The sequence below is a fragment of the Pinus tabuliformis genome, chromosome 1_1, assembly GCF_031772625.1.
Source record: "Pinus tabuliformis cultivar Carrire ecotype Pingquan chromosome 1_1, CPIR1, whole genome shotgun sequence".
Lineage (NCBI taxonomy): Eukaryota > Viridiplantae > Streptophyta > Pinopsida > Pinales > Pinaceae > Pinus > Pinus tabuliformis.
Window position 1 is genome coordinate 780,980,090 of NC_142297.1, and position 72,089 is coordinate 781,052,178.

The window sequence follows — 72,089 nt, forward strand, 5'->3', positions numbered from 1 at the left end:
TTACAAAAATGTCTTAGCCAGATCTGGAGTTGTCCTGCTAGACTAGTTGTCTCAGCCTATGTAAGGTGTTGTTTCCCAAAACGATTACAATTGGGATTCGATCCTTTCTTGGAAATAAATGGAAATTGTAGAACTAAAAAAAAACTGGAGGATGATGGAGGAAGTTTCCCTTTTGTTGTTCCTATGAATGACCTTTGGTCAAGTCACATCTCTGTTGTGTGTTTCCCTCTGTTTCTCAGCCGGTTTCCTTCCATTCTTCTTGAACTACTTGATTACTTCTTTCTCTGAAGTTGAGTGGAGCCCCATGTTGAATCATTAAGTGCTCCCAAACCCCCCATACTCTTATTCAATGCTGGATTTGCAGACCCATCTGTATTTAAAAGCTTTGTATCTCTTGGTCTGCCTGGGGATGTGTTTACGATGTAACAAGAAGTCCTTCGGGTGAGGGCCTTTATCACTGAAATATTACGAAACAGGCGCGTTTTGATTTCCTCTTAGGCCCCTTTTGGTATAGCCTCTTTCTACTATTTCCTTCATATGACCAGGGGCTGCGACCAAGTGCTAAGTCCACAGGTGCTAAGGCCTTCAGGCTCCTATTAGGGGGCTTCTTTCCTTTGTTATATGCAATCTCGTACTTCGGCGTTTTCAGAGCGTTGCCATTGTTATTTCCCCATGAACCCCTTGATCGCTAATCTGCGAGGTGGGGCCCACTGGGAGTATCGCAATCACACTACGAGAGGGGAATGCCCTTTTACTTTCTTTCTCAGTGTTGGCTGACTGTCTGGACACGGGGGCTTTATAGGCCAAATCACATAATATATTGCGTCTGGGAGGATCCCGACTTATCGCAATCGCAAGCCTAAAAGGAACTTGGGCGGAAGAGAGACTTTTTTGTGTATGATCGTCGATTGCCAATCTGTAGGGGGTGACATCATCACTACCACATGTCACCCTGTGAGTTGTGACACATGTCACTTGATAATGCCCCTATAGGACCCCTGGAAATGCTAAATTTGAATGCCACATGTCCTCCATACTGCCACATCATTTTCATACTTCCACATCATTAATGTCGTCAGCTGCGATGTCATACGTATGGGCCAATGGGATTGTGCCACGTGGCCCCTTGGGGGAAAGAGAAAATGGCCTGCCCAGCCTTGGTTTTTTTGTGAATTCCTGTGTTAAATAGAATTGGCCCCTCCCCGACGATTTAACATTGTATCGCAAATCAACGAGATCACAAGGTTTTTAAAGTGGTATCCCCTTTACTCCGCCGATTGCTGATATCACGGGATTGCGAGATTCATTATTATCGGGGCCCCTAACCTCCAATAAACTGTACCACCACGTTGAGGAGATAGAAAGGGTGCGATTGTCCTTATTTTTGCATGCATTTCCTTTGTTAAGCCTTTTTGGCAATCCCTGACGATTTAACATTATATCGCAAATCAATGATAACACAAGGTATTGGAATATGCAGGACTGCAATGTTGCGGGATGCGGGATCACGGGACTGCGATATAGCGATATTACGGGATGCGGTATGTGGGATCTGCGGGATACGGGATTGCAGGATGCGGGACTACCCCTGATCTCTGATATGCGATAAACAACTCCGCCTGGACCCGCTGATAGACGATTTTCAATTTCGATTGGCTCATGGTCCTGTGATATGCGATTTGCCTTTGTATTTGGTCCTTTCCTCCTTGTCTTCTAGCTTTCCATGGGTAACTTCAACATGCCATATCTTATGATCTAGAGGTCCATTTTTGGACTTCCATATACCGTTGGAAATCTCTTTCTGAGCAATACATAATGGAGAGGGTCCGATTAAGCTATGATAGCTCATGTGGCTTGGGAAATGGATTCAAACTTCACTGATTTTATGCACTTTGGGCAACTGATAACTTTATAAAGCAATGAGTGACAACATTGGCTCCAACTAGGGACAATGCCTTGCTGGAAAGGTGCTGAGAACCTGCAGACTAGTATCCTTCACCATTGGGCATGGATTCAAAAATATAATGGAACTTTTCAACCAGAAAATCTCCACAGGGCTTTCCTCATCCATCTACAATGCAGAAAAATAAATCCTACCAACTAGAAAGTAAATTCTCATCTAGTGAGATTATTTATATACATTCCTACTTATGCATAGGACTCAATTCACCTAAGTGAGTTCAAACCTCCAATGGATCCAAGCCATCAATAGAGTACTGGGCCTTGTGCCTTCACATTGTTGAAAATAAAAATTAAAGAAAGAATGCACCAAGAAAAGTCTTCAAATAAAGAACCTAATACATGTTGTTGATACAACCTCTGTAGCTGGCTTAAGAATAGGCTCATGTACTCAGACACAGGGTCATGTAATTTACAAGGAAAGCTTGCAACTGCCTCTTTTTCACAAATAGTTTGCTAACCAATGTCTTCTTGGTCAGGGCATCCACACACACTATTTAGCTCCTCAACCTCAGATTTTTCAAGAAAAACTTGTTGCTGATCTTTCACTACCCATACTTCAAAGGGACAACACTCTTGGAAATCTACAGTGGAGTCTTTAGCTTCTGAAGTATAAGAGTCATAGACTGGAGGGCCCCATTGTTATATCTCCAAATCCCACTCTTGATATTTGTGATGCTGCATTTATGGCCTAGGGCAACCCCTCCTTCCAGACCTAGTCAAAATACTTAAAAAACAGTGTTTTACTCCATATACGCGACATTTCCCTGAGATAAACACGTGTGTATGCGGGTCAGTGTATACCCAACCCGCGTATGTGTCTTAAAACACTTAAAAAATTAAATCTCCTTAATTTCGGGTGGAGATCACTGGTTTTACCAGTTGATTACCTATTAGTGCCCGTGGCCCAACTGTTCCTAACGAATTACCAACTAAAAAACTACTTTGGGAGAAGTATAAAAAGGCTTCAATGGGAAGGCCTAAAGGAGGAGAGAATAAAGAGAAAAATCACTCTGCTAAGGTTATCCCTGATTAGGTCTGAAGATCCTTGTGCTTCCAGCATTCCCCCCATTACAGGAAACCCTTGTTTCCTTGAGCTTTGATGTTATTTCACTAGTTGAGATATCTTTGTATGAGTCATGGAAGGAGCCTTTTGAAGACTTGGGATTGGACAGATCCAGAGGACGGTTCCGCTTGGAGCCAACGAGAGGAAGATTCAGGTGATATCATTCCTTGCTTTATTTTAGTTATCTGCAATAAAGAAACATTTGTCTTGTTCCCGAAATCAATCTTCTTCATGCATATGATGTTAATGTTATGGTTTACGTATGAATAATTGTTTCAATTGTATAACTAACTACCTTTCAATATGTTATGAAGTTGATTTCTATATGATACTTGGTCCATATATTGCTATGCTTCTTTGAATTGGTTGTTTTGTAGGTCTAAGGATCGAAAGGAACTCCAAGAGGGTTTGGACCCTGGCTGGATCTACCCAAACGAAGGACCCCTAGGTGCACCTCTCTTCACGTAGTTTGCTTATTTAAGTATCATGGCTGTGTGGAATGCTTGTTTTTTACTATAGATAACCCCTGCTCTGCTAGAGTGTTGACCCAAAACCCTAGGGAACTTTGTCCCTCAATAGAATTGGTGACTCCACTGGGGACAAGAGTATTGTTGTTCCTAGTTTGGGTTAATTTAAGCCAATCAGGGCTCAGCCATAGTCGTTGTTGCTGTAACTGGTTTGTCTGTTCCTGTAGGAACTTAGAATTTAAGTCTAAGTAGTTTCTTTAGACCTTTTTTTTTGCTTTTTATTGTGAACTATTATATACGCAGTTTTGTTAGGTTACGATAGCGTATGTACGCAAGTTTCCCCGTATGAACTCGCGTATACGCAGGTTTATTTGGGCTGAATCATGTATACACCCTGCTGTGTATTGACACAGTCACGTATACCCTAATTTTCCAAGATTTTGTCAAGTTTTTCTGTTTCACAAGATTTGTTTGCTAGTCTAAGTGTTTCTTGAGCAGTCAAGTTTGGTTGTCAGCCTTTGATTTTGCAGCAAATTTCCGGTTTCAAATTCTCTCCTGTTGTGGAAAGTTTTGGTCTTGTTTTGTTTTGTTGCAAGTGTCATCATTTGTGTTTGAGCACACGAGATTTCTTTCTGAGAATCTTGGTTGTTCTGGTCTTACAGAGAAGAAAGATTGGTTTCAATCTTTGTGACAAACTTTATCTTTGTGATCTTATTGCTTTGTGTCAAAACTGCATCTTGTGGCCATTTGCTTTTCTCACTTTTTGAAAGTTGTTGAGTGAAGATTTTGAAAGTTGTCTTTCTTGGTCTTCTGATCATTGTCACCAAGATCCTTTTGCTGCTTTTTGGTCGTTAAGAGCATCTTTAAATGCCTATTTTGTTGAGTTTTCGCCATTTTGAGTTGATAACTTGCAAATTAGTTTAGAAAATCTTCGGCAAAATCACATAACCAATCTTTTGTCGACGCGTTTCGAACCAACCAGTGTGGTTCATCGTCAGGGCAAGTTGAAGAACCAATCCGGCTAAGCAACAAATTGTTTTTGTTGCCTATTCTTCGGTCTTAAAGTCTTCAATAGTATTTGGAGCACTTTTGAAAAGTTGTTTTTTGCTTTTGTGAAAAAGAAAACTTCTTAAAAACTTAGTTTTTTTCTTTCTTTTGCCTTGTTTTGATTTGGTTACTTTTTGCAAGTGAGAGTGCATTTTGTTTGTCTTAAGATTTGCTTTTAGTGTTTGGATGAAAATTTGCATTAAGAACTTATATTCTATCTGAACATCTAAGGTGGCTAATTAGAAGCGATAAACAATTTGCTTTCATTCTTTGCTTTAAAGTAATACTAAATTTCTTGCATCTTCATTACACCTTGCATTAGGATAATTTTGCATTGTTAAAGCATTTTAGTTTTTCTTGTGTGAAGTATGTTGCAAGAAAATAAAAGAAAAAGTTTTGCTTTCTAGGTGTTTCTTAGAACCCAAGTAGAAGTTACTTTTCATCGAAAGAAAAATGATTGCATTCATGTAGTTACTTTTTCTTTGATTTTGGTTGAGTCATACACACTTCATCAATTTCACTCCCATACCCTTGACATATATAGTTGGCTTTAGGTATTTTTGTCTAGTCACTTTTTGGACTTTGTATTTTGAGTGACTGACTTACCACTCCGCCGATCTTGAAAGGATTTTGGCCGTTCTTTCGAAAGTTGTGGAGTTGCCTTCTCAAGGGAAAAGGTCTTGATTGTGTGTCTATCTTCCTTGAAAAGTCATTTCTACATTCTCGTAAGGGAAGGGTCTGCGAATCAGTTAGATATGGCCAATTTTCCTGTGGAAACCAACCAAGGTACCCTCCCAAAAGGGGATCCTTGTGCTTTTCCTTTATTTGGAAACGTTGGTACTCCCTTGATGGCCACTTTGAATATTCCTGGATTGAATGTTGGACTACTCGTTTGGCTGTGGTCCACTCCAAATATGTCAAATGCTCTTGAAGCTTCTAAGATGAATGCTTTATTTCAGGGGCATCATATGGATGTTAATTGCTCATCTTCTTTCAAAGAGAAATCTGGGATTCCTTTTTCTCCTCCTTCTTGTAATAAGAAATCTAAAAAGAGGAGAAAGAGGAAGTCAAAGAAGAAGAATAATTCTATCCATTCATCTTCAACCCCTGCTAGTCATGTTGAAGATGAGCCTTCAGCCGCTGCCAGTCATGCTGGGGGCACAAGTCTAGTCACTGCGAGTCATACTAGCAATTCATCATCAACCTCTGCCAGTCATGTTGGGGATGAGCCTTTAGCCGCTGCAAGTCATGCTGGGGGCACGAGTCCAGTCACTACGAGTCATACTAGCAAAGAGTCACTGACCTCTGCAAGTCATGTTCAGGACTCTCCGCAAACCACTGCTAGTCATGTTGGTGGATTGAAGGTTGATAAGAAACCTGGACGTAGAAGTTTTAAACCTAAGTTCCCTTGTAATATATGCAAGGGAGACCATCTTATTCATTTATGCCCTGGTATTCCAAAGGTTCAAAGGATATGGTCCGAGTCTGAAAGTTCTTCTACTCCTAGATCTGATGTGGTTTCTCATCAATCCCATCAAACATTGGTTGATAATGTGGTTGAGCCAGTGCAATCACTGGCTGATTACACTCATCTTTTGGGGGGTGAAGTGCCTAACAAAGAGTCTGTTTGATCTCTAGTATAGAGTCTTCTGGTATGGGGGCATTTCGGTTTCTTCAAATGTTCCCCCTCCAAGTTCTAGGAGTGTTTCCTTTGATTGGGATAATCTTGTCGAGCCTCATATTCCTTCCGCTACACCTTTCCAAATAAAGGTCAGAGTTAATTCCACAAACATTTATAGATGTACGGTGGATGAAGGATCCTCTGCAAGTATTATATCCTCTTTGACTTGGAAAGCTTTGGGTTCCCCAAAGTTGTTGACAGCTCAGAGTTAGTTGTTAGCCTATGATAGAAGACCTGGTGAATCTATGGGTGTTCTTCCTCAATTGCCTATTACTTTAGGTGGAAAGACTGTCTTGATCGATATGATGGTGGTTGATAGCCCTTTAGACTTTAATATGATACTTGGGCATGATTATGTCTATGCTATGAATGCTATGGTGTCTTCACTCTTTCGAGTGATGTGCTTTCCTCATAAATGGAATATGGTCACTATTGATTAGCTTGCATATGATAATCACCACCCTAATTCGACCTTACTTTAGAATACCCCTTGGTTTGTTCCAAGTGTTCAAGTAGACTCTACCCCGCCACGGGTGAATTATGTGGTGTTGAATCCTCAATGTTCAATTGCTTCTGAGAAGGATCCTTTGACTTATTGTTCTCCTTCTTGGGACTTGGTCCCAGCAGTTAACCGAGAGATTCTTCCTATAGGGACATGGGACCCCTCAATTCCCTCTTTGGATCCTTGTAGTTCTCATGATTTCTCAGAACTTGATTTGCCTTCACAGGAGGAACTCTTTGAAGCCATGAGTTTTGACTACCAAAGGAGTCCTTGGTCTGATCCCTGCAAGTGGTTTGTCCGGAAGAACTATTATACATAAGCTACAAGGTTACGTGGTTTCCTATACCATATTGTATATATAAGGTACACATTTTCAAGTTTTGTATTCTATAACACAAGATTTTTTATGAAGTTTATATGTGGGATGTATTAACTTCTTGTCTAGTGTTTCTATTTATGTATACAGAACTTGGAACATTTCCACTTTGGAAATTTTTATGGTTGGTCCGTTCTGATAGGCATTGGTTATCGAAACTGGGATATAGGTTAGGTTTTTCCACCTGCATTATGCACTTATCAGTTTCCTTTCCCATTTTTTGCCTTAGGATCGACCCCACCAAGTTATGGTGCAGAACCTTCTCATTGCTTAGAAGTATCATGACTTGTGTGGTAGAGCCTACCTTATCATGGGTGCCCTAGTTAGTACCTTGTTGTCACTTGGCACTCATGCCGATTTTTTGTCCTTAGGCTAGAGAGACCTCTTTAGTCCCACCATGACTTATGTGCTGAAGACTCATTCCTTTTTGATTCTTTGATTCGTTCTGGCCTTATACCCTAGAGGCTCCTTCGTGTTGAGTTGTACTACTGCATTGCATTTTGACCATTTGCACCTTTTGGCCTTGAGCTGGCTTCACTTGGACTCGTGTTTAAGCCACTTTTTGACCATGTCATCTACAAAATCAAACTTGCATCCCCTTGACTTCTGCAACTTGACACACCTTGACCCGTGGAAGGAACACACCTTTGATTGTCTTTGATCAGTTTTTGCCTCCCTGCATTGAGCATAGGATTGTTCCATTCCCAGGAACTAGATCATTTGCTTCATTGACACTCGTTCTTTCCACTGTATTATAACATTCTTTTATTCTTTGTCAAGCTTAATGAAAAAAGACAAAAATTATATATTCAAAAAAGAGTGGGAACGGGACAAAATTTCCACTTATTGTTGGCAGCTAGAGTCAGTCGTGTCGCCCTTGAACAAAGCACTCAAACAAAGTCTCCTCTGTTTGGGTGGGATCTAGTTTGGGTTAGGTATGCCTTAAGCTTGTTATTGAGTCACTCCTCCTCCGATTGGTTAGCTCTTCCAATCATATGGAGAGTTCGTTCATGCCTCCTGCGTGACGAGCTTACACAAAGTTATCATGTGCTGCCACAAACTCATCATTTGAGTCGTGCTTTTTTTCAAGGGAAGTAAGCTTGAGTCGGCCTCTCTGCGATGTCTCTAACTCATTTTTGAGTCAGCCATCCCTGGTTGTCAGTGTCTTGTCTATCATCACATCAGTTATATTGGTCATTTATTCGTGCTAGTTTGAGAAGGTCTCCATTGACTTCTTGCTGGTGGGTCTTGTCCTTATCAACGACGACATATTGCTCTAAGGACAGGCCTAGAGCTGCACCCTGGCCCTATTTTCATTATTGATAGGTCACCTTGTGCTTAGCATTGATCAGTATCATGGGTCTTTGATTGAGTGGCTTCCCTTGTGTTCGAAATCAGCTTACACTATTACACATTGGGATACATGCAGTACCTTGGTTTCCATTTGACCCTATTGGTGGATACCTCACCTTTGTGTCAACTTTCATTATTGGTTGGTTTAGAGGGTTTCTGTTGTGCGCTAGCCACATCTTGTGTATGTTGGAAATGTGCTTCAGTCGGGTTACTACATCTTTTTCGTCCGGTTCCTTCCACATTATTGGCCTACGGGTTACACTTGCGCTAGAATGATGAAGGATGCCTTAATGCCTTCCTTCTAGCAGATCTTTCCCATTTGGCAGTACCTTGGGGCAAAGGTCTAGAGTCCATTTGGCAATACCTTGGGGTTTGCAGTAATTAGTGGCAGATCCTTCGCTATCGATAGTGGGAAACCATCATTGTCTCCTGATTGATAGATTCTTACAGGTGTTCGACTCCAACTCATCTATTCGCACTTGTTAGATTGTACTGGGTACCTTGACTCTCATTATCATTACCAGTGAGTAGTCTCGCGTTTGTTAATGGTATACATCAATGACCGGTAATCAAACAATTTCTCACATGGTTGACTTCAGATCATTTATTCCCATTGTGTAGAAAGGTACCACGGCGATCGATGAAGACCTCGGGTTGCATCAACATTCATTGGTTCACTTGACAGTTGCTCCCGTTGCTGCTAGTTGATACCACTCCACCTTATATGTTGCAGTCATTCATGGCGACATTCTATATGCTGGCACCCGAGTTTGCATTGTTGTACCATCTTATTCCATCATGTTCATTTGGTACTTTTGGGATCAGTCTTTGATATCAGTGATCAGCTTCATCTTTCAGCATCATTGACATTCTTATATGTGATATTCAGACATGTACTTGTTCGATCATGATTAGATGATCCATTATGTATTTTCAGTCTTCTATACTTGTATTCTTAGTGGATCTGTTTGTACTTGATATGTGGACATATTTTACCTTCTTTAAGCATGGGTATGCCTACCTCAGACAATGTTTCTTTTTGATCTCCTTTTGTGGTTTGGCAGGCTGAAATCTGGTGAAGTCCTTCTCAATTTTTGATAGGTTTCCTTTCCATGTACTTAATACATTTCAGCCGTCATGTACCCCTTCTGACCTCATATATTGGGGGGCATTTGTTATAGCTCCAAATCTCACTCTTGATATTTGTGATGCCGCATTTATGGCCTAGGGCAACCCCTCCTTCTAGACTTGGTCCAAATACTTAAAAAACAGTGTTTTACTCCCTATACGCGACATTTCCCTGAGATAAACGTGTGTGTACGCGGGTCAGGGTATACCCAACCCACGTATATGTCTTAAAACACTTAAAAAAATTAAATCTCCTTAATTTTGGGTGGATATCACGGGTTTTACCTGTTGATTACCTATTAGTGCCCGTGGCCCAACTGTTCCCAACGAATTCCCAACTAAAAAACTACTTTGGGAGAAGTATAAAAAGGATTCAATGGGAAGGCCTAAAGGAGGAGAGAATAGAGAGAAAAATCACTCTGCTGAGATTATCCTTGATCATCTCTGAAGATCCTTGTGCTTCTAGCACTCCCCCCCCATTATAGGAAAGCCTTTTTTCCTGGAGCTTTGATGTTATTTCACTAGTTGAGATATCTTTGTATGAGTCATGCAAGGAGCCTTTTGAAGACTTGGGATTGGACGGATCCGGAGGACGGTTCTGCTTGGAGCCAATGAGAGGAAGATTCAGGTGATATCATTCCTTGCTTTATTTTATTTATCTGCAATAAAGAAACATTTGTCTTGTTCCCAAAATCAATCTTCTTCATGCATATGATGTTAATGTTATGGTTTATGTATGAATATTTTTTCAATTGTATAACTAACTACCTTTCAATATCTTATAAAGTTGATTTCTATATGATACTTGGTCCATATATTGCTATGCTTCTTTGAATTGGTTGTTTTGTAGGTCTAAGGATCGAAAGGAACTCCAAGAGGGTTTGGACCTTGGCTGGATCTACCCAAACGAAGGACCCCCAGGTGCACCTCTCTTCACGTAGTTTGATTATTTAAGTATCATGGCTGTGTGGAATGCTTGTTTTTTACTATAGATAACCCCCGCTCTGCTAGGGTGTTGACCCAAAACCCTAGGGGACTTTGTCCCTCAACACCCATGAGAGTTCCCAGTAGGAACCTTTTTGTGATAAATAATCACAGACACTGCTTGTTACTTCAAATTCAGGCTCTTCTTGAAATTTTTTTGCTGGGAGCAGGCTCCCCACTTGCTAGTAAACAACTCCTTTTGAACATCCATGACCATCTCATCCTCTTCTGAATAATAGGAATTGTAAATCAGAGGAGGATCTTGATCTCGTTCTCCAGCTGAAGGGTGTGCATTGTAGACTAGAGCTTCTTTACTAACCTCCCGGAAGGCCTCCTCTTCTTGTGCCTCTTCCCATGACTAGGATTGTGGTGGCTCTACATCACTTGACTCTCCATCAAAGTCATATACATCGTAAGAAGGATCGATCGAATCAGACCTCTGAGTTGATTTATTTGTAGCTCGATGATGTTTCCTTCTTCTCTTTCTTTCTCATTGGGTGATGCTTGTTGATGTGAGTAGATGTTTCCTTGGAGTGGAGCTCCACAAACATCTTCATTAGGGTCATCAACCCTGGGAATGTCTTGATCATTAAAATATGCGTAGCAATCTTCAAATAGAACATTTGGTGGATATAGTCCTTGAATGAATGTTGTATGAAAACTTCTTAAGGAAGAATATGTTTCCACGAGGTATTGTTTTGTACCAGACTCTAGCATCCTCCTCTAAAGAATACATGAACAACTTCATTTATACATCTTCAAGAAACATACCATGTTGTTCCATGCATTCATGAAATTCTTTGAGGTTCTAGTCAGGCCTTCTACTTGTGCTCCCACTAAATCTAGGCAAATAGGTATACTATTCATAAAACAAAGGGACATGATTGGGATAACCAGTAATAGAAGAAAAATTCAGTGGGGCAAATTTGTTGGCCAGGAATTTAGGAATGGCCATTTCAAAAACCTTCCAAGATGAGTGATCTCAATTTCACAAGTGGGGAAAGTTTTCAGCTACTCTAGCATCAAAGCGAGTATGAGGCTGCTTTAAAGCTAGGATATCAATTGGAGAAATGGATAGTGCAGTTGCCCAGATGTTTACCATAAAACTGAGACAGTGGAGTCGCCAAGGTGATAGATCTTCAACCCACACTTCCCTTGCTCACCTAACAAAGGAAATGTAAAAATTTGTCGTACCAAGGGAAAAACATTCTAATCTACTCCCCGACAATGGCGTGAGAAAGATGTTGTGGGTTCAAATGGCACCTGGAGCACAAGTGCTTCGGGAGACAGAGAAAGCTTCCTAGAGACAACCTCTGGGTTGATTGTAGACCAGTGCCTAGGACATCTTAAATAGAGGAGTGCATGGAAGATTATCTGTGAGGGGGTTTTTGCAGCACTCCAATTATCACGTAATAAAAAGATAATAAAAGGGGATTAGTTCAATAGGCCTTTATTATGGAAGACTCAAGCCAACACATGGATCCAAATCCGGCGTATATATCGGGGCAATCTGAAAGAGAAATGTGTTCTTCTAGTGGATAACACACAACAATGAGACAACTTAATACTAAAGTTGTAGTGATGGTGGAAAGGAGGAGAGGAAGGAGGGAAATAGATGCATAGGGATGTAAACAAATAGAATCCTCAACAACCATGTTATAGCAGAAATATGTAAGAGGAAGGAGGTGAAATGGTAGAAACAATGGCATGCTAATTAAGGTTTCATGTCAGATATAACATGGGTATCATTAGCACCAAATAGCATGAGTAAATATGGGCTCACATAGGTACTGTAGGTTAATCCAATAACACAAATAAATATGAAATTACTACAGGTATTGTAGGTTATTGAATAACACAAGTAAATCTATAATATAATTACGGTATTTTTCTCTATTTAGTAGCCTAGGTAAATCCATAAATCAGGTCATTACACTATTTCAGAAATGGGAAAACACAATTGAAATGAGATTTACCAAGAGGAAACATGTTTCACATTTATCATGCTTGGAATCACAAGGGAAGTTTCATTAGTACTTAGAGGGTTCAAATAACCAGTCCATAACATTCAACACAACATCAATCAAGTCCCCCATGAATATGCAAATATAACCAAAAGTGGCATCTCAGAATTCAAACCCTGCGGGTGCAAAATTCCAAACCCTTGAATTAGTGTTTCTTTCCCCTATTTATAAGAAGAGGAGGAGCTTGGGTTACAGTTACAAAAATGTCTTAGCTAGAGCTCCAGCTATCCTGTTAGACTAGTTATCTCAGCCTATGTAAGGCGATGTTGCCCCAAATGATTACAATTGGGATTTGATCCCTTCTTGGAAATAAATGGAAATTGAAAAACTAAAAAGAAAACTGGAGTATGATGGACAAAGTGTCCCTTCTATTGTTCCTGTGAATGGCCTCTAGTCAAGCTACGTATCTGTCGTGTGTGTCCCTCTGCTACTCAGCCGGTTTCCATCCATTTTTCCTTAACTGCCTGATTAGTTCTTTCTCTGAAATCGAGTGAAGTCACATGCTGAATCATTAAGCACTCCCGAGCCCCCCATATTAGTACACCACCACACCATACTCTTATTCAATGCTGGAGCTACTGACCCATCCATCTTTAAAAGCTCTGTATCATGCTCCTGGTCTACTCAGGGATGTGTTTACGATGTAATAAGAAGTCCTTCGGGTGTGGGCCTTTATCACTAAAATATTACAAACAGGCGCGTTCTGATTTCCTCTTAGGCCCCTTTTGGTATAGCCCCTTTCTGTTATATCCTTCATATGGCTAGGGGCTACGACCAAGTGCCGAGTCCTCAAGCACTAAGGCCTTTAGGCTCTTGTCTGGGGGCTTGTTTCCTTTGTTATATGAAATCCCGCACTTCGGCGTTTTCAGAGGGTTTCCACTGTTATTTCCCCATGAACCCCATGATCGCCGATTTGCGAGGTTAGGCCCACTGGGAGTATCAAAATCGCACTATGGGAGAGGAAGGCCCTTTTACCTTTTTTCTCAGTGTTGTCCGACTGTCCGTACGCAGAGATTTATAGGCCAGATCACATAATATATCGCGTCTGGGAGGATCCCTGCTTATTGCAATCACAAGCCTAAAAGGAACTTGGGCGGAAGAGAAAATTTGTTGTGTGTGATCGCTAATTTCCAATCTGTGGGGGGTGACATCATCACTGCCATATGTCACCCTATGAGTAGTGACATGTGTCACCTAGAAATTCCCTTATAGGACCCCTAAAAATGATGAATTTGAATGCCATGTGTCCTTCGTACTACCACCTCATTTCCGTATTGCCACGTCATTGATGACGTCAGCTACCATGTCATACATATGGGCCAACGGGATTGAGCCACGTGGCCCCTTAGAGGAGAGAGAAAATGGCCTACCCGACCTTGGTTTTTTCGTGAAGTCCTTTTTTATATAGAATCACCCCTCCCCGAAAATTTAACACTGTATCACAAATCAACCAGATTGCAAGGTTTTTAAAGTGGTAGCCCCTTTACTCCATCGATTGCCAATATCGCGAGATTGTGGGATTCACTGTGCCTAGGGCTCCGACCTCTGATAAACCGTATTGCCACGTGGAGGAGAGAGAAAGGGCCTGCCTACCCCTGTTTTTGCATGCATTTCCTTTGTTAAGCCTTTTCGGCGATCCCCAGCGATTTAACATTATATCACAAATCAACGATAATGCAAGGTTTTGGAGTGTGTGAGACTGCAATGTTGCGGGATGCGGGATTGCGGGACTGCGATATAGCGATATTGTGGGATGCGGTATGTGAGACTTGTGAGATGTAGGATTGCGGGATGCGAGACTACCCCTGACCTCCGATATGTGATAAAAAGCTCCACCTGGACCCGCCAATATCCGATTTGTGATTGTGATTGGCTCATGGTCCTGCAATATGCGATTTTCCTTTGTATTTGGTCCTTTCCTCCTTGTCTTCTAACTTTCCATGGGTAACTTCAGCATGCCATATCCGGAGGTCCATTTTCAGACTTCCATATACCGTTGGAAAGATCTTTTTGAGCACTACGCGATGGAGAGGGTTTGGTTAAGCTTTGATAGATCATATGGCTTGGGAAATGGCTTCAAACTTCACTACTTTTCTGCACTCTGGGAAACTGATAACTTTATAAAGGAGTCAGTGACAACATACTCAAAAGGTGATGTAAGACTCAGATGAAGCTCGGTGTATGAGTAAGTGCAGCGAAAGGTAAGACTATGATAGTCAGTTGGACTGGCTAGGTCCATTGTGGTAAATGGATGGTGGCAATAAATTCATGAGAAAGGTAATCAAAAGGTAAAGTAAATGGATTTGAGGTGTCAGATTCCTTGGCTATGTTGGGAATGACTATTCTTAATGTTTTGCATGCGTTGAATGAATAAGGAAGTTCTCTTAAACCTTAACCTTGATATCTGGTAATTATGTTATGATCATGATTATGTTGATGTTTATATATGTATACATGTAGGTGTGTATGTATGTCATGTTTGATAGGGTATGTTGTATCTCTGAGATGATAATGGTCAGCTATCATGCCAGGGCATCTAAGATATTTGTTTTGGGGGGTTTTGTCTTAATTTTGGAGGACCAATGTATGAAACAAATTTAAAATAGTCATGCCTAACGTTTTTGAATAGTATTAATATTTAAACAGAGGGTTGCTATTAAAATCCACACAGTGATATAGTTTGTCTGGTGATGAGAAGAAACTGAAAGATGATATGACTATTACAATTTTCAAATAGAAAATTAAATAACCATAAGTAAGAAAACCTTCAAATAATGTTCAAAAAGTTTAACAGAATATGCCTAAGATCACAAAAGATGTTGATGATTTTATGATTTATAGGGAATTAGTTAAACAAATATTTTATATAATTCATTCTCTTTAAAGATGATCACTTCAAAAGCTTATAGGAGTAAATTGAAACACAACTATTCCTACCTTTTTATCTTTGTAAAACTTATGAATATGAAGAAAGAACACTGTGAAGGAAAACTGGAAAACTTACAGGGAACACAAAACTGTATGAATCAAAACTTAGAATCCTTTGCTTTGCTATTAATGATTCAGAAAAAGCCAAGTACATTTAATTCTTACAAATGTTTCATCAAGGGTGCAACCAATTAATAACTCATGGAAGGGATTTATTTATACAATTATCTTAGAGCTAAGAAAATATCTTAAATAAATTTACAAAAATAGATCAATACAAAATCAGGAATATAAACTGATAGTCGATCTGTCACTATTTTGGTGTTGAGTTGTTGATGACTGTTCCTGGAAAAGCTGAAAATTGTTGAACTGTTGATGACTGTTCTTGGAAATACTAAATGTTGTTTGAACCTCCTTTGAGTCAAGTAAATCAGTTAATTGTTCCCAAAACTTCTTATTTGGGATAGATAACTTAGTTACCCTTCGATAAACTTCATCCATTTCTTTAGATTTAGTAAAAGTGGGTTTGATTAAAAATATATGTATGATTTCATTTAGGATGAAAAAGGTATCTCTGAGTGCATTAAGCACAACCCTTGGTGTTGTTGCACCTCTTATGTTTGAAATTGAAGCTGCATTGGTACTAACCTCTGTAAGATTTCGAACATAATTTTCAATGGGCATTAATTTATCGTTTATCACAAGCATAGAGGGCAAACCCTTGTTGGTCAAGGGTTCTAACCTGTTGAAAAATCGTTGAACTATGACATTAACGTTGTTGCATTTTTCCTCCAACTAAAGAATGAGGTTTTTCTTTGTAATGTTCTTCTTCACTTCTAGTATGGTTGTTGTCCTGTCATTTATATCTAATTCTTCAAGCTCATAGCTATCTTTAGAATTCAGAAACTTGATTATCTTAGTGGCAACTTCTGGCATGTCTTCAAGTTCCTTGGAGATAATTTCAATAGATTCCTAAGCTTTCTCCAACAAGTCTTTTTGATCAAAGATTATCTTGATATAAGGCCAGATATCCTTGATTGATTCAGTAATCTCTTCCCATAAAATCTCCTTTGCCAAACCTAGTTTGTTTCCAAGGTAAGATACTTTGATTTCTTTCTGCAATACTTCAATTTGAGTTTTTTCCCTCTTCAACTCAGCTGCATGTGAACTGTCTGCAACTGCTTTCATATGTTGTAATTCCTTTAATTCATCCTGCAACTTCTTGATTTCTACTGTCTGAATGGAAAGGTTCTAAACAGCTTCAGCAAGCTGTTCAGCTCCTTCTACTTATAGAGACTGCTACAAGAGGAACTACATCCATTGGAATTTGAGCCCTTTTCACAACTTCCTCTTTCTCTTTGACCAATTTCTCCCTTTTCTCCTCCATCTGTTTTATTTGCAGATTTTGTTCCATGATGAGCTTCATCATGTCATATTTCTGAGTCTCAGTTTCTTCAATCTCCTTAGTCATTGGGTCCTCAGAAGCTGGCAGTTTGAGCTACTTCCTTAATTTTGAGAGCTCAACATTTTTCTTCCTAACAAGTTCTTCTACAACATTTATATTTGAGGGATCATATCCCATTTTCAACACCATATCTTCCAAAGATTTGATCTTGGTGTCCTTTTCCGGTGAGGAAAATTTTTCCAACTTGAGTTGTGACTGTGTATTGGCCAAGGTGACCTGCAACTTTGACAAACTCATGCCAGTGTTAGTTAAAGTGGAAGAAATCATTTGGCCAGTCTGTTTGTGCATCAAAATTTGGTCAATTGGATGTACATCTTTTAAATTAAACTCAAAGAAGGTTTACTTCTGATAATGTGCAGTAGTCCTGGGCTGTGGAATTTGAGCTTGTAAGAAAGCCATCTACATCTTACCCTTTTCATAGTAAAAGACTGAAAGAAGTCTAGCTTGAGAACTGGAAGAGTGTTTCCAGAATTGAGTATAAGTGTTCAACTTCAATTCCTCATTCTTCTTCTTAATTTCACTAAAGACATGAAATATATCATCTTCTTTGTCCTTCTGATTGCTTCCACTGGTCTGAATCACTTGTTGTTCTTGAGAAGTAGTGGAATGAGTGGGGGGCTGCGTAGACTGTCCACCAGATTGTGTAAAAATAAAAGTCTCTCCAAGTCCATCAAATGTTGTTTTCTATGACTCATTTGTTGTACTAACCTTCACATAGATCCTAGGTCTCTTCTTTATATGTACACTTCTAAAGCCCTGGATTGATGCTTCAATTGTAGGGAATGATTGTTATTCCCTTTCTCATTTAGCTGTCTTTTCCTGTGCAAGTGGACTTTGTACATTTGAAGTAGAGACTGCCTATTCTTCAACTTCTTGAAGGGTGCTCTCCTTCCATTCTAACTGATTTTTGTACTGCCCTATTTCAGGCCTGGCTGTGTGGTGGTATGCAATAAACTTATTTTCAACCCTGAGTTTTGAAATTACTCCCATTGGGTCATAAGACCATGTGAAGCAGAGACCAAACTTCATTTCCTTCAATAACTTGTTTGCTTCTTCTCCTGCTGCTCTAGTGTTACAGATGAATGGACCAACTTGAGCCTTTAGCTTAAATTTTGGTTTCTTCTTTGCATCCACAAAATGTACTTCATCTGCATCTAACCTGTGCCTAATATATTCCAATGCAAAAATTCTGATAGGGAGGTACTTAGGAAGTTTGTAGGGTGGAATCTCACAACCATAGACTCTGATTTTTGTTTAGTTTTGGTAAAGATACCAATCTCATGTTGTGGCTTGATCAACTAGCTGCAATACTTTCACAATTTCATCACTGATTCTTGGTAGTGGAGTGCTGGTCATAAGATTAATGGCTAGATGAACAAACAATTCTATGAACTGTTTATATGTAAATTATTCCTTCTCCTTCATTCCCATAGAAGTCCAAAATATCACTGATTGTTAATTGCCTTCTTCATCTAACTTCTGCAAGGTGAATGGAAACTTGTCCCCCTAAAAATCTCTAAAACGATATACAAGTACTGAAGCATACTTGAATACTTCTTCAGTATTAAACTAGACAAATTTTTCATGGATGGCTTTAGCTAGAATTTGGCTAAAATTATAAAGAATAGTGGTTTTGGAATCAACAGAAAAGATAGACAAGAAACCTATGATTGCTTCATTTATATATTGATCAGAATTGTAACCAAGCAGATAAGAAAGGATAGTGGTAATTTGCTTGGTTCTGTCTGGGAACATGGATGAATCATAGAGAGGGTTTCTTTTAGGCAGATGGCTATCTACATCTAGGAAAAGTTCAAGAGTTTGAGATCTTTTAGTGAAATCTAGATTTTGATAGGCTTCTATCAGGCTTTCATGAGAATGTAGAAAATCTGTGATAGGTTAATACTATAACCTACTTCTACTATCAATTTGCGGAAGCTTAAAGATCGAGCTGAACAATATAACCAGAAGAAGAAGAATCAATGGCACAATACACATGAAAATACTTTGGGGAAAGCCTCAGCTAAAAGCCCCACACTATTGTATTATCATACATGGTGGAAATACATAGGAATTATACAAAGCCTTAGCTCTCACATCTAGCCAGCTCTCAGTACAATCCTCACAGATGATCACAGGAAATCTTGGCTTCTCTCCAGCCTTCCTCTCTGCCCTCCAAGCTCCCATTTCCTTGTGTTTTTCCTTGTGGATGATTTTCCTGTTACCAAGTGGATTAAGGGATAACTCTTACATGACTTCAAAAAGACTTCTAACTTGAATTTTTCCAACTAATTAATTTAAAATTAATTAATTGATTATTTCCAAGTAGCTGTTAAGACTAAATTCAATTTTAATTCAAAATTTAATTCAAGGACAAATTAAATTGGAATATTCTTGTTGCCATATTTCAACACTCCCTCTCAACAACAAAGGGATTATCTGCCACCTTGAGCCTGTCTCTATGGAACTAGAATTTACACTTTGACAATGCCTTTGTCAAAATGTCAGCATATTGCTCCTCTTTCGAAATATACTATAGCAACATGATCTGTGAAAAGCCACGGGCAAAAAATATTGACTTGTGCTTCTCCACAGTACCATCAGCAACTTGCTTTACCTTGTAAAGCCAACAGGAACTCACAACTGACTTGTTCTCTGGTCTCGGAACCACATCCCAAACACTATTACGAAGTATGGAGTCATACTCCTCCACCATAGAATCAACCCAAACCGGCTGCTGCACTGCTTCCTCAAAGGAAGATGGATCAGTCTCAACACATTCCCCAACAAGGGCCATGTATCCAGTGTACCTCTCAGGTGACCTGCCTTGTCTGCGCTGAGAATATGGTGCTCACATTCTCTCTCACATCCTCCAAAAATCTGTCAACTTCTCTTGTGTGCTTCCATCCATCTCTGGAAGACTCTGCTTGAGTGGATGCCTCCGCTCTTGGAACCTCTGCATGTGGTTTCTCCGCATCAATCTGAGGCTCCTCCTCCTTAGGAACCAATAGTTCCTCCACAACCTATAGTTGGAGCTCCCTCTCAAGGGAAACTTGCATGGCCTTCTGCTCATCAAACTTGAGATCTCTGTGAACCACTGTCCTCCGACTGGTAGGCAAGTACACTTGATAGCTGTGAGGTGTATCAGTTTACCCACAAATATCCCCAACTCTGCCGTCGGCTCAAGCTTCTTCCGTGCATCCTTTTTCACATGGCAATATACTGATGGGCCAAAGATCCTGAAGTGACACACATTTGGTCTCTTACTGGAGAAAACTTCCTTTGGTGTCTTCATCCAAGTATGCGATGCGGGCTTCTATTCTGCAAATAGACCGTTATGTTGCATGCCCCAGCCCACAAGTGAAGTGGTAGGTCTTGGTCATGCAACATTGCCCATGATGCCCCTATAATAGTTTTGTTCTTCCTCTCGGCCACCCCTTTCTGTTGTGGGTTATGAGGTGTCGTGAACTCTCGTTTAATTCCTTCCACTGCACAGAAGTCCTTAAATTGTTGAGAGACATGTTCTCCACCGTTGTCACTTCTCAAGGCCTTGATTTTCTTCCCTGACTCTTCTCGACCAAAGCATTGAACTCACAAAACTTTGTAAAATTTTGGTCCTTCTTCTGCTTGAAATAAATCTAGCATTTACGAGAATAGTCATCAATGAAAATCACATAATGCCTTTGCTTCGCTGTGGATGCCGCCAAGAATGGTCCACACAAATTAGTATGAACTTGCTCTAAGATAGCCTCTGCTCGACTATCTCGATCATGAAAGGAAGACTTGGTGTACTTTCCCAAGGTACAACCTTTGCATGTGTCAACTTGCTCAAGTTTACCTTGGGAAGTCCTATAGATATCTGTTGCATTATCTTCAAAGCCCCATGATGCAAATGGCCCAACCGCCTGTGCCACAACTCACCAATGTCTTGGCTTTGCACCAATTCTGCTTTCGTACTCAATGCTGCACAATCATCTACCTCTAGTTTATAGAGATTCTTCACCCGAATCCCTATCCTCTTGGTTTGACCCGTGTCTATGTGTCTTAGGAACGTCTTTCCTTTATTAAAGACAACATCATAGCCTTTTTCCTCCAACATCACGATCGATACCAAGTTCTTCTTCAGTCCAGGCACATATATCACATCTGTCAAGGTGAGAGGAGCTTCATGCTCCCTCTGAAAAGCAACCGTGCCCACTCCTGAAACACTATACCTTCCGTCATCACCCATATCTATGCAGATCTTGAGGTCTTTCTCCTCCAAGGAACTGAATAAATTTTTGTCACCGGTCATGTGGAATGTGGCTCCACTATCATGATACTAGACACAACCCATCATCGATGGTACCATACATGCGATGAGGGTAAAGTCCATTTCAAACTGAGAGGCTAATGCCTCACCTTCCGATCCTTCCGAGGGTCCCTTCTTGGACTTCTTCGATGGGAAATTAGTCGCATAATGTCCCATCTTGTGACAATTAAAGCATCTTACTTTAGACATGTCACCCTTCTTCCCTCCATGAGAAGAATTTGATTTGAAATGGGAAGCTTTCCCCTTCCCTTTCCTTGCCTTACTTGCTAAGGCCAAATTTTCTTCATCATCATTCTTGGATGAAGAACCATCTCATTTGTTCCTCCTGATCTCCTCTTGCATAAGATCTGACCACAGTCGTTCCCAATCCGACAGTTTCTCCCTTCCATTCACAGAGTCTGGTAGCTATTCCAACTCTTTGGAAGGGAAAGGAGAGAGAGGCTCACCATATCATCATCGACAATAGTTATTCCCACACTGACAAGCTCATCTCTACAGGTGGTGAGCTTGTTCAGATATGTGGAAATAGTATCGCCCTTCTCCATCTTTATTCTTTGAATCTTATCCTTGAGCGCAAATTTCCTCTGGTCGCTACTGTTCTGGTAGAGGTCCTTCAATGTCTTCCACATTGAATATGGAGTATCCTTCCCATGGAGACTTGAGACAATATGGTCTCGAAATCCCTCAAGGATGATCCGTCTTGCCTTCGCCACACACTTCTTCCACTCAGCCAACTCTTGTGCATTAGTTGAAGCTGGCTTTGGGATTTCTTGATCAATGAATTCCTTCAAGCCATTGTCTTCTAATATAGCCTCCATTCTACCTTTCCATGCTATGTAATTCGAGCTACCTTCCAAGACATACTCGAGTCTCAAGCCATAGAATGCCATTGACCAACCTTGAAGTATGATATGAATTTGATTTGCACCTGCAACCCCGAACTTAAAAATTCAAATGCTCTTCTCAGTATACTATTCACAGCTCTGATACCATGTAGAAAATTTCTACAAACTTGGCTCTAATACCATGTAGAAAATCTGTGATAGGTTAACTCGATAATGCAATATAAATCAAAGCAAAATACTATAACCTACTTTTACTATCAATTTGCGGAAGCTTAAAGATCGAGCTGAACAATATAACCAGAAGAAGAAGAATCAGTGGCACAATGCACATGAAAATACTTTGGGGAAAGCCTCAGCTAAAAAACCGATACTATTGTATTATCATACATGGTGGAAATGCATAGGAATTATACAAAGCCTTAGCTCTCAGTACAATCCTCACATATGCTCACAGGCAATCTTGGCTTCTCTCCAACCTTCCTCGCTGCCCTCCAAGCTCCTATTTCCTTGCGCTGTTCCTTGTGGATGATTTTCCATTTACCAAGTGGATGATCTCCTTAATTTAAGGGATAACTCTTGCATGACTTTAGAAAGACTTCTAACTTGAATTTCTCCAACCAATTAATTTAAAATAAATTAATTAATTATTTCCAAGTAGCTGTTAAGACTAAATTCAATTTTAATTCAAGGAAAAATTAAATTGGAATATTTTTGTTGCCATATTTCAACAGAGAAAAAGGATGGGTTGGTGCAATAGTTGGGGCCTACAACATTTGTTCAATAGACTGAGCATTGATGAAATAAAGGATTTCTCATGTAGGTGAAATGATAGCTGTTTGACTGGGATCATAGGATTCATGGCATTTCCTAACAAATTCAAGTGCTCTGTGTATCTGATGGAAATTGTAATGAGGAAGGTGGGAGTCCCAAAGTCCTATTTCATCTGTTTGATCAACTAACTGATCCTCCATCCAGCAGTAAATTTCGTATAAATCAAATTGTGATGAAGACTTAATGATTTTACAGTATTTGTTGACCAGGGGAGTATGATGGAAGTCAACTTGTGGATGAATGAGAGGATTTGGGATTTCTGCAATTTCCTTTCCCTTAGGAGGCACTTTGTTAAGTGAATTGCAAGTTGAACTTGACAGGAATGGGAAGAATTGGTCTGAAACACAGTGATAACAGAAAAACAGTATAACTGAAAATGGATTAGGTGGACCTGGATGTCGGCTTGGTTCTGAACAGAATTGAAAATTCAATTGAATGATGAATATGTCGTTTTGGCTGCAAGCTTCAAGTATCCAACAAATTATAGGAATGCACAGTGTAATAGTTTTTGTGAAAAACAAGGCTTATAATGAATAACATGGAGTAGGTATGTTAATGAACGGTTAAATTGTCATTAGTTCTCCAACGGGGCTGATAAACGGATCAATGGAATATTGATGTGTGAGAGGGAATGGGGAATTAAATGAATAACGGAAAAATAGGTGGCAACTAATTGGATGAAGGAAGTGACATGGGGCGAACGTGGACGATGACATAGGAGTGGCGGTAAACGGTCGAATGAAAACCACGTTCGCGAGTAAGTTCGGGTGGTAAGTTGTTTCGGTATTTTAAGTCACGAAAGACTAGGATGGAGGAAAAGTAGTTTCAGAGGGCAGTTTCCAAAACTGTCGACTTCGGACCCCCCCGATAAAGTTCGGACGACAAAGGAGGGCCGAGAAGCGATGTAGGCCATCATATCTTGAGGGAGTGTGCGGGATGAAAAATATGTGAATGAGTTTTAATGTGACAGGGTGGAAAGCGATGGTGGGGTCTAGAGTTATGGTGAATATGACATGTGTGGGCTATGGCTAATGAATGAATAAAGTTTGAATATTACAAATAACATTGATATTTACATTTATGGTTAATTAAAACCAATCACCATATACACATGTATCCAATGTTTTGACTTAGGATAAAAATCCTATCATGCTCCACTTTCATTTCTCTACCTACCCTTACTTTCCTAACATTTTTTCAATATTAGTCACCCGAGTGCATTTAGACTAACAACTAAACATTTTCCTTTTAATGTTTAATCTACTTCTATCCCTTATTGCTTCCATTGGCTCAGATTAAACTATTGGGCCAATTTTATTTTCTACCTATTGACAAACAATTTAAATCAAATCCAATCATGATTAAACTGTACAATTGGATTGTATGAATTAGTGTGGCATTTAAACAATCTGCACACAACTTTTATTTGCAAAAATAAACTTTGACTAAGAGTAGTGGCAATTGGATTTGCAACACTTTTAGAATTTATTATTTTTTCTTTTCTTTCTAATCTAACATTTTTTATTTTTTCCTTCCTTTTTTAGGGCATTTATTCTAACATTTTATTTGATATGGACTTATTCATCAAAATATCCCTAACATTTTTTGATTCAATATTTTTTATGTCCATATCCTAACTTAGCATTTTTTGAAATGATTTTCATTTTTTGACTAATTGATGCTAACTGACTAAAACCGAAAAATGCTACAACATCGGCTCCAACTGGGGAATTATTTCTCCTGTAGAATGCAGAGAACCTGTAGATCCACGTGCCTTCTCCTCGGGCTATAGAGTCTTTGCTGTAAAAAACTCACACTGACAGTTTGAAAAATAAAATAAACCGGACTTTTTACTATGGTAGTAGTCAAATCTACCTCTCAGTACTGAATGTAATGCTTGAGAAACCTTCCATTAACAAGATAAGTGGAATATAGCCCATCAAGATTTTGTAGCACAAAAGTGTTGTTTTCCTTTACTTCAGCAATGGCTAATGGTCCAAACCACAGGTTTTCAAACTTGCCAGGTTTTCCCTTGTCTTCTCTTCTGGAATCCCATCTTAGAACTATATCACCTTCCTTAAAGTCCCTTTCCCTCGCTCTTCTGCCAAACATGCTCTTCATCTTATTCTGATACTTTTTCAATTTGTATTGAACTTCATCTATGTTTTCATTTAGTTCAATAATTTGATTTATTCTCCTTGAAAAATCATGAGGTTCATTAGTTGAATCCTGCAGAAACTTTAAAATAGGCAAGGCCAAGTTGGTAGGGAAAATTTCATCTTTCCCATAGACTAACTGAAAAGGAGATTTTCCAGTAGATCTCTTTGGAGTAATCCTGTTTTCCCAAACTGCATAAATTAGACGAGAGTCCAAACTCTTTTTATGATCTGATAAAGTATTTTTGATCACCTTTATCAAAATTTTATTTGATGATTATGCAAGACCATTACCTTGAGGATAATATGGAGTTGAATGATGTAACAAAATCTGATATTTCTGGAAAAAATCAATCATTTTAACAATAGAAAATGTTGCGGCATTGTCAGTAACAATCTGGTTTGGGAAACAAAATCTAGATAAAGTGTTTTCTTCAATGAATTTGATTACTACTAGATCAGTAGCATTTCTCATTGGAATTTATTCCACCCATTTGTTAAAGTATTCTGTTGCAGTGAGGATCCATCTATGTTGATTGCTTGAAGTGGGATGAATCTCTCCAATAAAATCTAATCCCCATTAGAGAAAAGGTGCTGAGACTATGGTTGGGATCAATGGAAGAGCTGCTAGTTTTTGCTTACCAGCAAACATCTGACAAGGGACACAACTTCTGAACTTTGATCCTACTTGTAAGAACAATGTTGGCCAATAAAATCTTTCCCTTAATATATTATATGTTGTTGCTCTCCAAGCATAATTTCCTCCACAAAATCTTGTATGAAACTGATCAATGATTCCTTCTATCTTTGATTCTGTTAAACATAATAACAAGATATTTAGTGGTCCTTCCAGTATAGATTTGCATTTATGATACTATACTTGACTGCTTTCAATTTGAGAATTTTACATTGACTTTTGGAGAATGATGCTGGAAATTCAAAAGGGATCAAGAAATTTACAATATCTTGATACCAATTTGACAAAAGAAATTTCTCATCAATGTGTAGAGAGATGGTCTGATTTGAAGGTAAAGGTTCTTGTGGATTCTTTTCTTCAGGATGGTGGGAAGGTTCTTATGGATCCTCCAATTCTACATGAACATAAGGTTCTTGTGGATTCTTCTTATCTGAACTTTGAGAAGGTTCTTGTGGATTCTCTCCTCGTATTTCCAAAATAGAGTTGATGCCCAACACTTTACAGTTGGATTCAGCTAGAAGCTTAGCTAATCCTTGACCCTTTACTAGCTTTGTGGTTTTGATAGTTAGATCAAACTCCAGTATTTGAGTGATCCATCTACCTCTCTTCCCATCAGTGTCTGATTGGGTTAAAATAATTTTTACAGCGTTGTTAGGAACATAAGCAGTAATAGGTGAATGTAGGACATACATCCTGAATGATTTAGAGCTTGTATAAGGGAATAGGATTTCTTCTCAATTATGTCATACTTAAGCTCGACATCTCTCATAACCTTACTGAAAAAGGTTATAGGTTGGTCATGGGAATATTCATTCTTTTGTAATAAAACAATAGCAAGGGTTGTTTCGGAGGCAAAGGAAAATATATTGAATGGTTTGGTATAATCAGGACTAGCCAAGGTTGGAGCTTCAACAATAGCCTTCTTGAATTGATCAAATGCATACTTGGAAGAGACAATCCATTTAACTTCATGATCCTTTCGGAGCATATCAGTTATGTCTTTTATAATTTCAGCATAATTTGGGATGAATCTCCTTAAAAAATTAATTTTACCTAGAAAAGCTTGAATCTCCTTCTTATTTCTAGGTAATGACAATGTTTTAATGGCAGATACATGTTTGGGATCAATCACCACTCCTTCCTTTGAGATTATATGGCCTAGTAGTTTTCCTTCTTTGATAGCAAATAAAGACTTTTTAGGATTCAGGGATATTCCAAATTTCCTACACTTGTCAAAAACCTTCCTCAAGTGCTTTAAATGTCTTTGATCAGAATTAGAAAAAATAGTTATGTCATCAAGATAAATGACTACAAATTTGTTTACTTGAACCACAAAATCTATGTCCATAGCTCTCTGAAACGTTGCTCCAGCATTGGATAAGCCAAAGGGTATAGTATAATACATAAATGTACCCCAGGGTGTAGTAAAAGTTGTCTTCTCTCTGTCTGGTGGATCAAAATTTATCTGATTGTAACCTGAAAAACCATCAAGCATGGAAAGTCTTTGTGCTCCTGAAACCATCTGAAGTAACTTATCCATTTTGGGTAAAGGATAGTTATCTTTTAATGATTCTTTATTCAAATTCCTAAGGTCCACACAAAGCCTGATTTCCCCATTCTTCTTTCTAACAGGAAGTAAATTAGCAACCCAATTAGAGTATCTAAGAGGCAGAATAATTTGGGAATCTAGCATTTTCTTAATTTCCTTTTCTACAGTTGGTAGAAGAGATGGATTAATCCTCCTAAGTTTCTATTGACAAGGTTTTTCTTCTGGTTTAAAGGAATCTTATGCTGTATCAGTGATGTATCATAACTATTTAGATCAACATAGGTCCATGCAAAAACATCCTTGTATTTTTCAAATAACTTAAGGTATTGAGCTTTGATTTCGAGATCTAAGGATGCACAGATTTTGATATTCTTAATGTCATCATTTGTTCCAATATTTACTTCCTTTGTCATCTTGTGGAGAAATTGACTATGGGATTTTGAGGACATCATTTTGATCAAACAATTTTTCTAAAGGAATGAGACCTTTGGGAATAAAATTGTTAGACAATTAAATGATATCATGGTTGGAAATTTTTGAATTGAAATTTGAATTATCATTTTCCTTTGTGTTTTCATTTGTTTCTGTTGTATCTTCATCAATTTGTAGAACTGAAAATTCATCTATAACTTCCAAAAAATATTTTAACTCCATCATCTTCAAATATCTGCCAGTATTTTAGATTATCTGGGATGGATGGCCTGTATTTGACTTGTATTTGATAGAGCACATTAGTTTGATGAGGAATTTTAAATGGACTAGTAGAAACAACTAGGGAATCTACATGAATATTTTGATCCCTTGGGATATAAGTCAAATTAAAAGCATTAAAGAATTTTTCAACTAAATCCCAAATGTAATTTTGATAATATCTAAGCCTAGGATGTTTTTTTTGGCAAATATTTATAACTTGTTTAACAATGAACTCTGAGTCAGTGAAAACACTAAGGTTTTGTACTTTTAAGCTCTTGGCTAGCTCTAGTCTTAAAAGGAAAGCCTCATACTCAACTACATTATTTGTAACTTCAAAATCAAGTTTACATGATTGTGTAATGTTTTCTTTTTCCGGTGAGATTAATACTACCCTAGGTCCTGCTCTATCCTTTGTACAAGAACCATCAAATAATAACTTCCATACATCAATCTAATTTGGTACAGGACTTTCAGTTACATCTTCAATTTTTACTTGAGTTTCATGTGCTTGGTCTGAAGAGAGTTGAAAACAACCAAAATATTGATCAATTTCATAATTGGGATGGTTCCTTGGTTGATCTGTTTTGCAAATAGTGTGCACAAATATTACCTCTCTATACAACCTTAGTTTTTCTCCCCCATAAACTAGAATAGTGGCATAAGACATGTCCATCTGAAGAGTTCCTCCTAATTTGGCATAGCAAGACCTTGAAAAGAGAATTCCAAATTTGGGAGGGATATCTGTGACAACTATATCTAACACTACACTTTTTACTGGGATTTGGGCGAGAGTGAATACTAAACCCTTAATTAGTCCTAGACAAGGCACCCTTTTGGAATCAAAGGTGTACAAATCATGATAGGATCTAGTTATGTCAAGATTTAAATGATCCATTATATTTTTTGGCAAGAGATTATGTGATGCTCCTGAATCAAGCATACAATTGTATAGCATGGAATCATTTTTTTTAAGAGTCACATAGAAAGGGGGTACTATTTCATCTATCATATCTGAGCTAGGACCAAAGACAACTGCTGGTTTTTCATCTTAAAGACTAATAATATAACTTTCAGCATCAACCGAGGTCTTTTATATACATTTGGAGACTTGATTTTTATATCCAGTGTTTTTGGAAAGTTATGAAAGTGGTACAGGGATTTTAACTCTTTCTAACTCCTTTTCAACATTAAATGTAGTTAAAACAATTTTTTCAATTTGAGCAGTATCAGTTGACTGATTTAATGGTAGAATAATAATTGTTTGAGTTTCAACAGATTTGGTACGAGGTTCAATTGTTGGAGGTTCCTTAGGAGGTCTTCCAGGGCCAGGTGTAGGCTTAAGATCACATCTTTTGTTAAGGTCTGTAATTAGGAATTCAGAGAAGGCATGGTATTTGGAAGCCTATGAGGAGTCTTGGTCTTCTTGAACATACTTTTTTTGAGAGAGAGGAATAATAGTGGTTTGACCAAAAGTCGTATCCATATTGTTAATGTATTCATTGATAGTCATAGTATTGTCATTAGGCTGTTGATCATCTATCAGTAAAGGAGTTGAAACCTGTTGATCATTACCAGGATTTTGAAGAATTTGTAATGGTGGATTTCTTTTGTATTGGCCTTGATTTTGATTTTGGGGTTGAGTGACCATTTGTTGAACTGTTCTAGGTTGAGTATCAATCTTGGAAATTCTATTAGATAGATTCCTAAGAAGTGAAGTTATCTCATCTATTTTAGAATCTTCAGTTTTAGTCTTAGAGGAAGTAGAGACCTCTTGACTCGATTTAAGTTTTCTTTGGGCCTTTTCCTCTTTAGCTTTTAAAGTGGCTGAGGCAACCCTATTTGCTTCCACCTCTGTAGAATTAGTTTGCATATCTTCAAGAGTCCTTGAAGTTCTTTCTCTTAACATCATAGAAAAATCATCTTCAAAAGCTTTTGAAAACCTAGACTTGGATGTTGCTACAAGGGGTTTGCAATCAGGGGGCATTTTATGATAAAGTTTGTTGAACCTTTTGATAAAATCAGAGACAGGTTCACCAAAGTTTCTTTTAAGTTCTTCAAACTCAGTCAAAAAGTAAAGAGCATATTTCTTCACTCCCCATTGATTTTTGAATATATTTGTTAGCTCTTCCCAATTTCTAATGGAATTTGCAGGTAATTGCCTAAACCAAGTTCTCACATTTCCCTTAAGAGACTGAACAAACAACCTCATGTAAACATTTTCTTGTTCTATGTTCATGTTATCTGCAAAGTCTAGAAATTCTTGAAGATGGTCCTCAACTGAGGGACTAGTTTCTCCATTATATCTAGGAAGGTGTTTTAAATATCCATTAGGGAAAGCATCAAGGACTGGAGGTAAAACTAAAGCTGCATATCTTGCCTGTACAATGGGTTGGAATGCCATAGTAGAAGATGATGTATGAGATGTTTGTGAAGATGATGATAAAGAAGAGGAAGATGGTGATAGAGGGGGTGAATTACTATGTGGGGGTGAAGAAGGAGGAGATAAAGAAGGTGGAGACGTCTTGAATGATTTCAAAGGAGTCTTAATAACCAACTTGTGGACCTTGGAATGAATATCCTCTTTTGTTTCAAATAGTGGATTTGAATATATAGCAAAGGTCCCTTTAGGTTTCTTAGAAGTAGAAGATTCATGTTGTTCAGAAGTGGAATGAAATGAATAAGTAGTGGGGGGTATAAAGTATGTAGGTTGTATTCGGGTAAATGAACACCCAGGTCAGACTCAGATTTAGGTGATCCTGGTGGAAGTGGGAGTTCTGGATGAGATTCAAGTGAATGAATAAGGAAAGTTGATTTGAAATCAACTACCCTATCTAAGATTTCAGCAACCCTAGGTGATAAGTGAGTGTAATCTGGATTAGATGGAATGTTACTATAGGGATCAAATTGTAATATATCTTCTGACTGCAAGGCTGAAGGAGAAGAAGATGGTTGATGTCTCCTTCTAGAACTGGCCTTTCTCACAAGTCTTTTTGTATCTGACAGAGGACTAACAATGTCAGATTCAGAATGGGATCTAGTGTGCTTAAAAGGTGCCAGTTTGGCACAGTGGAGTTGTCAGGTGAAGGATTTTGACCTATCTAGACCTTTAGGAGTGGGAGGTAGCCATGGAAGAAGAGATGGACTCCTTAATGCATAACTAGACTTGGGACTTAGTCAGGTTGCCTGCATGAAAAACTAAATTGAAGAATAAATGGGTTTACAGGCTAAAGGAAGAAGATGGAGGAAAACAAAGGTACAAAGCTAGACTTGTGGTGAAGGGGTTTGCACAGAAGAAAGGTATTGATTTTGATGAAATATTTTCTCCTGTTGTTAAAATTACTTCAATCAGAACTATTTTAAGTCTAGTAGCAGTTGAAGATTTGCATCTTGAGTAGTTAGATGTAAAGATAGACTTTCTCCATGGGGATTTGGAGGAAGAGATATATATGTAGCAACCACAAGGATATGAAGTGAAAGGGAAGGAGAAACTAGTGTGCAGGTTGAAAAAGAGCTTGTATGGCTTAAAACAGGCTCCAAGGCAGTGGTATCTAAAATTTGACAAGTTTATGTCTGAACGAGGTTATACTAGATGTCACTCTGATCATTGTGTTTATTTGAAAAAGCAAAATGATGGCATCTATATTATATTGTTATTGTATGTAGATGACATGCTTGTTGCTGGGTCTAACATGCAGGAAATAAATGTGCTCAAAAGAAAATTGCCAAATTCATTTGCAATGAAGGATTTGGGAGCTGCAAAACAAATCCTTGGTATGAGAATAACTAGAGATAGGAAAAATCGTAAATTAATATTGTCTCAGAATGAGTACATACAAAAGGTGTTGAAAAGATTTAATATGCACAATGCAAAACTAGTTAGTACACCTTTTGCTAGCCATTTCAAACTTAGTAAGGAAATGTGCCCAAAGACCCAAGTAGACATGGATTATATGTCTAAAGTTCCATATGCATTAGCAGTTGGAAGCTTAATGTATGCAATGGTCTGCACAAGGCTTGATATTGCACATGCAGTGGGAGTTGTAAGCAAGTACATGAACAATCCAGGAAAGGAACATTGGATGACAGTGAAATGGATTCTCAGATATTTAAAAGGTACCACAAATCAAGAATTATGCTTTGGTGGTTCAAACATTTCTCTACAGGGATATGTTGATGCAGATATGGTAGGTGACAGAGATAACAGGAGGAGCACTACAGGATATGTATTTACTGTAGGTGGAACAACTGTTAGTTGGGTTTCAAAAATCCAAAGTGTTGTTGCACTTTCAACAATAGAAGCTGAGTATGTTGCTACTACAGAGGCTAGTCAAGAAATGATTTGGTTACAAAGGTTTATGGGTGAATTGGGTAAGGAGCATGATATGGGCACGTTATACAGTGATAGCCAAAGTGCCATTCATCTTGCAAAGAACTCAACATTTCATTCCAGGACTAAACACATATAGCTCAAGTACCATTTCATATGATCAGTCTTAGAAGATGGAGAGTTGAAGCTGGAAATGATACACACTATCCAAAATCCTGCAGATATGCTAACAAAAGTTGTAACCAGGGAGAAAATGAGAATATGCTTAGTTTCAATTGGTCTTCAAGGATGACGATGAAGATGAGAAACAACTAGGTCCAAGGAGGAGTCATTGTCCAACAAATGAAGCAGCAAAGGAGTTGGTACAATCATTCTCCAAGTGGGAGATTGTTAGGTATGGAGCATGATTGCTTAGAGGTCTTTGTTTCAGCCGGATGTATACCCTAGGAATTTTGTACACCCGTCCACGCGGGGGGGTGTGGGGGGGACTTGTCCCCCCCGGCGGGGTTTGGGGGGGCCGATCCCCCCCGGTTAGGGGGTCCAGGGGCAGCGGTCCCTCGGCGGGGGTTTCGGGGGCAACGCCCCCGAAGTTAAAAACAAATGTAAAATTGCCTTGTAAAAGTATAGTAATTTCTAGTCAATCTGGGTCGTTCATTAGGCTGATGATCTGACGGTAGAACTTATATTTAGTTTAGGGTTTTTTGCCCTAGAAGGCAACCTCTCTCTTTGTATGAGGGAATTGTATTTGACGCTGTGTAATAGATGTCTATTCTTTGAGCGAGAAGCAAAGAGGTGAGACTGTGAGAGAAAACAGAGGATATTACAATGGATCTGCTTTAGGTTGTGTCTCTTCATTTTGCTGGATAATAGAAAGGAAGGACTGGCTGTTCGGGGTGGACATAGCCCAAACTGCGTGAACCACGTATATCTGTGTCTCTCTTGTTTTATGTGTTTTCTATGTTTATATTTCTGCAATATTTTATGTGTTCCATTGCTCCGTAATATATAATTTTATAACAATGAAGAAAGAACACAATGAATGAAATTTGGAAAACTTACAGGGAACATAAAACTGTATGAATCAAAACTCAGAATCCTTTTCTTTGCTATTAATGATTCAGAAAAATCCAAGTACATTTAATGCTTACAAATGTTTCATCAAGGGTGCAACCCATTAATAACTCATGGAAGGGAGTTATTTATACAAGCTTAGAGCTAAGAAAATATCTTCAAGAAATTTACAAAAATTGATCAATACAAAATCAGGAATATAAACTGATAATCGATCTGTCACTATTTTGGTGTTGAGTTGTTGATGACTATTCCTGGAAAGGTTGAAAACTGCTAAACTGTTGATGACTATTTCTGGAAATACTAAATGTTGTTTGATCCTCTTTTTAGTCAAGTAAATCAGTTAACTGTTCCCAACGTTTCTTATCTAGGATAGATAACTTAGTTACCCTTCGATAAACTTCATCCATTTCTTTATATTCAGTAAAAGTGGGTTTTACTAAAAATATATGTCTAATTTCATTTAGGATGAAAAAGGTATCTCTGAGTGCATTAAGCACAACCCTTGGTGTTGTTGCACCTCTTATGTTTGAAACTGAAGCTGCATTGGTACCAACCTTTGTAAGATTTTGAACAAAATCTTCAATGGGCATTAATTTATCGTTTATTACACGCATAGATGGCAAACCCTTGCTGGTCAAGGGTTCTAACCTGTTGAAAAATCGTTGAAATATGACATTAATGCTATTTCATTTTCCCTCCAACTGAAGAATGAGGTTTTTTTTTTGTAATGATCTTCTTCACTTCCAGTATGGTTGATGTCCTATCATTTATACCTAATTCTTCAAGCTCATAGCTGTCTTTAGAATTCAGAAACTTGATTATCTCAATGGCAACTTCTGGCATGTCGTCAAGTTTCTTGGAGATAGTTTCAATAGCTGCGTGAGATTTCTCCAACAATTATTTTTTATCAAAGATTATCTTGATATAAGTCCAGATATCCTTGATTTATTCAGTAATCTCTTCCCATAAAATCTCCTTTGCCAAACCCAATTTGTTCTGAGGTAAGATTCTTTGATTTATTTCTGCAATACTTCAATTTGACTTTTTTCCCTCTACAACTCAGCTGCATGTGAATTGTCTACAACTGCTTTCATATGTTGTAATTCCTTCAGTTCATCCTGCAACTTCTTGATTTCTACTGTCTGAATGGATAGGTTCTGAATAGCTTCAGCAAGCTATTCAACTCCTTCTGCTGTACATGCAGTTGATGTTGTGCTTGAAGTAGAAACTCTGGTTATAGAGACTGCTGCAAGAGGAACTACATCCATTGGAATTTGAGACCTTTTCACAGCTTCCTCTTTCTCTTTGACCAATTTCTCCATTTTCTCCTCCATCTGTTTTATTTGCAGATTTTGTTCCATGTGTAGGCTTTAACCCCATGTAGAAATTACCTGCATATGATTCTAGAACACAGAAAATAAACAATGCGAGAGCATAACACATAAAACACATATACACAGAGATTTTCCCCTGGATCCCAAAACCGGGATTACCAGCTTGATTTTTCATTATGTTCCTTTCAATGTTACAATACATATTTATACATGCCGAAGCATCCAATACCATGGACCAAAAACCATCGCATCCAAAACCATAGACCGAAAACCATCGCATCCAAAACCATGTACGAAAATGATGCACAAAACCATAGGTAGGTCCACCCAACCTAACATAGGGTCCAAAACCAAAATTTTCTGGGGTGCTGCCTTGGACCCCATAGAGTGGGGTTACCTTCACCCCTAAAACCCCTTGTGACTCCCCCTGCTATGCAATTGTCACAATGAAGGGGGGGCTCCACCCCCCTTCTAACCCCCCGGTTAACTACCTGGGCTAGTCGTGGAAAGAATATAACATAAACCAACATTCTCCCACTTGTTGTTTTCTTTCCACAGGGGCCCACAAGAGAGCTTAGTCATTTATCTAGCCTTGCAATGCCCATTCTTTCTCTTCACCAAGAGAACTTCTTAGAGCTCACAGATTTTTTCAATGCATCTATAGTATTCTTCAAAGTGTCCACCTTTACAAGCAACACCTTTTTGTCTTCTATCATATCCCTCACAAAGTGATACTGAACATCAATGTGCTTTGTCTTTGAATGATATGTGATGAGCCCCAAATTTGGTAACATTTTGGGCTCATTTGGCCTAACTACCCTTGCTCAACCCTTCATTTTTCATAACTTATGCATCATTTTTTAGTATATTTATGTCATTTGTACGAATGAGGGCAGTCACTATTCCTAGGTGGCTAACACATGTTTATTTCAGGTTTTTTGACATTTAATGGAGCAAAACCATGCAGATGAGGGCTAGGAGACAGCCAAGAGGGGATTGAGATTTTGTAGGAAGGTTGTCCACAACATTGAATGGCCTTCCTCGTGATCTTCACCCCCAACTCCGAGCTCCAACAACCACCACCACCGAGCTAGAAGGCAGCCAAACGGATTTTGAGGAAGCAGCAGATTACTCTTAGTTTGGTAAGCCAAACCCCACTAATTTAGGAGGCCAGCTTGGCCATCGTAATGTATAAATGATGAGGCTGTAGCCTTCGATGGGGAATTTTGAAACTTTGTTGCATATTCTGGATTACGAGCTGATAGCTCTATTTTGCTCTTTGTAAGCCATTTTTGGCATGTTATTTGACTTATGACTATTATCTTTTAATGAAAAGCAGACATATTTGAGTTCAGTTCTGAGTTCTTAGAGGAGCCATAGCTCTCGGGGTTGGGCCCAACCTGAGAGCAATAGGCCTCCTTTCTTTGTATTGTTACTTTTCTTTCAGCATTGTATTTCTTTTCCTTTACATGCATTTGGAAACACAATTTGCTGAGTTGAACTTCTTGGTGTGATTAAGTAGGTTAGTTTTATGAACAAAGTTGCTTTCAGTAGTTTAGATTAGCGTAAGGAGATTGGAGTAATCAGAGTTCCAAAAAGGGTTGACTGCACGCTCACTTCCACCTCTGTTTAGAGACTGGAATTGCAGACCGTGCCACCCACCAAAAACACTGTTTTATACGTTCATGCAAGCTTTGATGCAATGTTCTCGTTCGTAGCAGCATCCATGCGTTCAGATCTTGTGGAATGAATCTTTGCTTCAATACCATGCAAGAGTTTCCTTACAAAATCACGTTGCTGTTCTGTGATTTCATAAAAACAGTTAGAATAGGTTGATGAAATTTCGGTTATGTGCAAGACATGGATGATTTGTTTCATTTACACTGTGCAGTCCTACTCCCTCACTCCCTTATCCTTCTAAGCCATGCCTAGGCCATCCACTCATCTCTTAGTTAGACCACTTGCCTCCTAACTCTTCTATCACCCACGTGACTCTACCTTTTCGGTCTTCAATTTCCTCTAACCTCCTCTAGACCAACCAGCTTTGCACACCCCCTCTTCATCTCATCTCTCTGTCCATAAGCCATCACAAGCTCCCCCCCTACCTCGCTGTCCATCCATATAGCTGCTTCCACTCATCCATCACCCAAAAATCCTATTGCAGAACATCCTGTAGGAATTAGTGAACTTCCTGTAGAAATCCTGAACATCTTGTAGAACCCCTGCAGACTTCCTATAGAAGCTTGTAAACACGGTTTCCAAGCATCTGAACTTTATGAACTTCTCTGAAAGGATTTTATGGATTCCTTAGACCCTCTCCGAGCCTTCCTGACCTTTTCCAAGCTTTTCCCTCCTTGATCTATCCCTGCACAGTCAAGACCCAGATAGAAGCACACACACATAATAATTCCAACAACTTGAACAAAAATACAAAATTATGCTTTCTTTAGATCAAAGTAGTCTAGACACATGCATCTCACCTTCCTAGAAGTAATGGCACCTCTTTCAGTAGTTTGCATTCCCACCGTTGCATCAGTAGGACTAGCTGGTAGAGTTAGGGTTTTCTAGGGTTTTCATTTCTTGTTGGCTTTCAGTTCCTTCCTACAGTAGGTTAATTTCCTTTGAGATAGCTTTCGTTCATCGGTTAAAAAGCTTCTTCTAAGAACTCATAGAATTTGGCTTGAGCCCTAGCGGACTTGTGCCAGCTGACCAAGTGACAGCTGCGACAAGAGCTAGTACTTGTGCATACAGCACCGTCGCTTCCAAGTTTGTTACGAACTACCGGGTTGATAAAATTAGAGAAGGAAGCTCTAGGAGTTGTAGCATTATTGCTACAATACTGGAGCCCACCATCTTTTTGGCGCCGTTGCTGGGGAAGCGTCAGAGTATTAGTAATTGTTGCTTTTCTTCTATTTTCCTACTCTCGCCTTCTGCCAAGTAGTTTACTTCATTTCCATTCTGCAAAAGTAGCATAGACATTTCCTGCTTTCATAGATTAACATTTCAATTCTGCAATTTCATTTTTGCAAGCATAGATTAGCATTTCAATTATGCAAGCGTAGACTAGCATTTCCATTCCTGCAATTTCATTTGAGCAAAGTAGATTAGTTCTTTCCTGCTTTCATTTCAATTTTGCATTTTCATTTCAGCAAGATAGTTAGTTGTAGATCAATCTGTTTCAGTTTTTGCAGGTACCAGAGAAAAAAAAAACAAAAGCAATCAAAAGTCTTTCCATTTCATGCCTCGTAGGAATCGAGATAAAACAGGCAAATTCTTACCCAACACCCCCACTACATCACTGAGTCACCCTTCTCTCTTCTTCGGTGACAGTGACCCAGAAGAACCTATAGGTGAACCTCCTGAGATATACGAAGATCCTATAGCAGAAGAAGAGTTAGAGACCATTCCATTTGAAGCTATGGCTGACAATAGGGGAGAAGATGAGAGAATAGAAGGTGCCTTCCCCATCCGGGAGACCAATGGAGACATGAAAATGAAGAACATTAGCCCCTCCGCTTTACCTCACTTCCATGGACTGACTACTGAAGATCCTGATACCTTCCTGTTTGAGTTTGTTGTCCTTTGTCGAACCTATGACTATACTGAAGATGAGCAGAAGCTGAAACTCTTCCCCTCAACCCTTAAGGATGCAGCATTACGCTGGTTCATGGGCTTACCTAGGAACAGTATCACCACTTGGGCTCAGATGCAGCAAGCTTTCAATACCAAGTACCGGGACTACTGTAGGTCCAAAGAAACCAAGGGAGAAATCTTTCGGATGACCATGGGAAATGATGAGTCCTTAGAGGATTACGAGGAAAGGTTCCAACTTAGCTATAAATGGGCCAGGTGCACACTTAACCCTGAATCCCTCAAGTTGGTCCTGCTCCGAGGAGTACCTGAAGACCTCTTAGATACCCTTCACATGTTAGCTGGAGGAGATATTTACCAACTGCCTTATGAGGACATAAAGACTGTGTTTAGAAACCACTCTAGGGCAGCCCAGAAACGAGGTAGAGGAAACCTCCTCTCAGCTGGTATTCCTTTCTCCAACCATGAGTTTGCAAATCAATTAGAGGATCTTAAGAGTGAGGTGAGACAGACCATTGCCATGCAACTTGATACGTTCAGGATCCAGCAGAAGAAGGAAGAAGCTGAGAGGGCCTTGGCTATCTTCTGCCCTAGGTGTACAAGGAAACACCCTAAGAACGAATGCCCATTACATTCAGTTGATGTATGTTTTGTTTGTGAGGAGGACCACCCCACAAACCAATGTCCAACCTTACCTAGGCTTAAAGCCATGTATCAAGGGACAGAAGCCCCCACCAAACCTCTCTATTTCCTCAACCAAAGGAGGCCACAAGGATCTAGACCTTACCAACAGGGGATGCAAGGGGTACCCCAAGCTTATTACAGCCCCAACCAATCTACTCCTATGCCTTCCTGGGGTCCCCCTGCTCATCCTTCCTGGTCTGTGCCTCCTCCATGGTCTTACCCACCTCAGTACCATACTCAACCCACTATTCATTCGTATCACTCACATGCCTAGCCACAACCTCAGTGGAATGCACCTCAATCGGGGTGGAGGCCCCAGTACAACACTCCTCCCGCCATTTTGCCTCCACCACCAGTTCAACCACAACCATTACCTCTTGCTCCTCCAAGGCAACCTCAAATGCCTGCTCAACCGAACCTGAACCCCTACAACAGACAGGCCCAGTAGGTATATACTGGGGAAACATCATGCCCTACCTATGCTGTGGAGATCCAGGAGATCAATCTGCGGTCTGGAAAGACTCTTCCGGATCGCCAACCTCCTTCCCCAGAGGACGAGGAAGATAAACAGGAAAGTGAACCAAAGGCTATTCCACCCTTTCCTGAGAGACTAATAGCCACCACACAACCCAACCCAGAGGAGGATGAGCTTCTGGGAGAGCTCAAACAGTTGTGTGCGAAAATACCACTTCTCCAAGCCATCAAAGATGTACCAATATATAACAAATTGGTTAAGGAAAAGTGTTTCAGACACCCAGGCAGGAAAAAGAGGGATGCTTCCACCATCAATGTCATAGGACAACTGTCTGACCTTATGTTGGGACAAGTCATCTGCCCAAAGTATCTAGATCCTGGGAGTCCTGTAGTAGATGTCCACATCAATGGCACCATCATACCTCACACCTTGATTGATCTGGGGGCTGCCATTAATGTGATGACCAGAGATAGCATGCTCAAACTCAACCTTCAGGGTTCCTTGAGGAAGACCTCGACAGTCCTACAACTAGCAGATCGCTCCACCGTGACTCCCGAAGGGATTGTGGAGGATGTCTTGGTCTCTGTTGACTCTTGGGAATACCTTGCAGATTTCTTGGTGCTGCAACCAAAGGCAAAGCTCACTGGATACCCTCTTATTTTGGGAAGGCGTTGGTTGGCCACTGCAGATGCTTACATAAGCTGCCGTGCAGGAAACATGACCATCAAAAATGGTCCTATGTCCAAGCAGCTAGTCCTATACCCTCCTGCCCAACCCTCATTAGAGCATGACTTACCACTTTGGTTGGAGGAAGGAGAAGAGGATGAGGTGTACTCAGCACCTTTGTGCACCCTAGACACCACTAGGGGAGACCCCCCAACCGAGGATGATTTGATTGAGACCTTGATCCAGAATCCACCTCCCAGTGCACTGTCCTTAGAGGAATTGGTGGAGGATGACCAAGCCAGCACCTTAGTGGACCTTTGTGCGACCAAACCTGTCACTCCCAGAGTCAAGAATGTGGAGTTCGGCCCTGAGAGAACGTTAAAGATCAGCTCCTCCCTATCTCTTTCCCAGGAAAAGGAGCTGTGTAGTCTGTTGGCCAGTCATCTAGATGCTTTTGCTTGGAGCTATAAGGAGATGAAAGGAATCCATCCTTCGGTCTGTACCCATCACATCTACATCAAAGAGGATTGTAAACCGGTGTTGTGGTCAATAACAACCCCCCTCTTTGTTTAGTATTAGCAATAATATCAAGCAAAGGGGGACCCTTAACAAAAAATCCCAAAAATATTTTTATCCAAATTTTTGTATTTAACTCCCTAAAAGCTATATCGCATCGCAGAGAGAGAGTGAAGAGTTTTCCTATGCGCGTAAATAAGCTGCAAAGAAGCGATGCGAAATTCATCGCATCGCATACTTTGAAAGCGCCCTTAAAGGAAAATAAAAAGGAATCGCCGACGGCCGATATGCGACGTCGCATATCGCAAACGTCGCAAAAGCAGCACACAACGAGCAAATGAAAATTGCGATATTGCGATTTGCGATCTGCGATCCTACAAACTGCGATTTTGCGATTTGCGACCTGTGACGAATGAGACTATTAATTGCTGCGATACGAATCGCAAAAACCACTCATCGCAAAGTTTCTTCGGCATGATCTGTAAACCCAAAATCGAGCGCTCACCCTAAGGGAAATTAATGATTGCACGCCTGAGTATCCAAAGATGATCATGTTGCGTTTTTCGAAGAGTCAAGTCATTATGAGTGTCATGATTATGCATTCATTAGAGTTTAAAGCTTTCATGTCAATCTTTTCGTCATGTCTCTTTTCCTTTACGTAAACTGTAAGGCAATAACTGATATAAATCTATATGCAGGAAACATCCAAGGAAAAGGGGAGAACGCCAATACTTGAAGAACAGAGACGAGATGCCTTCGCAAATGAATGCCGCATGCAGCAGAGCCACGGAGTCCAGAGTATCACTCCACGGACACTGATGAAAATAGACTATCCAAGACTCAGAGTCAAAGGCGCACAAAAGCAGCATGTTTGCAAAAGATCCTGAAGCTCAGATTGGGTAAAGCAAAAAGAAAAACGTTGAAAATGGATGATGCTTCAGAAAAGCCTGGAACAAAGAATGGAAGCAATTTTCAATACGTAAGATTGTTCAGGCAACGAAATCCCTAACTCATTGAGTCATTCACACGGCCGGAAACCGAAATAGCAACAACACAATTAGTTTGAAAGAAATCTGGGTTATACTAAGTATACACACAGCAAAAAACACCCAGTCAGAGGGAGATTTTCAAAAATATCTTCTAAGTTGTCAGAAAGAGGTGCCAACTTTTGTTATTTTTACTTTCATCGCCCGAGCAAAAGGAAAAGACAACCAACCGACTCTTTCCAGGCGAACCTCACATTGCTTACAACACTAAGGAGCAGATACAGAAACGGTTAGAAATTAGATTCAATTTTTAGAAATAAATTTGCTTTAGTGAAAGGGCGGTCATTTGAAGTCGTTCCTTAAATTTGTGTAATTAAGATTAGTTAGTTAGTAGTATTTAACCCTTCTCATGGCATTTGGAGAAGGGTCCGGAAATTTTTCAAAAAACTTGTCCTCAGAACATGCACTTTTGCACCCTCGGAGGGGGTTTTTGATGAATGGATGGATCGAGATTTATTTATGTTTGCATTTTAATGTCTGCTACTGATGTTGCACTTCTGTACTCTTAGTAGATGTTAGAAGTAAGTAGAGATAAATCGTTATTGCTTGAAGTTTGTGAGTGAAATCAGTCATAAATGGTACTTTTATCTCTTGATTAATTTCTGCTCATATTCTTAGAGTGATATAGAGCTGATTTGTTTATATGTTAATGTATGAATGTCTGGATTACCATTTGGCACTTTTGTACGGTGGAATCATTTGTTTGTGCTTGACATATGAACAACTAATTATGCGATATGTTGTTCACAACTGTTTTGCCTAACTTCTTATGCAGAATGGTTCATCTTAATTGATTTATATTCTTATGATAGCTGAATGATATTTATTACCAGTTGTTGTATGAAATGTTTTTAGATCGCATAATGAAAGAATTTTACCCCGGGTTAGTATAGATTAGATGTGTTGTTTTTGTTAGATTACAGTAGCATAGAGTCAGTTTAGAGTCTAGAATTAAATTAGTTTAAAATTACCTTTTGATTAGTATCTTCAAAATCTACACACACACACACATCTTTTAGATTGGGAAGCTGGTCCCATCATCCCCAGTCGGACCCGCTACACCAAACGGGCAAGGAGTCGCCAACCAGGTTCCCAACCGGGTGGGTATCCCCCTTGTTGTTGACCCGATTTCGGGGCCCTCAACATATTTGGCGCTAGAAGGAGGGCACAAACTATGAATGGCAACTAAGTCAAAATCTAATGCCATTCTAAGAGTAAATCACCCTCATCAACTCCCCCGACTTCTCCACTACGGTTAAACCCGGAGTTACAAGTCACTCGAGTATCCACCACTGCTACCTACTCCAATATATCAGACCAACTCATTATTGAACCCCCTGAAATTCAAACTTTGTTTCGTAAACTCTAGGGATTCTCTATTTTTTCTCATAGGTCTGATAAATCTAACAGCAGCGTGACTTCGCAGTACGATCCTGCTCACCCTCTGACCAGATTGAAGAGTGAAAAATTTGGTATTCAACCAAGTGAACTCCCTCTTCCTACTAGGAAAAGAGCAAGGAAAGCACCACCAGAGTCTGACCGTGAGACTCTTTCATCCACTTCGTCCATTTCAACACCCTCACCGCGAAGTCAACCACCCACATCCTCATCCCAAATCACTCATCCATCTTCCACACTTCCTCTTCAATCATCAACGATCATAATACCTTCATCTTCTCAGCATCAGGGACCGTCTTCTGCACTCTCATTAACTAGCGGCTCAACGATGGCCCAGTCTCCATGGAACAATCCTGGGGCGGTTTTAATGCCTCCACCCCTGAGCCCAATACCGGCCCATCCTGAGAAGTGGCTACCTAAATTCAATCCAGAAACAGGCATGCTAGCTGAAGAGCATATCAATAATTTCATGCTTTCTGTTAATATCAACGGAGTTACCAACGAAGATGCTGTCGTCCGACTTTTTCCTTACACAATGCAAGGAACAGTCGGGTCATGGTACTTTTCGTTACCTTCTGGGTCCATCACAAGTTGGGACATTTTTCAAAGTCAATTCTTCACTAAGTTTGGCGATGATAGATCAACAGCGACATTGATCAATGACCTATCTAATCTTAAAGCTGAGGCTAGAGAACCCATTAAAGATTTCAATTTACGGTTCAACAAGATCCTCAACAAGATTCCGCCTGCTTCTCAACCCAACGAGGAAGTAAGATGTGAATGGTACATCACGGCCTTACCGTCTAACTTGGCTATCTTCGTAGATAGGGCAAACAAGACGACTTTAGTTGAAAACTTAACTGAGGCGTTAGCAGTAGAAAAACGCGTAGTCGCCCTAGAAAAGAGATCTGCAATAGAAGAACGCAAATCTAAGAAGATCTCTTTCAAAGAAGACACCAAGAGGAAGCAAACGAAAGATCCTTTCGATATGGAAGGATTACAAAAGGTGTTAAAGGCCATGTCCAACGAGATGATTGATATAAGAAAGCAAGTAGCAGAAACTTCTTCAAAAAAACCCTACAGATCTTTTAAAAGAAACCTTCCCATGGAGGTGAAACCACCCAATGCTGTCTCAAACGTCGAATTTGAAGAAGAAGAAGAAGAAGAGAATACCACTAAAAGGCAGACCGATGATGAAGAAGTTGTGGAACTACAAGGAATGTGGGATTTCATCCTCCCACAAGAAGAGGATCAAGAAGCATTTCCGGTTAGCACACGAAGCAAAAATCAACTTGATCCTCCCCAAACTACCCCTAAACAGAAGGGTGCAAGCCCTGCAACAAAGATAAGGTCGTAACAAAGAAAACAACCGCTAGAGCGACCCAATTTAGCCCAGTCCAATCAGATCAAGCACCTCCACCAAGAACACTGATAGTGTCGGATGAAATGGAGTATAACATTATCGATGACATGAAAAAGACTAGGGCTAATATCACTCTTTACGAATTGAGCAAATTGAAACATCAACAGAAAATAATGATGAAGGAATTACATGCCGTGCCTACTACATCTTTACCTACAGCTGTAGCTTCCCACAACATGGGAAGACCTCTGACCAACATGATCAATAAGATTGATCCGAATGACATTGCCTTGATTGGAGGAAGGTCAAGATCCCATACTCCTCCTTTTCTCTCACTTATGAAATTTTCAATAAAAACGTGCATAATTGCCTGATTGATTCTGGTGCTTCAACGAATATTCTACCCAGATCAATATGTGCCAAATTGAAGGTTCAGCCTCAGAAATCTGCAGTGCGCATAGTTCAACTTGATCGATCTCAAGTCGAAGTGATTGGTGAACTTAACCAGGTGACCATAAGATTGTCGTCTAACCCAAAAGTATGTCAGGTTATCGACATTCTAGTGGCTGATATCCCTGAATTCTATGGTTTAATTCTTAGCAGGGATTGGTCCGAGAAACTCCACGGATATTTCTCAACCAACTAGTTGCACATGTGGTTACCCTACAATGGCAAACCCAATAAAATAAAGGTTGAACGAGAATTGCACCAAAAGTACATAGTGACAGAATTGGAAGGAGAGAAAGAAGCAATAGCATACAACAACAGTATCATAGGCAATTACTCGGTAGATTCTTTCCTCGGCAATTTCAATGCTCACACTTCACCTTACTTAGAAAATTCAGTTGTGTCCCAAGTTGAAAACTTTTCCCAAACTGATGATTCAAGGTGTTTTAATTTTTTAGATAGTTCTGTAAATACATCTTTATTTTGGAAATTATATTTTGATGGCTCTAAATCTAACGAGGGAGCAGGAGCAGGATGCGTTCTGATTAACCCAGATGGGAACAAGACCATGCTTACATGCAGACTTGAGTTCGATTGCACAAACAATACAGCAGAATACGAAGCCTTGGTGCAAGGCCTATACAAAGCAACCGGCTTGAATGTTAAGTATCTTCAAGTCTTTGGAGATTCCGAAATTGTCGTCAAAAAGGTACGTAACACCATACATTGCCTGTCAAGTCATTTAAAGCACTATCAATCTTTAGTACAAGATCTGACTTCACATTTCATAGCATTCAATATTTCGTCAATCCCAAGACCCCAAAATGCGAGCGCAGACCTGTTAGCTAACGTAGCCTCTAGACTGATTCCCTCCGAAGATTTTAGTCCCGATAGGTTTTCAATAGAATTAATCTTTAAACCATCCATCCCTGACAACATCACCAACTGGAGAGTATTCAATGACGATCCAGACATCGTAAATTTCCTCACTTCTGAAGGATCCTACTCAAATCAAATAATTGACGAAGACCATCATGATCACCAAATTCAGCAAAATAGCACTGATAACGCTATACCTAAATTGGTGGTTAAGTTAGAAGATTTATATGATTTGAAAAGTTGGTTTAAAAGGTCTGCCAATTCTAAACTCTACAGTTCAACTCTGAACTATGAATTAGTGAACCTAGGAACCGATCAGAAGCCGCAAAACGTTAATCTAGGCCACGGCCTGGCCCCTGAAGAAAAATCAGCATATATCCGTCTTTTGAGACAATTCAAAAACGTTTTTGCGTGGAATTACGATGAGCTGAAAACATACAACACTTCTATCATTCAACACACTATCCCTATGATTGACAATGAAAAACTTGTCCAGCGGAAGCTCAGAAAAATCCACCCCAACTTAGAAAATCAGATAAAGACTGAGCTAAATAAATTATTGAGAGCCAGAATAATTTTCCCCGTCAGACACTCCAAATGGGTATCCAATATGGTGCCTGTTAGGAAGAAAAACGGAGATATTAGAATCTGTATTGATTTCCGGAATCTCAACAAAGCCTGTCAAAAAGACAATTTTCCCCTCCCACCTATGGAGCAAATACTACAGGCAGTAGCGGGCTCAGAATTAATGTCTTTCCTGGATGGATTTTCAGGATACAATCAAGTGCTGGTACATCCCGATGATCAGTTGAAAACCACATTCCGAACCAAGTGGGGCACATACGCATATCGGAAGATGCCATTTGGTCTGATCAATGCCGGCGCTACCTTTCAGAGAGCCATGGACATCGCGTTTAAAGGTTTGGTCAATAAATTGGTAGTGATTTACCTGGATGATATAACAGTGTACTCCAAGAAGCGAAGCGACCATCTCAAAGATTTGAAACAGATCTTTTAAAGATGCTTAAGGTATGGAATTTCACTTAACCCAAAGAAATATTTTTTCGCATTAAGTGAAGGGAAATTGCTCGGATTCATAGTGTCGAAATCTGGTATTCACATTGAACCTGACAGAATCAAAGAAATTTCTGAAATATATATACCCCATAACAAAAAAGCCATGCAATCTTTCGTTGGACAAATCAATTTTGTAAAAAGGTTTGTCCCCGATTTTTCACGTATTATTTCTCCTTTACAAAATATGATAAAAAATAATTCAAATTTTAAATGGGGCATAGATGAGCACGAAGCATTCAACTTGATCAAACAAGCTATCATCAACGCTCCATCTTTAGCTACCCCAAATTTTTCAGAATCCTTCATCTTATACACATTTGCCTCAGAGAAATTTTATGCCGCGATTTTGACTCAAGTAAATCAAGAAAAGGCGGAAGCTCCAATCACATTCTTTAGCTCGAACTTACAAGGTGCTGAACTCAATTACTCAGACGTGGAAAAACAGGCTTATGCTGTTTTCAAAACGATCAAATATTTCAGACCTTTTTTACTTAAAGCCCATACCAAAGTCGTAGTACCGTTTCCAGCGGTAAGAAACCTTTTGGTACAAAAGGATGTGGGCGAAAAGAGAGCAAATTGGATTACCGCTCTACAAGAATACGATCTTGAGATCAAACCAGCAAACATTGTAAGAGGTCAAGGCTTCTGCAAGATGTTAGCTGGAGCATCGCAAATTCCTGAGAACTCATCTGAAGAGGTACACACGTATGAGGTAAGCCTAAACGACGCAGAATCATTATATGCGGACACCATTTATTATCTTAAGAACGGGTATGATCCATCGCATTTGGATCACACCAAGAAAAGAGCTCTAAGATTGAAATCTAAACAATACCAGCTCATAAATGATGTTCTGTTTAAAAAGAATTTCGATTCTGTACTTCTTAGGTGTCTTGAGAAAACTGAAGCCGAAAAGGTTTTGCAGGAACTCCACGATGGACCAGCAGGTGGACACTATGCTGGAGAGACTACTGCGCATAAGATCTTACGTGCAGGATATTATTGGCCCACGCTATTCAAAGATTCATACAATTACGTAAGGAAATGCCAAATCTGCCAGACTGCTGCAGGGAAACAAAGGAAATCGTCCATGCCACTACAGCCGGTCAACATCGAGCAACCATTCAACCAATGGGGCTTGGACATAATAGGTGAGATCGTTCCTCACTCTTCTAAGCAGCATAGGTATATCCTCACGGCAACATATTATTTTACTAAATGGGTAGAAGCAGTTCCTCTCAAGACAATTAATTCTGAAAACATTATTGAATTCATAGATCAATTTATCATCACTAGGTTTGGATTGCCAACGGCCTTAATGTTTGATAATGCATCATACTTTTCTGGAAATGCAATGACTGAGTTTGCATTAAAAAGAGGGTTCAAATTGAAATATTTTGCTAATTACTATCCGCAAGGTAATGGGTTGGCTGAATCAACAAACAAAAACCTAATCAGGATTATCAAAAGAACAGTCGACCAAAACCAAAAGAATTGGCACAAAGCGCTGGTAAATGCTTTATGGGCAGATAGAATCACGAAGAAAGCTTCAATCGACACTTCTCCCTTTAATTTAGTTTATGGGAAAGAAGTGGTTCTTCCAACTCACTTAGTCATTCCCTCTTTGTCTCTAGTACAACACATCGATGAGGTATCTACTTCCTCTTTACAATTAAGACAAATGGAAATAATCAAACTAGAAGAACGCCGAGAGCAAGCTAAGAAAACCCATGCTCACCACCAAGTGCTAATAAAATCCTCTTTTGACTCAGCCATCATAACCAGAAAGAACTTTCAGATGGGAGATTTAGTTTTGAAATGGGATAAGGCTCATGAAGAAAAGGGCAAACATACGAAATTTCAGAAGCTATGGCTTGGTCCTTTTCAGATTGTAGAAGTCATAGGCCCATCGACGTTTGTGTTGGAGGATTTGGCAGGTAGAAGAGATTCTTTGCCTATGAATGGACAGATTCTTAAAATGTATTTTCCATAGAAGATCACTCTTCTATTTTTTTTTTTTTTTGTCGGATAATTTTAGTTTTTTTTTTTTTTTTTCTCTTTCTTATAAATAAAACCGGTTGTAAATGATCATTGAATAAGATTCATGAAAGAGCACACTAACTCTCTATCAGATTTTGAATTCACTTGTACAAATAGCAAAACTTTTCGAAAAATCTGATTTTTATTATTGACAAATAGAGTTAACTTTAACCTGAATAATGATATTAGTTTCAACCTTTCGAAAGACTTTGATGAAATCAACCTTTGGTTAAAAATTGTTTTATCCCAGCACAATGAAAGGTATCATCAATAATAAAATAAATATTCTCTGCAAAGTTGTTATTTTCAAAACTCTATTATTGTCATCCAGAGCTTTCTTAAGGAAAAACAATGACTTCCTCCCTGCCAAAGGAAACCGCAGCATTCAGAGAAACAATCCGAGAAAGCACTATATCTCAAAGAATAAGAGGTCTCATCACGAGCCGGATTATCATGATCACAGATATTATAACTTGCTGACTTTGCCAATACTGTCTATCAAAATAGGGCAACGACTCAAGATTGTTGCAATCAAAAGACAAGGGGTCTCATCACGAGCCAGCTTGTTCAGCAAAAGTGTAAATCAATTGAATGACTGTGTCATAATTTGGCCACCAAATCAAGACATTGTTCTTTAGAGAGTAAAAAAGGAAAAAGTGCCAAAAAGGATTTTTCTCTGAAATGTTGTAAATAACCTCAAGCAGGAAAAAGGATCATTGCTGGATAACATGGTAACCCTGTCGAGGCTATGGACGCTTGCGGGCAGCAGAGGCTCTACCTACGACAAATGAGCATATTTTAAAGTCAGCACACAGAGAAGACCTTATTTTATCTTTTAAAAAGGACCGAGTAATGTCTGGTATGAATACAAGAACTAAGCCTAGGGAAGCAGACAATTGGAATAAAAGAAGGGTTGAAGCAAAGTATCATTGACAGGATGAGGGGTAATCTACTCTATCTGTCCATAACAAGATTTAGACATATGAAAACTTTTCTGTTTCAGAAGTGGAAATGTCAATGGAAAAGCAGAGATAACTGGTTCTTCACAGTGAATCGCCATTGTTGTGGTCAACAACAACCCCCCTCTTTGTTTAGTATTAGCAATAATATCAAGCAAAGGGGGACCCTTAACAAAAAATCTCAAAAATATTTTTATCCAAATTTTTGTATTTAACTCCCTAAAAGCTATATCGCATCGCAGAGAGAGAGTGAAGAGTTTTCCTATGCGCGTAAATAAGCTGCAAAGAAGCGATGCAAAATTCATCGCATCGCATACTTTGAAAGCGCCCTTAAAGGAAAATAAAAAGGAATCGCCGACGGCCGATATGCGACGTCGCATATCGCAAACGTTGCAAAAGAAGCACATAATGAGCAAATGAAAATTGCGATATTGCGATTTGCGATCTGCGATCCTATAAACTACGATTTTGCGATTTGCAACCTGCGACGAATGAGACTATTAATTGCTGCGATACGAATCGCAGAAACCACTCATCGCAAAGTTTCTTCGGCATGATCTGTAAACCCAAAATCGAGCACTCACCCTAAGGGAAATTAATGATTGCACGCCTGAGTATCCAAAGATGATTATGTTGCGTTTTTCGAAGAGTCAAGTCATTATGAGTGTCATGATTATGCATTCATTAGAGTTTAAAGCTTTCATGTCAATCTTTTCGTCATGTCTCTTTTCCTTTACGTAAACTGTAAGGCAGTAACTGATATAAATCTATATGCAGGAAACATCCAAGGAAAAGGGGAGAACGGCAATACTTGAAGAACAGAGACGAGATGCCTTCGCAAATGAATGCCGCATGCAGCAGAGCTGCGGAGTCCAGAGTATCACTCCACGGACACTGATGAAAATAGACTATCCAAGACTCAGAGTCAAAGGCGCACAAAAGCAGCATGTTTGCAAAAGATCCTGAAGCTCAGATTGGGTAAAGCAAAAAGAAAAACGTTGAAAAGGGATGATGCTTCAGAAAAGCCTGGAACAAAGAATGGAAGCAATTTTCAATACGTAAGATTGTTCAGGCAACGAAATCCATAACTCATTGAGTCATTCACACGGCCGGAAACCGAAATAGCAACAACACAATCAGTTTGAAAGAAATCTGGGTTATACTAAGTATACACACAGCAAAAAACACCCAGTCAGAGGGAGATTTTCAAAAATATCTTCTAAGTTGTCAGAAAGAGGTGCCAGCTTTTGTTATTTCTACTTTCATCGCCCGAGCAAAAGGAAAAGACAACCAGCCGACTCTTTCCAGGCGAACCTCACATTGCTTACAGCACTAAGGAGCAGATACATAAACGGTTAGAAATTAGATTCAATTTTTAGAAATAAATTTTCTTTACTGAAAGGGCGGTCATTTGAAGCCGTTCCCTAAATTTGTGTAATTAAGATTAGTTAGTTAGTAGTATTTAACCCTTCTCATGGCATTTGGAGAAGGGTCCGGAAATTTGTCAAAAAACTTGTTCTCAGAACATGCACTTTTGCACCCTCGGAGGGGGTTTTTGATGAATGGATGGATCGAGATTTATTTATGTTTGCATTTTAATGTCTGCTACTGATGTTGCACTTCTGTACTCTTAGTAGATGTTAGAAGTAAGTAGAGATAAATCGTTATTGCTTGAAGTTTGTGAGTGAAATCAGTCATAAATGGTACTTTTATCTCTTGATTAATTTTTGCTCATATTCTTAGAGTGATATAGAGCTGATTTGTTTATATGTTAATGTATGAATGTCTGGATTACCATTTGGCACTTTTGTACGGTGGAATCATTTGTTTGTGCTTGACATATGAACAACAGATTATGCGATATGCTGTTCACAACTGTTTTGCCTAACTTCTTATGCAGAATGGTTCATCTTAATTGATTTATATTCTTATGATAGCTGAATGATCTTTATTACCAGTTGTTGTATGAAATGTTTTTAGATCGCATAATGAAAGAATTTTACCCCGTGTTAGTATATATTAGATGTGCTGTTTTTGTTAGATTACAGTAGCATAGAGTCAGTTTAGAGTCTAGAATTAAATTAGTTTAAAATTACCTTTTGATTAGTATCTTCAAAATCTACACACACACACACATCTTTTAGATTGGGAAGCTGGTCCCATCATCCCCAGTCGGACCCGCTACACCAAACAGGCAAGGAGCCGCCAACCAGGTTCCCGACCAGGTGGGTATCCCCCTTGTTTTTGACCCGATTTCGGGGCCCTCAACAACCGGTTAGGCAACCCCAGAGGAGAATGAATCCAGCCCTTAAGGACATCGTCAAGGACGAATTGCAAAAACTGTTGGATGCCGGATTCATTTACCTCATCTCAGATAGCGAATGGGTGTCCCCTCTGGTGTTAGTTCCCAAGAAAAATGGGAAGTGGAGAATCTGTGTGGACTACCGAGAACTGAACAAAGCTACCAAGAAAGACCATTTTCCTCTACCTTTCATAGATCAAGTGTTGGATGGACTGGCAGGAAAGAAGTTTTTCTCTTTCCTAGATGGGTTTAGCGGGTACAACCAAATCCAAATCAGCCCGGAAGACCAAGATAAGACCACCTTCACTTGTCCTTGGGGTACCTTTGCCTACCGAATTCTTCCCTTTGGTCTATGAAATGCTCTTGCTACCTTCCAGAGAGCCGTCTTGAGCATCTTTTCTGAGCTGGTCCATGATGCAGTGGAAATCTATATGGATGACTTCACTCCTTATGGGTCCAACTTCCAGGAAGCATTGTCCAATCTGGGAAAAGTTCTAACCAAATGCATTGAGATGAACCTGTCCCTTAGTCCTGAAAAATGTGAATTCTTGATGACTGAAGGGACCGTGCTAGGCCATACCATTTCTTGCCAAGGGTTACAGGTGGATCCTAACAAAATTGCTCTCATCAAGAAGGTTCCACCTCCTCAAAAGGTAAGGGATGTTCCGAGTTTCTTAGGACTAGCAGGGTATTACAGGAGATTCATTAAATACTTCAGCAAGCTAGCCTCGCCTTTGTTTGGCCTATGGCAAAAGATGTGGAGTTTAAATGGACTGACGATTGTCAGAGGGCTCTGAATGAATTAAAGGACAAGTTGGTGTCTACCCCAATCTTGAGAGGTCCAAACTAGGCCCTACCTTTCCACATCCACACTGATGCCTCGAACAAAGCCATAGGGGCAGCCTTAGGACAAGTTGAACAAAAAATTCCGTATGCCATTTACTTTGTTAGCAAAAACTTATCCAAAGCAGAACTGAATTACACTGTAACTGAGAAAGAATTCTTGGCTGTGGTCCATGCACTGAACAAGTTCCGACATTATATCACTGGCTATCAAACGTTTGTACATACTGATCATGCTGCAATTAGATATTTAATGAATAAACCAGATGTGAATGCTCGTATTATTAGATGGTTACTTTTGTTGCAGCAGTTTGATTTGACTATCGTTGACAAACCAGGTAGAGAAAATGTTGTTGTTGACTTTTTATCTAGATTGGATTTATCTGCAAATGAAGATGGAACAGTGGATGACCAGATGCCCGATGAACATCTGTTTGCTATTTCAGTACTCTCTGCATGGTTTGCTGATATAGCAAACTACCTTGTTTCAGCACAGTTCCCTCTGCACCTATCCTCAAGAGAGAAGAGCAGAATCATCAGAAAAAGTGCCTCATTCACATGGATCGGGGGCAACCTGTTCAAGCTTGGCCCTGATCAGATCTTAAGGCGTTGTGTAAGGGAGGAGGAAGTCTTTGATATCCTCCTCACCTGTCATGATGGGCCTTGTGGAGGACATTTTGCAGCAAAGAAGATTGCCTTCAAAATCCTGCAGGCAGGCTACGGCCCACACTTCATCAAGATGTCAGAAGGTATATCAACCAATGTGACCGATGCCAAAGAATGGGGAAACCGACTCAAAGGGATGAGATTCCTCTCCAACCTCAAGTGACTCTTGAGCCATTTGAGAAGTGGGGTATGGATTTTGTGGGTCCAATCAACCCTACTTCAAGGCAAAGGTCTTACATCATTGTGTGCACTGGCTACCTGACAAAGTGGGCAGAAACTAAAGCAATCAAAGCAGCGATAGAAGAAAAGGTGGCTGAGTTCTTAAGAGAAAACATCTTCTACAAATTCGGCTACCCAAGAGAGCTAGTCATCGATCAAGGAAGCCAGTTCACATCCAACTTAATTGAAGACCTACTAGCTCATCACAAAATCAAGCATAGGACTTCCACCCCCTATCATCCTCAGGAAAATGGGCAAGTGAAAGTCACCAACAGAGCATTGGAAGGGATTTTGACTAAGGTGGTAAGCAGCGGTAGGAAAGATTGGGCAGATCGCCTGGTTGAGGCCACATGGGCTTACAACACCACTTGGAAGACCACAACCGGCTTCACACCTTATGAGCTAGTCTATGGAAAGAGGGCTTTGCTGTCAATTGAATTTGAATCAATACTTTGAGGATGGCAGCTCAGCTGGACTTAGATCTCAGCCATGCCCAGCAAGAAAGGTTATTGCAGCTGAATGGACTGGACGAGCACCGAATGCAGGCCCTCCTTCACTCAGAAGTGGTTCAACTTCAGAGAAAGGTGTGGCATGAAAAACACCTCAATGACAAGCAATTTCAGCCAGGAGATTGGGCGCTGTTGTATGATTCCAGGCATAAATATTTCAAAGGGAAGCTGAGAACCAGATGGCTGGGACCATATGCAGTGGAAAAATGTCATGACAATGGATCTGTTCTTATTCGGACCATTGATGAGGAGGCCATCACCATGCTTTTCAATGGGCATCGACTGAAGATCTATAGGAAACCTCTCTCAAGACAAGAGTTCATCAAAACTGTGGAGAAATCAGTGTTGGTCATAGAGAAGGGTTCTACCTCTGTTTTGGGCATACCCTGAAAGATCTTAAATATATATATATATATATATATATATATATAAAGATCCTTGGGTGAAAACCTTTCTGAGGCTCCCAAGGCAGATGGTAGGGGTGAAAACCTCATTGAGGCGCCCCTGCTGTCTTTCAAAAAAAAAAAAAAGAGATTTGAAAAAGATCCTTGAGTGAAAACCTCTCTGAGGCGCTTAAGGCAGATGGCAAGGGTGAAAACCTCATTGAGGCGCCCCTGCTGTCTTTCAACAAAAAGAAAAAAAAGAAAAAAACAATAAGCAAAAAAGACAGGGACAACAAGTTTACAATGTGGCAATGCATGCAGGTTGCAGGTATTCTATGAAGGAGAGGAGGTCTCTCAACTCAAAGTCAAGGGTCCTTATCATGCTACCAGGAGACCTCACCAGCACCTCCTCCAAAAACACTCATCTTCTCCAAGGTATGGGCACGATTTCATCACAGCTTAGTCTTCTACAGGAAGTTGCAGACTTTCTACAGGAAGTTCTGTATTTCTACAAGAAACTTCCTGTAGAAGTTCTGGACGGCCCAGAATTCATTGTGTGGGGAGATATAACGACCAAGGTTCAACATGGAGGCATGCAAGCTACTATTTCCTCCATCACACACTGCCGTCACCTCCTTCTACCACCCCAGTTGACATGCAATAAAAGTACCTGCACAATCAAAACAGATCATTGAGTTATCAAGAGGACGCGATTCTTAAATGAAAAAAAATACTGAGATGCCATGCAATACCCATCACAGCTATCCAAGGGCCCTGTGAGCATGATCGTGATGCCACTGTCTTCACCGGTCAGCATGCACCCGAGGAGGAAAAACTACTACAGGACATCCTGCAGGAGTCCCATAGCAGTTAAGCCAACTAGAGTGTACACCATTCAATCGCCTGCAACATGCAATAATAACGTGGGCAAATGCAGCCGAGTCACAAGCTTCATCATCAGCAGCCTGCGAAGAGGAACCTCCGGGCCTGTGTAATTAAGCAGCAGCAAGCAATTCTAGTCATCGTCGTCCTGAAGCCTGAGAAATCATGTTGCGGCCGCACAGGTAAGTGCCTCGCCCTTTCTTTCGTCGAATTACATGAATATTACTTTGAAATGTTTGCAAGTATGAAATGAATGGGTTGAGCGGTCGTATGGCCATTCGACTGGCCACGTCGATCAGTCAGATGGTCTAGTCGGATGTGTAAAATGTGGTTGTGGCAAAAAGGAACGGGTAGTGGACACGTGAGAGCCATCCAGTCGGGGAGAAGCGTGTTTTAACAGAAATGACGACGGTGGATCTGCGGAGAATGATGCGGCAGTCAGGGAACTTGCAGTAGAATGATTAAGTGACGTCGTCCAACAGTCCGGCAGGGACAGCTCACCCCCGCGCCACGGATTCCGCCGGAATCAAATCTATCGGCTAGATTGCCACCCCACGCATTTATCATCAGCCGTTTAGAAGTCGAGTGAGCATTCGGATTCCTCTGAAGCTCGACACTCCAAGTCTTCTGCCGTTCGAACGTCTGATAACAGCACAGAGGGCGCAGAACCACTGCAGTGTTCTCCAGAACCCGTGCGCTGCTTCTACAGGAAAGCTGCTCCTACAGGAAGCCCACTGCCACGAGGAAAATTGGGCTCTTCACGTCAAAGGTGGCGAGTTAAAAAGGTAAGCCTGAAACTTGCCTTCCATGCAATTGGTTTCGAGGGTGGCGGAGTCGACGTTCTACAGTCTGCTCATAAAAGAATTGCAAGTGTTGTCTGTTGTTTGCATGAATTGTCGTCGAGGTGCATGAAAAGTTTCCTACAGGATATGATTTGTGATTAAGCCCTGTTGAGGCTCATCTGGAGAAAGTCTTCGTGAATGGTATGCGTGGCAGAGGCGTAATTCTACGCTCTGTCCCAAAAGGCTAGTGTTTTTGCATCCGCCACCTCCAGCTAACGTAGCAGTTTTTCACCATGTCGGGTGGGTTCATCAAAAAGGAACCAACTGACTCAAAGAAATTAAGAGAGAACCCTGAGGTGGTAGAGCTGTTCACTCGCGCACAATGGATGTCGTTCTGCGACAAATTGCAAGGGTATGATGATGAGGTGGCAAAGGAGTTCTTGCGGGCTCTGAAGCCAAAATCAAAGACATTAGCCACTGTTAATTTCAGGGGTTTGAGTCTCAGACTCACCCCACAATTCATCAGCCGAGTTACTGAGCTCCCAATGGGGGTACCATGGGACAAAGAAGAGAGGAAATTAGGCCAGCAGGCTAAGAAGGAATTCTTCCCACCAGAGGAGCAGTTCTCAGAGGATAAGAACGGGGTTCGCAGGACTAGCTTACTGCCACTTTGGAGCGAAGTCAGCCTCCAAATTATGAAATAAATTACCTGCGAAGGTCGGTTTAGCATTGTGTATGGGTACCATTTTCGTCTACTCATAGAATTAAGGCATCAGATGGACCTACCTGCAGAGAACAAATTAAGTATTCCCTACTTTCTACTGCAGTCTATGACCGAATGTGCCACCAAGTTGAGAGAATGCACACCACACCAGGTAGCTCATCTCGGGCTCATTAAGCTCCTCGTGGAGGATGCACTCCACACGTACAAAGTCCCTCTCTCATGGGAAGCCTTCCGAAATTTGACCAAGGATGACGATATAAAAATGTTGACTGAAGAGCTTGGTTCCTCCAGCAGCGAGGAGAAGGAGTCAGTACCCGCAGGGAAGAAAGAAAAAGGCCAGAGACCCACGGCCAAAGCACCGAAGACAGAGCAAAAGGAGAAACAAGAGAAAAAGGGTGCCAAAGAGAAGGGGGACACACCCATATTAACGCCCAGAGAGAAAAGATTACAAGGCAGGGTGGACAAGACTGAGCAGGTCCACGTCAGCAAAGGCACCTCGACAGCAGCCTCGACCAAGTTAAAAATAAAAACACCCTCAGCAAAGCAAACTAAAGCGGTGCCACCTATTTCTACAGGAAAACCAAAACCGGCTTCTACAGGAAGCCAGAAATCAGCTGAAAAAGGGCCTTCTACAGGACGCTAGAAATCAGCTGAAAAAGGGCCTTCTACAGGAAGCCCTGAGAAAAGAAAACCCAAGGAAAAAAAAGACGACGTTCTTGAAAGGGAGGCAGCAGCCGTGCCGGCCACCCTCAGTACACTTCCTAAGCCAAAGGAAAAGAGAAAGAGGGAGGCCCCTCTATATTTTAAAGCTAGGAGAAGTGTGAGAATAAAAACGGGCAAGCCACAGCCTCCATCCAGCAGCCCAATCACTATAGAGGATGCCCCTACTTCGCCCAAGGAGAGGTCCCCCTCAAAGATATCAGTCACCTATGAGAGGGGGAGCCCGAAAACAACTACTTGGAAAGAAAGGTTAGACCAATTGGCTTCAAAAACCCAGCTACAGGATGCTGAGGCTGCTCTACAGGAAACCTTAGCCCGACTTAAGGAGATAGAGAGAATGTAAGGAGAAGCACCCTCATCACCACCGAGGGAGGGCGAAGTAGAGCCACCAAGAGAAGAAGAAAAAGAGCATATTCCGGAGCCTAGCCCTCAGCCAAGTCTGAGCTCATACTATAACTTCTTAGAAGCTGGCAAAATTATACCACAGAAATTCACTGTGCCACTGTTCTTTGCATTGGAGGAAGAGAGAGTACGAACACACACGTGGATGAAAATAGCCAAATCAAAAGGTGTGGCGGACATAGGCCCCTTGGAGGAGAAACTCAAGGAGGCCAGAAGGGAATTAGCTATGGCTAAACACGTGGCAAATTGCCAACGGGTGTTCCTATAGGAAGAAAACGAAAAACTTAGACTGCAGCTACAGGAGCTGAGAAGAGGAACAGGCACATCCTCAGGGGACATCACAGCAGAACAGCAAGGCAGAAAGGAACTGCACATCGGTCTTGGAGAGCCAACCACGCATCTACAGGAAAAGAGATGCAAGCACAAATTGAGGTGCAAGCTCTCAAACAACAGCTGCAGCAGAAAGAGGCACAATTGGCCTGCATGGCCAGTTGGGCCATGGATGCTATACAATGCAGACAGCCGGCCAAATCCTATGGCCTGTACCTGAGAGACCAATGGCTACAATTTCAGATCAATACCTTGGCGCAAAGGGGTATCTCTCAGCTCCAAGACCCGCAGCAGTTCACTGAATTATGCAATACCAGTTCATCAGAGGATAAGGCCAAACTATCAGAGTTCTACCTCCATAATTTGGCCCTTCCTAATGTGATTTCATGGGATCCCAATACGGTCTTAGGGGATATGCAGTTAATGGCATTTGCCTCATGGTTGAACCATGAAGAAAAAAGAGCAGCAAAAGCCAAAGCGGTCATGAACCGAGAGCTGAATGAGCCATTACTAATTAGAGCCGAACCAGGGGATCCAACTGCATTAATATTAGCACACCAACACCTATCCACCGACCCTCAAGCTTCATTGAAATATATGGATCAGCAAGCCCAGGCCATAACGCATTTTGAGGATATGGAGAGATTGCTAGGGGACAACTGTGTTCACGCTTGCACCCGCCGATGGAATACATTGGCCCACAGTCTAAAAATTAGAGAATATCATACTCCAACTCGAATGAGGGAAGCTCTAGTACGGGTGCCCCTCTATAAGAAATCTATGCAGAACCCCAGGCCAGCTGGATTGGCCTCAAGCTAAGCCCACCTCTGCTGTTAGGATTGATGGAAGGTAGCACAGAGAAAGATGAGCATGAACAGTGGGAAGAGGTGGAAAGAAAGGTTGGGTTCCATGTCAGTAAGGAGGACACTACTGCAGAAGCTTGGGATGTGAGGGTGGCAGTAAAGGCAATGAAGGACGAGGAGCTGGATTAGTTGCTCAAGGATGAGCAATCATTTTAGCTGGGGGGTGATGATGAGCCCCAAATTTGGTAACATTTTGGGCTCATTTGGCCTAACTAACCTTGCTCAACCCTTCATTTTTCATAACTTATGCATCATTTTTTAGTATATTTATGTCATTTGTACGAATGAGGGCAGTCACTATTTCTAGGTGGCTAACACATGTTTATTTCAGGTTTTTTGACATTTAATGGAGCAAAACCACGCAGATGAGGGCTAGGAGACAGCCAAGAGGGGATTGAGATTTTGTAGGAAGGTTGTCCACAACATTGAATGGCCTTCCTCGTGATCTTCACCCCCAACTCCGAGCTCCAACAGCCACCACCACCGAGCTAGAAGGCAGCCAAATGGATTTTGAGGAAGCAGCAGATTACTCTTAGTTTGGTCAGCCAAAACCCACTAATTTAGGAGGCCAGCTTGACCCTCGTAATGTATAAATGATGAGGCTGTAGCCTTCGATGGGGACTTTTGAAACTTTGTTGCATATTCTGGATTACGAGCTGATATCTCTGTTTTGCTCTTTGTAAGCCATTTTTGGCATGTTATTTGACTTATGACTATTATCTTTTAATGAAAAGCGGGCAGATTTGAGTTCAGTTCTGAGTTCTTAGAGGAGCCATAGCTCTCGGGGTTGGGCCCAACCTGAGAGCAATAGGCCTCCTTTCTTTGTATTGTTACAGTTTGCTGAGTTGAACTTCTTGGTGTGATTAAGTAGGTTAGTTTTATGAAAAAAGTTGCTTTCAGTAGTTTAGATTAGCGTAAGGAGATTAGAGTAATCAGAGTTCCAAAAAGGGTTGACTGCACGCTCACTTCCACCTCTGTTTAGAGACTGGAATTGCAGACCGTGCCACCCACCAAAAACACTGTTTTATACGTTCATACAAGCTTTGATGCAATTTTCTCGTTCGTAGCAGCATCCATGCGTTCAGATCTTGTGGAATGAATCTTTGCTTCAATACCATGCAAGAGTTTCCTTACAAAATCACGTTGCTGTTATGTGATTTCATAAAAACAGTTAGAATAGGTTGATGAAATTTCAGTTATGTGCAAGACATGGATGATTTGTTTCATTTACACTGCGCAATCCTACTCCCTCACTCCCTTATCCTTCTAAGCCGTGCCTAGGCCATCCACTCATCTCTTAGTTAGACCACTTGCCTCCTAACTCTTCTATCACCCATGTGACTCTACCTTTTCGGCCTTCAATTTCCTCTAACCTCCTCTAGACCAACCAGCTTTGCACACCCCCTCTTCATCTCATCTCTCTGTCCATAAGCCATCACAAGCTCCCCTCCTACCTCCCTGTCCATCCATATAGCCTCTTCCACTCATCCATCACCCAAAAATCCTATTGCAGAACATCCTGTAGGAATTAGTGAACTTCCTGTAGAAATCCTGAACACCCTGTAGAATCCCTGCAGACTTCCTGTAGAAGCTTGTAAACACGGTTGCTAAGCATCTGAACTTTATGAACTTCTCTGAAAGGATGTTAGGGATTCCTTAGACCCTCTCCGAGCCTTCCTGACCTTTTCCAAGCATTTCCCTCCTTGATCTATCCCTGCACAGTCAAGACCCAGTTAGAAGCACACACACATAATAATTCCAACAACTTGAACAAAAATACAAAAATATGTTTTCTTTAGATCAAAGTATTCTAGACACATGCATCTCACCTTCCTAGAAGTAATGGCACCTCTTTCAGTAGTTTGCATTCCCACCGTTGCATTAGTAGGACTAGCTGGTAGAGTTAGGGTTTGCTAGGGTTTTCATTTCTTGTTGGCTTTCAGTTCCTTCCTACAATAGGTTAATTTCCTTTGAGATAGCTTTCGTTCATCGGTTAAAAAGCTTCTTCTGAGAACTCATAGAAGTTGGCTTGAGCCCTAGCCGACTTGTGCCAATTGACCAAGTGACAGCTGCGACAAGAGCTAGTACTTGTGCATACAGCACCGTCGCTTCCAAGTTTGTTACGAACTACCGGGTTGATAAAATTAGAGAAGGAAGCTCCAGGAGTTGTAGCATTATTGCTACAATACTGGAGCCCATCAATATGCAGGGTTATTTGCCAAGAAAATTTCACTTTGGCTATCACAATCTATCCTTATAGCTCCCTGTACTAACCCCATATTTGAACACAACATCTGCAACCAAACTGCTTCCTTGCTTGCATGAGTGTATTCTGCCTCTGTAGTTGATAGTGCCACTATAGATTGTTTCTTACTCATCCAATTGACTGCACCTCCAAATAGGTTAAACACATACCCACTTGTAGATCTTCTCTTATCCAGATCTCCAACCCAGTCTGCATCAACAAAGCCAAGAATATCCAACACTTTGTCCAATCTTGGTCTTCCTTGGTAGCTCAAACCAAAATCATTAGTACCATGAAAATACCTGAAAACCTGCTTCACTGCTATCTAGTGCTCCTTCCCTGGTTTTGACATAAACCTGATCAATACTCCCACTACATGTGCAATGTCTGGTCTACTATGGACCATTGCATACATCGGGCTACCGACTTCACTTGCATATGGAAAACGAGACATGTCCTCTTCCTCTTCTTATGTCTTGGGACACTGTTCAGCAAATAACTTTACACCTACAGGAATAGGAACCTTCATCGGTTTACTATCTTGGATATTAAACCTCTGTAATATTGTCTCGACATACTTCCTCTGGTTTAACCAGAGCTTCATCTTTGTCCGATCTCTTTTAATTTCTATGCCCAAAATATAGTTTGCAGCACCAAGATATTTCATGTCAAATTTTAAGGACAAATGGGTCTTCAAATCCTGGATAATTTCTTTGTCATTTCCAACTAGCAACATATCATCCACATACAAGACTAGATAAATAACACGGTCACCAATTAATTTAAAATACACACAGTGATCTTCTTTACTTCTGGTGAGGCCAAGTCCCCATATAAATGTATCAAATTTCTGATACCACATCCTTGGTGGCTGTTTTAACCCATATCAAGACTTCTTTAATTTGCATACCAGTTCTTTCTTACCCTTCACTGCAAAGCCTTCAGGTTGCCTCATGTAGATCTCCTCTTCCAGATCCCTGTGAAGAAATGTTGTCTTCACATCCATCTATTCCACCTCAAAATCAAAAGCAACAATAAGAGATAAAAGTAATCTAATAGAAGTTACCTTTATAACAAGAGAAAAAATATCACCAAAATCAATTCCTGGCACCTGGGAATAACCTTTTTCTACCAATTCAGCTTTGTATTTCTCCACCTTTCCTTCTGCATTTGTCTTCTTCCTGAACACCCATTTGTTGCCAATGGGTTTCCTTCCAGCCGGAAACTCCATCAGATCCCAAGCCTCATTTTTGTGCAAAGATGCCATTTCATCAACCATGGCCTCTTTCCAGATTTTTCCATCCTCTGAATCTACTTCTTCCTTCACAGTTCTAGGATCATCATCAGTAATAGATAAAGCAAAATTTGAACAGAAAGAAAATGGAATATACCTTTCTGGCTGCCTTCTTTCTCGAACTGATCTTCTCACACCCAGAGTTTGTGGCTCTCCATCTTCTGATTCCTCCTCTGCTGTAGAGTCTGATTCTTCCTCCTTTAGCTCAAACTCTATCTTCTCAGGTTCCTTTGGTTGGACTTCATGTTTAATAACATATTTCACCTCTCTGAACACCACATCTCGGCTGTACACAACCTTCCTTGTTACTGGGTTCCAAATCTTATAGCCCTTTAAACCATCCTTATTCCCAATAAAGATGCACTTTTCATATTTACTATCCAACTTGGATCGTTTCTCCTTTGGAACATGTACATATGCATCACATCCAAATACCCTCAGATGTGAAAGAGAGGGTTTCTTACTAGTCCATACCTCTTATGGAGTCTTATCCTCCAACGCTGATGAAGGTGATCTATTGACCAGGTAATATGTTGTCTCCACCGCCTTTGACCAGAATTCTTGTCCTAACCCGGCACCACTGAGCATGCTTCTTTCCCTTTCCATCAACGTCTTGTTCATTCTTTCTGCAGCTCCATTTTGCTGAGGTGTATATGGAGTAGTCTTCGCCATGCTATACCACACTTCTTATAGAATTCTTCAAATTCCTTACTATAAAACTCTCCACCGTTATATGTCCTCAGCACCTTTATCTTCTTCTCTGTCTGGTTTTCCACCAGAGCCTTAAATTCTTTAAACCTGTCAAAGACTTTAGGTTTCTTCTTAAGGAAATATATCCATGTATTCCTTGAGAAGTCATCTATAAATGATACATAGTACATGAACTTACCGAGTGATGGAACCTTCACAGGTCCAAACACATCACTGTGCATAAGGTCTACTATATTTTTCACCCTCTTACCACCATAGGGGAAACTCACCCGATTCTGCTTCCCATATACACAATTTTCACAGAAATAAAAATTCAGAGAGCTATTACTCATACCTTATACCATACCTTTACCATGAAGTATTCGAAGGCACTTCTCTCCAATATGTCCAAGCCTTTGATGCCACAACATGGTCTTCTCTCCAGAGACCACTAGATTTTCTGCTCTACTTTTAGAAACCACATAACTGTTGCACCCATCAACAACAGTGCTACCTTGCAGATTGTACAAAGTTCCAATCCGAACTCCCCACATCAATACCTTGCCCCCGAACCATCTTGCAGATATCCTTATCGAACACTATTTTTACACCCGCATCATCTAGATTGCTTACAGAAATCAGATTTCTGGCCAATGCAAGAATATGTAGAACACCTGGAAGTGTTATAACCCTTCTACCTTGCAACTTCAACTTTAATTTTTCGCGACCAACGATTTTAGCCTTCCTATCATCCCCTAAGAAGGCATCACCACCATCATATTTCTCATACTCGCATAACCACTCTCTATTGGGAGTGAAGTGAAAGGATGCACCTGAGTCAATATACCATGCCTCATGATCTACATGTATACTTGAAGAAGCCAAGTACACATCCCCACCTTCATCTGAGGTGGTTTTTGCCTCTGCAGAAGGAGCATCATCAGATCCATTTCCTTTATCAGGAGCTTTAGATTTACAGTCCCTTTTCTAGTGGCCTTCATTTCCGCATTTCCAGCACACCACCTTTACAGGTTTTCCTGGAGATTTAGATCTCCCACTCGATGACTTACTTTTGTTTCTGTTCTGGGACCTTCCTCGTACAAACAAGGCATCACCATTCTGGCTCTCCATATTTTTCCGTCTCATCTCCTCTATCAGCAAGGATCAGACTATTTCATCAAATTGTAAGGCAGTTGTATTGCTACCTATTGCAATAACCAGACTATCCCACGGATCTGGTAGAGAACACAACAAACTGATGCACTTATCTTCCTCTGAAATTTTAATATCAATAGACGATAACTGATTTACCACAATATTAAACTCATTCAGATGCTCTGTCACCGAGCCTCTGATCTGAAAATGAGATCTTAGACTATTATTGGTATTATAGACTCATGTGCATGGATTTTCCTATATTACTTAATGCAATGGATTGATAAGATTGCGAATAACATAGACAATGAAGCAGTTAAAGAAACATAATAGACAAACACACACAACACAACAAGTTTAATATGGAGTTCACCCAAAACTCCTGGGCTACGTCTCCTGGTCCAGCCTTCAGTGGTGACCTCTCTATTATGTCTTCAAGAGCAGAGTTTTACAAAATGTGAGCTCAAAACAATGTAAACTATGAAACGGGAACTATAAACTCAAAACGAGAACTCTAACCAAAAAACCTCGAAAAAACATCAAAAACAGTGCTAAAAATGAAAAGTGTTGATGCTCGAATAACAGCTTTTTTTTTGTGGGTAAATTTTCAACATGTTTTAAAAATGGCGGTGAAAACAAATTTTTTGAGCAAAAAAATCCAAAAAACACCCTCAAAACGAAAAGTGTTGATGCTCGGAGAACACTTTTTTTTTTTTTTTTTTTTTTTTTCAACAGTAAAATTTCAACATTTAGAAATAATGGTGTAAAATATTTTATCATGAACCCAAAAAACATTAAATTTTAAAAAATAATGAAAACATAAAAAAAAAAAAATTAAAACAATCAAAAAACACAAAAAAAAAGTTAAAAAAAAATAACAAAACATAGATTAAAATATATACTAAAAGGAAAATATAAAATAAAAATAAAAAACGAAAAAAAAAAGTCAATCATAAAAATGTAAAAAAAACAAAATTATTGATAAGAATTAAAAAAAAAAAAAAAAAAACTATAAACAATTAAATAGTAAAAAAAATATTTAAAAAAATGGAGAGAAAAAAGAAAAAGATTTATATTGTAAAACATAAAAAAAAATTGCCAAAAAAAAAAATGGAAAAGAAAAAAAACATCTAAAAAAAAAAAAAAATTAAGTAGGTGAAAATAGAAAAAAAAAAAAAAAAAAAAGGAAAAACTAAAAAACTAAAAATTAAAATTAAAAACCAACTAGATCTACAAAAATAGAAAATTAACCAAAAAAAGATAAAAATTACTAAAATTAAGATTAAAATGTTGATTACTTAAAAAACAAATATAAAAATATATATAAAAGATAAAAATAAAAAATATTATCTCGCAAACCATAAAAAAATTTGGAAAACAAAAAAACAAAATTAATATATATATCTATCTATATATATATATATATATATATATATATATAAAAGTAAAAATAAAGAAATTTTAAAAAAATCATTAGCAAAACTGAAGAAAAAAAAAAAAAAAAAAAAAAAAAAAAAAAAAAAAAACTAGTTTAAAAAAAATAATATAAAATTAATGAAAAAAAATTGAAAAAATAGTAAAATTAATATTAAAAAAACAAAAATAAATTCAAATTATAAAAAAACAAAAAAATACGTAATTTTTATTAAAAAAAATGTAATTATTTTTTATTAAGCATACATATTTGATTTAATATATATATATATATATATATATAGATATATATATATATATATTTATTTAAACAACCTTTTTTATTATTTAAAAAAAAAATTATAATTTTTTTAAAACAATTTTTGTTTTTATTTTTACTTGTTCCCTAAAAATACAAATTATTAAATCTACGTTTTATATTTAAAAAAATAAATAAATAAATAAAACCTAAATTTAAAAAAAAAATTGCATTTCTTTTTTAATTTAAAAAAAAAATTAATAAAATTAATTTTCTTTTTTAAACTATTCTTTTTTTATTAAAAAAAAAATATAACTTTTTTTTAACATTTTTTTTGTTTTTTATTTAAAAATATAAATAATAAAAAAAAATGATTTAAAAATATATATATATATATATATATATATATATTTTTATTTAAATATTAAAAAAAATTTAAAAAAAATTTAAAAATTCACATTTTTTTTAATTATTAAAAAAAAAAAATTTATGGGCCGCCCACCGGCCGCCCGTGGTGGCGCGGCGGTGGGCGGAGTGGGCTGCACGCAACCCCTCCGGGAATCGACGGGCCGCCCACCGGCCGCCCGTGGTGGCGCGGCGGTGGGCGGAGGGGGCTGCACGTAGCCCCTCCGCCCACCGCCGCGCCAACACGGGCAGCCGATGGGCGGCCCATAATTTTTTTTTTATAATAATTAAAAAAAATGTGAATTTTTAAATTTTTAATTTTTTTTTTAATAATTTTTTAATATTTAAATAAAAAATATATATAATTTTTTTTTTTTTAAATCATTTTTTTTTATTATTTATATTTTTAAATAAAAAACAAAAAAAATGTTAAACAAAAAAGTTATAATTTTTTTTTAATAAAAAAAGAATGGTTTAAAAAAGAAAATTAATTTTATTAATTTTTTTTAAATAAAAAAAGAAATGTAATTTTTTTTTTTAAATTTAGGTTTTATTTATTTATTTATTTTTAAAAATATAAAACGTAGATTTAATAATTTGTATTTTTAGGGAAAAAATAAAATTAAAAACAATTTTTTTTTTTTTAAATTATAATTTTTTTTTTTTAAATAATAAAAAAGGTTGTTTAAAATATATATATATATATTTTAAATAAAATATGTATGTTTAATAAAAAATAATTACATTTTTTTTAATAAAAATTACGTATTTTTTTGTTTTGTTTTTTGTTTTTTGTTTTTGTTTTTGTTTTTTTTTTTTATAATTTGAATTTATTTTTGTTTTTTTAATATTAATTTTACTATTTTTTCAATTTTTTTTCGTTAATTTTCTATTTTTTTTTCTAAACTAGTTTTTTTATTTTTTATTTTTATTTTCCTAGTTTTGCTAATGTTTTTTTTGTGAGATAATTTTTTTAACCCTTTTTTTTAATATTTATTTTATTAGTTTTTTTAATTTATTTTTTGGTTAATTTTCTATTTTTTTTAAACTAGTTTGTTTTTAAAATTTTATTCCTAGTTTTTGCTAATGTTTTTTTTTTTAATTTCTCAATTTTTGTTGACTTAATTATATATATATATATATATATATATATATATATATATGTAATTTGGTTTTTTTTTTTTTTTCCCAAAGTGTTTTATGGTTTATAAGATAATTTTTTTTTAACACACTTTTATTTTTTATTTTTGTCTTTTTTATATATAATTTTATATTTGTTTTTTAGAGACAATTATTTCATTTGGATTGAAAATTTAATTAACGATGTATAAATATGTAAAATATGGAAAATGCAAAATATTGACCTTCTTTTTTAAATATGCAAATCAATAAAAACCTCACTACCAAAAAAAATAAAAACAAGAAAATATGAAGAAGAAGACCACTTCCAAAATTATTAAATTTACAAAATAATTATTTACATCACATACATTAGAAAAGTTAAAGTCAAAAAATAGGTCTTTTTAAAAAAGGGTCTGATGCAGAATAACCACTTTTTAAAATCAGCATGAAAATCACTACCATTCTAAAACACAATGTACATAAAAAAATTTAAAGTGCCAAAAACTATGCTCTAAAAAAACATGTGTGTTCTGCATCACCCCTTTTCAAAATCGGGTCACTTTTTTGCTATCTCTACAAAACATGTGTATTCTGCATCACCCCTTTTCAAAATCGGGTCACTTTTTTGCTATCTCTACAAAACGGGTAACAATATCAGTTCCCGTTTCAAAGTTTACATTGTTTCAAATTGAGTCTCAACATAACAGATACAAAATAACAGGAGTTTTTCTTGAATCCCTAATGCCTCTCTGAGTACACAGACTCGTTGTCTCACTCTCTGTCTCTGTCTTCCCTCTATCTCAGCACTACTTGTCTCTGTCTTTTGTCTTCTATTGCTTTTAATCCAATTGTCACTGTCTGCTCGTTTCCTCTTCTGGGCTCTCTAGCTTCCTGGCCTCTGTCCACTCAAATCCCCCTCTGAGCATTATCAATCATTTCTAAATGCCTCCAGGGATGGTGGCCACCTATTTTGTAACAGAAGGACCATCAGCGCCTTTGAAATACTCAGAATTGTTATTCTTTGTCTACATAGAGAAATATACTAAAACACGGGAAAATCCACCAACCTGCCGTTTATCGGATTTGAAATATTATAAATTATGCCTTATAACTCCATCGGGTCTACCTTTATATAACTATCGCATCTCCACCATTTATCTGAGTGATCTTGATCCAACGGTTGAGATTCATTTCGGGTAGCTCATGTGTACAGGGATTAATCACCTGAAAAGGGTGGTTTTCTCTCTCTGGCACTTGGCCACATGGCAGCCAGTGTATGGGCTCGGGCGGAGCCCGCCAATATCACTTACCAACTACGGCCCGCCCGAAATCCCACTTGTTACAGAACTCAAAATATATATAGCTGCATGTATAAACCTTTTCGGGTCCGTTTTATCGCTTTATTCACATTTCCTTTATTTTTCGTTTATTTAACGAAAATGTGAAATTCATTGAAAAAACCCTTTTGCCAGACTTGAAATATTATCAAATTTCGTCCATAATCCTGTCGGGTCTGTTTTCATCTCGTCGGCACTTTGTTCTTTGCATTTCATTTATTTAACGAAAACGCGAAATACAAAGGAAAACCCTGTTTTCCGGAACTCAAAATATATGTGTTTTCATTTATAAACCCGTCGGGTCCAGCTATCGCAATTGCATGTATCGACCCCACTCCTTACTGTTGCTCTGATGCGATATTGTGATGCGATACGTCGCTATCGCATATTGCATAGTCCCCGGGCCATTTGATAAGCGCTCTTTGTATTTTTCCGACGCGACATTGCGAGTTAACTTGGGTCGTTGATCTGCGTGCTTGATCGACGGTCCTCATTGACCCGCGCTGATCGATGTCACAACCTTCACATGATTGCCTCTGATATCCTCCGCTTGCCTTCGCCGATTGCGATATGTCGATCAGATCTAGATCGTTGATCGGCCAGATCTGACGGCTCTCATGCAAAGTAGTTTTAGGCCCCCAATAGCTCTGTTTTTCAATCTTTTTAAGGTCTGATAGTGTTATCCGCCTTTTTTAAAGGTTTTCCCCTTGCGATAGTTTTTAACTATGTGAAGACTTAGAGGGTTTTAGGATTCATTTAGATCACACCTTCCCATTGAAAAAGCTTTTGGACCACCAAAAGTTGGTTTTTAAGCATCAATCAAGTGAGGATACAACTTCCTCACTTGTCCAATATCTATCCATCCTGCACTGCTTGGTTTTGAATCTTTGAGTCCAATTCTGAGGTACTCAACATCCCCTTTGTGCGTAGTTCTCACCTTCATGTCCAGAACTGTATCTTCCTGCAACTCATTGAGATATTTAGGCAACAGATCATCAATAGAAGGCAACTGAATTTTCTCTTCGGGATCTTCAACCAATGAAGGTTCAAACAGTCTCAAGTTATCTGCATTAACTACTGAATAGATGTGCATGTATGCTGGCAAATCAAGGTGAAAAGCGTTCTCACCAATTTTCTCAAGTATCTTGAAAGGTCCATACCTTATTGGCTTCAGCTTCTTACCTTCACCTTGCATTTTGTCTTTGTTAATGTACAACCAGACTTGATCACCAACTTGAAAGCTATGCTCAATTCAATGCTTATCATGCCTTGCCTTGTACTAGGACTGGCTTCTCTCCAGCTGTTCCTACACTGCTTGGTGAATTTCTTGGATCTGTTCAATGAACTTGGTTACTTTTTCCACATCACTGTGTCCATCAACTGCTATGTCTTTACTAAAGACAAAATCCAAGGGAGACCTTGGTATAAAACCAAAACAAGTCTCAAAAGGAGATCTCTATGTAGAAGAGTGTTAAGCACGGTTGTAAGCATGTTGCACATAACATAAATGTTCATCCCAAAGCTTGTGATGCTTGCTGCAATAGCCCCTGAGCAACTGGATCACTGTTCTATTGACCACCTCTATTTGGCCATCTGTTTGTGGATGAAATGATGTGCTCTTTTTCAATCTAGTGTCCATCAACTCCCATAGACTTGACCAAAACTTCCCAACAAATTAGGAATCTCGATCAAATACAATAGAAGTGGGTAACCCAAAATGAACGCATACATGTTGAAAGAACAACTTTTTTGTTTGTTCAGCTGTAATCTGCTTGTTACAAGGTATTAAAATACACATTTTTCTGAACCTGTCCATAATAACGTATAAATGACCTTTTCTAGATTTTGGCAATTCCCCAACAAAGTCCATGGAAACACTTTCCCAAGGATGAGAAGGAACTGGAAGTGGAGTTTACAAGCCTAGTTTTCTATTGCTGGGCTTGTTTTTAGCACACATGGTACACCCTTTAATATATTTAGAAATTGTTTCATGCATTCTTGGCCAATAACAGAGCCTTTGCAGCTGTGCAATTGTTTTACTTACACCAAAATGACCTGATATTAGAGAATTATGTGCTTCTCGAATTATGTTAACTCTTTCAGTTTGAGGAATGCATAACTTTTCCAGATGATACAAGAGTTGGTCCTTAACCTGATAATCCAATTCTTCTACTTGTTTTCCATGACTTAAAGTTGCATATACATCTTTAAAATCTACATCTTGAGCATATTGTTCAATGTAGCTTTCATGCAATACTGAGTTATGCTTAAGTATAGTAGATGCATTTATGATTGGTCTTGATAACATATCTACAACTTTATTATGTATGCCTTTCTTATATCTGATGACAAGATGAAACTGTTGTAGAAAACCCATCCACCTATAGTGTCTTGATTGCTGCAATTTAGTTTGTGAGTGCAAATATTGAAGTGGTTTATGATCTATATGTATAATTGTTTCTTTGCCTAATAGGTAATGTTTCCACTTTTTCACACTCTGCACTAATGCATACAATTCTTTATCATATGTGGGTTAATTAACTACTGCAGAATTAAATGTCTCAGAATGATAACATATGGGTTTACCATGTTGCATCAACACTGC